This window comes from Schistocerca americana, chromosome 4, assembly GCF_021461395.2.
Source record: "Schistocerca americana isolate TAMUIC-IGC-003095 chromosome 4, iqSchAmer2.1, whole genome shotgun sequence".
Classification (NCBI taxonomy): domain Eukaryota; kingdom Metazoa; phylum Arthropoda; class Insecta; order Orthoptera; family Acrididae; genus Schistocerca; species Schistocerca americana.
The window spans coordinates 341,892,549-341,964,637 of record NC_060122.1 but is presented as its reverse complement, the minus strand read 5'-3'; the positions used below and the strand labels follow the sequence as shown (position 1 = coordinate 341,964,637).

The 72,089-nt window shown below is 41.9% G+C and overlaps 1 protein-coding gene across 1 annotated transcript; it reads right to left on the bottom strand.

The window, feature by feature from the left end:
- Window positions 1-30,875: 30,875 nt before the first annotated feature.
- LOC124613462 (trypsin beta-like) lies at window positions 30,876-65,653 on the bottom strand. The gene is made up of 7 exons (XM_047142167.1): window positions 65,641-65,653; window positions 57,494-57,567; window positions 54,345-54,433; window positions 48,085-48,223; window positions 36,100-36,216; window positions 35,790-35,933; window positions 30,876-31,055 (listed from the first exon to the last, which is right to left on the bottom strand). Exons 1-7 carry the CDS (start codon window positions 65,651-65,653, stop codon window positions 30,909-30,911), a joined length of 723 nt encoding a protein of 240 aa, XP_046998123.1. The 3' UTR covers window positions 30,876-30,908.
- Window positions 65,654-72,089: the final 6,436 nt, after the last annotated feature.

Here is a 72,089-nt window from a genome sequence, read left to right as displayed (position 1 = left end):
ATGCGACAGGCGCGAAATTTACATACACATCGTCCGCCCCCGGTAGCTGAGTGGTCAGCGCGACAGAATGTCAGTCCTAAGGGCCCGGGTTCGATTCCTGGCTGGGTCGGAGATTTTCTCCGCTCAGGGACTGGGTGTTGTGTTGTCCTAATCGTCATCATTTCATCCTCATCGACGCGCAAGTCGCCGAAGTGGCGTCAAATCGAAAGACTTGCACCAGGCGATCGGTCTACCCGACGAGAGGCCCTAGCCACACGACATTATTATTATTATTATTACATATACATCATGTTTCAGATGTAGAAACACGCCTGCCAACTCTGGTTTATGTTGCACAACTCCTTCTTGGTGCTGCATTTTTGTCCGTCTATGTAATTTGCTGTACAGTGTTGTTTCTTGCTACATATAAGTGCAACATAATATTTTTGTGTTTTTTGTTACATCACTTTGCAGTGTGACGGTGCTACTTCAAGAAATATGTCCTCTCCTTCCTTCACCTGGTGAAATTCCAGAGTCTCACAATCAGTCTCTCTATATTGTCATCGACGAAGATGGTCATTCAAATCTACGCTCAGTTACAATGTAACCGTCACGCGGCAGATTTTGCGTGGCTCGTTTGTCGCCCTCATGTGCACGGCTGCCTCACGAGAGGCGTCCACACTCTGATGAAGTGGAGCCACACTGCGTGGAATCACACTAGAACACTGTAACACTTGGAGCGTGTTGGGAGCGCCCACACTGACGCAGCTGTCGGCCGCACGTTGCTACGGCGGTGTAACTTTTCCTGCCGTGCTGCCGTCCGAGGGCTGTAAGGCCGGTTCCTTCTACAGGATGCCGTGCGGAAAAGTTAACGGCAGTGGCAATGTTGTCATGGAGACACCCTCCGTGGTAGTGCTCACCAAACCAATGTCCAACTGCTGCCACTGCCTCATGCCATGCTGGAGGTACGCACCGCCAGTCATTACGGGGCCACCGACATGCACGAGCCCTGCTGCGATCTTGTTAAGTCACACAAGTCGGCTTCTCCATACTTTGCCAACGCTCGGCTCCGTGCAGGGCCGGCGGGAAATCAGTATTTAATTGGAAAGGTACCCTCTAAAGGTTTTAGTTTTGACGTCTGGTATCGAGAACTTACATGCTCCGAAAGACGCAGTCAAGAATTATGAAACTCCTCTGAATTAGTTACTCGCTATTCGCCAGAGACGGCTCCTGACACTCGTAAAACATGTAACACCACGTGCTGAAAAAGTTTATTTCTTTCGTATTGTATATCCTCATATCTTCTCTCGATAATAGACTGTATTTCATTTCTTTAATTTTCATACCTCTTGCGCCACATAAACACTAAGTAACCAGTTGCGTCAAAGAAATATTTCCTGTTTTCAATAGTGAAAACTCTTTGCGTGGACTTTGTATTTGGTTCACACATTGCTGTGTAATAAACGTAAATACAGAAATTGTATTTCAGTTTCAGAGCAAAGAGATATGACTCCATGCTTTAGACATTTGTTTATACAATACTGGTCATTAAAATTGCTACACCATAAAGATGACGTGCTACAGGCGCGAAATTTAACCGACAGCAAGAAGATTCTGTGATACGCAGATGATTAGCTTTTCAGAGCATTCACACAAGGTTGGCGCCTGTGGCGACACCTACAACGTGCTGACATGAGGAAAGTTTCCAACCGATTTCTCATACACAAACAGCAGTTGACCGGCGTTGCCTGGTGAAACGTTGTTGTGATGCATCGAGTAAGGAGGAAAAATGCGTACCGTCACGTTTCCGACTTTGATAAAGGTCGGATTGCAGCCTATCGCGGTGCGGTTTATCGTATCACGACATTGCTGCTCGGGTTGGTCGAATTCCAATGACTGTTAGCAGAATATGGAATCGGTGGGTTCAGGAGGGAAATACGGAACACCGTGCTGGATACCAGCGGCCTCTTATTACTAGCAGTCGAGATGACAGGCATCTAATCGGCATGGCTGTAACGGATCGTGCAGCCACGTCTCGATCCCTGAGTCAACATATGCGGACGTTTGCAAGACAACAACCATCTGCACGAACAGTTCGACGACGTTTGCAGCAGCATGGACTATCAGCTCAGAGACCGCAGCTGCGGTTACCCTTGACGCTGCATCACAGACAGGAGCGCCTACGATGGTGTTCTCAGCGACGAACCTGGGTGCACGAATGGCAAAACGACATTTTTTCGATTGAATCCAGGTTCTGTTTACAGCATCATGATGGTCGCATCCGTGTTTGGCGACATCGCGGTGAACGCACATTGGAAGCGCGTATTCGTCATCGCCATACTGGCGTGTCACCCGGCGTGATGGTATGGGGTGCCTTTGGTTACACGTCTCGGTCACCTCTTGTTCGTATTGACGGCACTTTGAACCATGGGTGTTACATTTCAGATGTATTACGACCCGTGGTTCTACCCTTCATTCGATCCCTGTGAAACCCTACATTTCAGCAGGATAATGAATGACCGCATGTTGCAGGTCCTGTACGGGCCTTGATGGATGCAGAAAATGTTCGACTGCTGCCCTGTCCAGGACATTCTCCAGATCTCTCACCAATTAAAAACGTTGGGCCAATGGTGACCGAGCAACTGGCTCGTCACAATACGCCAGTCACTACTCTTGATGAACTGTAGTATCGTGTTGAAGCTGCATGGGCAGCTGTACCTGTACACGCCATCCAAGCTCTGTTTGACTCAATGCCCAGGCGTATGAAGATCGTTACTACGGCCAGAGGTGGTTGTTGAGGGTACAGATTTCTCAGGATTTATACACCCAAATTGCGTGAAAATGTAATCACATGTCAGTTCTAGTATAATATTTGTCCAATTAATACCCGTTTATCATCTGCATTTATTCTTCGTGTAGCAATGTTAATGGCCAGTAGTATATATATATATATATATATATATATATATATATATATATATATATATATATATATATATATAGTGTGAGAGAGAGAGAGGAATTAATTCCGAGGCATGGATACCTCACTTCAGTTTGTCATTACTATCACCAAGCCTGTTGCAACAAAAGCTAGACTTTTTGTGTGCACACATAGAAGGAGATCCGGATGAGTGTGATAGCACAAACCTGTACTCCCTTTGAGGAGTCTGAAGATGCCTTCTTGCGCCATACTGGACGACAGGAATTCAAGAGTGCATCAACCAAGAAATTGCTACGCACGGAGACAGAATAATCAGAACATTGGATAAATAGTCACAGATAAATAGTCAGAAGGTTTTATTTGTTTTGTGGATAGAGTACTGGATGATACGAAAGCAATGTATCATCAGCTGCCCGTATGATCTATTGATAGCTGGAAGCTCATGGGTAGAGCACGATGAGGTACTGAGGGCGCACCTTACCATCCTGGAAAGCCATGGCGTCGCTCTCAATTTAGAGACATCACATTTTTGTTAATTAAAATTATTGGGACACATCATCTCAGAACGAGGAATAGAACCTGAACAGGAGAAGATTGACACAATTGCTAAACTTGCTTTCCCAAACACCAAGAAAAAACTAAAACACTTTTGGTATCATCAAGTTTACTAATACACTTGTGAATATTGGAACATTAGCGACCCTACGTGTATGTGGGTTCACAGGGAAAAACACGCCTCGAATATGAGACGAGAAGGCAGAGGAAGAGCTCGAAGCTTTAAGGTCAGCAGTGATTAATGCAGCGGTTCTGGCCCATCCGGATTTGGCACAAAGTTTCTGCCGAAGAGGATGGCAAAATGGTTAGGAAGACAACAGCAATCAACACATTAATCAACACATCGAAGTGTAAGCGGAGCTATTCCGTGACAGAACCGGAGGCATTGGACGTAGTAGGGACCTTCCAGAAATTTCGTTATTTTGTGATCGGGATAAAAATAGTCTACGACGACCATAAAGCATTACAGTTTTTGCTTACGACAAAATTAACACATGATGGTCTTACCAGATAGATCTTATATTTTCATGAGTTTGAATTTTCAATAACATACATGTCGAGTTCGACGAATGTTGTGGCAGACACGTTATCGTGATCTCCAATGGGGTTGACGGAAAATATGAACGAGGAAGCTGAAGAAAATCACTTCAGTTCATTTTGTTTTAAAAAGGTAGCCAGCGAATATCTCATGGTTACTTCACTAAACGGCACTGCAAAATGAGAAGATAAAGACGCAGTACGACTAGGTATCGAGAATAAACGATAGGATAAGTGTCAAGCTACTATCGGGGATATTAGTCCGTAGGGGGAACACAGACGAATCGCTGTGGCTGCTGTCTTCCAGAAGATCTTGTCGACCCCAATACGATACACTAATTTGAGATACGTTCACCTTGGGTCAACATAGTGCTTTTTGAAATTAAAGACGTCACGTCATTTTAATAATATGGAATAGAGAATTAGAAAGGTTCTGAATAATTGTAAGACTAACGAAGGAGGAACCTTCAACACAAGCTGAGCTTGCACCTATGTTTCCGATTATTCTGAGGAAACAAAAAAGCTGCTCGGATGAAAACAAGATTTTTTTTTGGTATACAACTAACTTCAAAATATATGACATTCACGCCATTGTACAAAGCAACAGCAGTGGCGATTACAAAAGCATTCGAGAGCAATTTCATGGCACTGATGGGTCATGTGGAAAGGGTCATTTCGGGATAAGGGACCACGGATTGCAATGATGGATGCCAACATTAAAAGGTCATAGGGATAGATCTATTTTCGTTTCATCATACAGACCTACATGAAACTCAGTAGAAAAGTATTATGTGAAATTTAGGAGGGCTGTGTAGAATTTATTTCCCGAAACAGCAAACGAGCTGGGACATTTTCTTGCCACACTTCCAGGATGTCATGAATGAGTTGCCACACACCTCCACCGAATTTCCACCCATCCCTTTGGGAACGACATGAAAAAGACTGTCAAACAAGCACTCAACCATCTCCGGGTGGTGGCCAGGAAACGGAAGGAAAGAGCAGAGGAGAAAGCGGGGTTTAGACAGTGTCAGGTGGAGCAGAAGGTATTGGTTCGGTCAAGTCGTCTCTCGAACAAACACAACGAAATGTGTCACAAATTAGTTTTAGCATATGAAAGACCCATATGAATCTGCATAACAGCACATACGAACGTGCTGGAACTGGAACCGATGGAAACAGGAAAATCAGTCGGTATCCAACATAAGAGGAATATCAAGCCTTTCACTGAATAAGAAGCCGGCTATGTGTGGAATAAATAAATGTCGAATTTAAATGCAAACAGGATGTAATCCGCCATGCATAATGGAGTACAAATCGATGGTAAATTTTCTTTTCTGAGAATAATTTAGCCCGTGTGGAAAATGTTCGGTTGAATAAATAATTTCTGAGTCAAAACGCAGATTACTGATGCAGAAAAAGAGTGATTGTTAATTTAGACTTTTGTGTTGTTTTCTTCTGTCAGAGTTGGTATTTATGGAACAGCTAAAATAATCATTGCCTGCAAATACGGTAGAGTAGTAAGAGGTGCCGAAGCGTTGTAAAAGTGGCGAATCATTAAAAAGTAGTAACAAAGTCACGGCTTTGGCGGATCAGTCCTATGGTGAAATGGGAACGGCTATGAAGTGGCGTCTGACTGAGGTATGGTTAAGTGAGGGTGCCTCACGGATCAGTACTGAGACTACTACTGTTTCTTATACGTAAAAATTATAAGTCTTCTACACCGAAGAGGCAATGAAACTGGTATTGGCATGTGTATGCAAATACAGAGATATGTAAACAGGCAGAATACAGAGCTGCGGTCGGCAACGCCTACATAAGACAACAACAGCCTGGTGCAGTTGTTAGATCTGTTACTGCTGCTACAATGGTAGGTTATCGAGATATAAGCGAGTTTGAATATGATGCTAATGTCGGCGCACGAGCGATGGGACACAGCATCTTCGAGACAGCGACGAAGTGGGGATTTTCCCATACGACCATTTCACGAGTTTATCGTGAATATAAAAAATCCCGTAAAACATCAAATCTCCGACATCTTTGCGGCCGGAAAAAGATCCTGCAAGAACGGGACCAACGACTGCTGAAGAGAATGGTTCAACCTGACAGAAGTGCAACCCTCCCACAAATTGCAACAGATTTCAAAGCTCGGCCATCAACAAGTGTCAGCGTACGAATCATTCAACGAAACATCATCGATACGGGCTTTCGGAGCCGAAAGCCCTCTCGTGTACCCTTGATGACTGCACGACACAAAGCCCTATGCCTCGCCTGGACCCATCAACAACGACATTGGACTGTTGCCTGGTCGGACGAATCTCGTTTCAAAATGTATCGAGCGGATGGACGTGTACGCGTATGGAGACAACCTCGTCAATCCCTGAATCCTGCATGTCAGTAGGGGACTGCTCGCGCTGGTGGAGGCTCTGTAATGGAGTGGAGCATGTGCAGTTGGTGTGATATGCAACTCATGGCACGTCTAGATACGACTCTGACAGCTGACACGTACGTAACCGTCCTGTCTCATGACCTGCATTCATTCATGTCCACTGTGCATTCCGACGGACTTGGGCAACTGCAGCAGGACAATGCGACACCCCACATGTCCAGAACTGCTATGTAGTGTCTGCAGGAACACTCTTCTGAGTTTAAACACTTCCGCTGGTCACCAAACTCCACAGACATGAACATTATTGAGGATAACTGGGATGCCTTGTAACGTGCTGTAGATCTCCAGCCCCTCTTACTCGTACTGATCTATGGACAGCCCTGCAAGATTCATGGTGTCAGTATCATCCAGCACTACTTCAGACATTACTCGAGTCCATACCACGTCGTATTGCGACAGCTCTGTTCTCGGGGGGCCGTACACGATATTAGGCTCTCCAGTGTAATATGATAGTCGAGTCTAAAATATTTCTGTTCTGGTGACACTAGCTCCGTAGAGAAGCATGCTGAGTGCAGTTTAGTTAGAGAATCAAAGGTGCAGTTCAAGGCGTAAGTTCCTGGTTTGTAGAAAATAAATTGATGCGAAATCGCAATAAGATTGTTTTTACAGTATTTAACACACTTTTAAAGTAAAGTTAACACTTTGGTTGCACAGAATGTGCATATGGTTAGTGTGTCGGAACAATTGCAATTTCTAAATATTCAGGTAGGTAGTGAATTGTCACGGAAAATCTGAATGCTGTTATATTTACATTTATGATTAGATGATCTGCAGTTAGTTAGAGGCTAATTTCATTATATTCTGAGGTAACTCTTCCCATTCACAATGGATATTTTTCGTTCAGAAACGGTCATTTCGAGCAATACGAGATGTGAGTTCATGAATCCCTTGTCTACCTCTGTTCATGAGTCTGGCATTTCTGGCAGTGGCATCTCAATATTTATTTCTTTGATGTAGTTTGTTACGAACAATATCAGTATAGTCCGAGGGCTCAGCAGCTTTCACTCAGTTAATACTAGGCAGAAATTCAATCTGCATTTGGATAACACCTCCCTGAATCTTATGCACAAAGACACGCAGTATTACGCAATCTGAACTGAAGTATTTTCTCATGGATAACTCTTTCTATTCTCTCTGGGACTTCCTGGAAAACATTAAGCTATTTCCTGCTTCATATTGTTGATTATGGTAATATATACTTGCAGTTTGTCATCTGCATAGGATTCGTATACATTTTGTTTTCTCTGCATTACTTTCATGTGCAGCACCTTTCCATGATCTTGGTGATATGCTCCCCAGTTTGGTCCTACATAACTAAAGGTGTAAAACAGAAATAAAATGAATAAAGCTGATAGCATAAGTTACACCATTTCCTACACGTGAACGACACAATGACTGCAATAGTAACAGAGGCAAAAATGAGCTGATAAAAGTGGATAAAATTTCTGTGATTATGCCATATTAGCTGGAAGTGGGTGACCTGAAATAGGGGTTCTGATGGACCAAACACCTGGAATATTTTAGCATACCGATGAGAGAAGTGGATAAAAAGCCTGCGATTATGCTATATTAGTTATAAGTGGGTGACCTGAAATAGGGGTTCTGATGGACCAAGTACCTAGAATATTGTAGCATATCCATGCACATGACTACAGTATTACTATATTGGTCTAGGCAAAAAATGAAATTTTGTTGCTATATTTTTAACTAAGTGCGGGTGGTAAAAGAATGCGTGGTATTTTCGAAAGAACAGACACTGCGCGCAATCTACAGCTGTGATGCATATCACATAAATTGAAGATAGAGAGGAGAGAAAGGAAAGGAAAGAAGAGGAAAGGAAAGGAATGGAAAGGTAAGGAAAAAGGAAAGGAAACGGAAGGAATTGTTGATGTCGGCTTCATCAGAACGTTATATGGAATCAGTGGTGACGAGTGAAAATGTTTGCTAGATCGGTACTCGAACCCGGGTTCGCCTACTTACTGTGCAGCTGCGTGAAGCTCTGCGACATCCGGACACGGTGATAAATTGTGTTGTCTATCTCGGAACGCCACCCGCCCGACCCACACTCACACTGAACGCCACCTATACGCGGTCGTCATCGGCCGGGAGGTGAGCCGAAATAATCGACACAGTTGTGATCGGCTCTATGTCCGGATGGCGTAGTGCTTAACACAACTTCCTAGTAAGCAGGCGATTCCGTGTTCGAGTCCCGGTCCGAGACATAATTTCACACGTCGCCGCTGTTTCCGCATAATGTCCCGCTGGAGATGACATCAATAACTGATTCCTTCCCTTTTCTTTGATTTCTCTCTCCCTCGTTACCACCTTCAGTGTACATAATACGTATCACAGTTGTGGATTCCCTATGGGGTCTGCCCCTTCGGACAGAAATAACAGGCCCCACGCCTTTATATAATTATTTCCCCTCCGTGAACACTGTGTCCAGATGGCGCACTGCTTAAAGCAACTGCCTAGTAACCAGGCGATCCTATGTTAGAGTCCTTGTCCGAAACAGATATTCATTCGTCGCGAATGAGTCCACATAATGTTCCGATGCAGCTGACATCAGTGTTACATAAAGTGTGGATGTGTTACCACCTAACATCAAACAACAACCACTGTTTGCGACGATCCTATCAAGGAAATATGAATGTAAATATGCACTCCAGTTAGTTGGACTCTGTGGAAGACTGTCTTAGAAGGCTATAAACATCAACAATTTCGACGTAAAATTCACTGATTTCGACAGAAAATTCACCGATTTAGGTCTCACATTAGCCGACTCCTACACAAGAGTGACCGATTCCGACGTAAAATCGACCAATATCTTCACAAATTTGCTAGTTTTGGCACGTAAATCACTGATTTCGAAACACAGTTTGTATAGTTTAAAATATACGTAGTAACTGCAATAAAACGATTGTTCGTTTGCTGAAGTGATAAATTTACTTGTAGATTACATTGAAACCATTAACGTAGTGTATGACATATTATACAGGAGTGTTACCGTGTGCTTCAGCCAGTTTTTGTTCCGCAGAAAAACAGGCTCAACAGTAACTGAAGTAGAACTGCATCGCTCTTATCCGATTTCAACCCGAGCTCTTCTGTCTTTCTTACCCAAACAGAGTTCCTGCAAAGTGTTTTTACGGTTCCTTGTAAGATGCTGTACAAGAATATTTGTGTTCGTATTCGTTAATCTGGCAGGTGGGGGTCTATTTCGTTGGCGCCCAACAGTAATTCAGATTCACAACCCCAAACCGAGTTCCTGCAAAGTGTTTTTAGGATGATGTTGTCTGTCCAGAACAATTTCCACTAACACAATTAAATTATCACAGCTGGCCCCAATGCGACACTCACATGCTTTGATTGTGTTAGAGGTGATGTGCAGTTCAATGTTCATTAGTACACCATAGACGAGTGGGGTAAGCTGTCTTAAATAAAGCCTTATGCTGACCAATTTTTACAAAATCAGCCAGAGCCAAACGTTATCTACATTCAAATGCATGGATTGAGTAGGGGGTGGAGTGTGTTACAGTATTAGTTAACGTACCGTATGCGAGTGTGTTGACTTTACCTATTTTAAATACAGCTTGATGCTTACTGATTCTGCCTCTCAACACTGTTCTGACAGGATCTCCGCCTAACAATGGGAAACCCATATTACTTTCTTGTACCTGTATACACATAAACTCATAATTATGTGTCATAGGTTCCACTTGAGCTATATAGATATAGAGTATTTTGTGATACGTTCTTCGATTTGTTTACGAGAAATGTATTTTTAGTGTTAATCAAGGTCCAGTATTTAGGTGTCCATTTCAGCCGTAGACCTACCTTTAAAATGTTAGACATGTTTCTGTTTCCGATAAATTTTTCCTTTATTACTGTATAACGGAGCTTAGTACTTGCTGTGAACTTATTATCCGGATGTTTTCCTCCACTGTATACAGAGGAAGTCTCAGAATTTAAAATTACCCCCTAGTGCTTCCACCACTGACCAGTGGTTCAAATGGTTCAAATGGCTCTGAACACTATGGGACTTAACATCTATGGTCATCAGTCCCCTAGAACTTAGAACTACTTAAACCTAACTAACCTAAGGACATCACCCAACACCCAGTCATCACGAGGCAGAGAAAATCCCTGACCCCGCCGGGAATCGAACCCGGGAACCCGGGCGTGGGAAGCAAGAACGCTACCGCACGACCACGAGCTGCGGACAAAAACGTTACATTCAGCGAGACTGGAACCGCGAACCATAACAGACGCTGTTTCAGAGGTCAGCACGTCACCACAGAGCTAGCGACGAGGTATGTCACTGACCAGTGTCCCATTGGTTTCACAGAAGCTCGCCCATACTAGTTCTGCGTGTGTTGCATAACGGACTCGAACATTCAGTTTTGTATCTCTTAGCGACGCTGAGCAATATCAAACAAGGAAATGTTTAATATCGCTTCAAAACAGAACGTCAGTACGACGAGGCAAAAAAGCTTGTTTTAAAATTTGTATATCACATTTCCCATAGCCATTTCAATCCCAGTGATACGCCGTTTGGCCAAGATAGAATCGTATGTATCTTCAACTCAGTGAATCAGACTTCCAATCCTCGAAAGGAATATCAGACCAATGAGACCCAACATCGCTCCATGCATAACAATGATGAACCATTTTGTCAACTGGATAGACACGGCTGAAATTTAAAATCCGCACTAGATTCCACAGATACAACATATTTCTGTGCGTTACATTTCTCCTCCTCACCTTACAGTTTGTACTAGGGATCGCATATAGTATAGGTAAAAAAAAAAAAGATTGGATTAGAAAGACTGTCGGTAAAAATACGCTGACGTTTTTAGTGTTGCAACTTTCCTGCATAGAGCAGATGCACCTAGGGAATTATTCACTGGGCTTCAGATGCCGTCCACCAGAACATTTGCATACAATTGATCTTTTCGCCTGTTTAAGGATGATATGGTCGCCGCCGTCGACGAGCGGTTCTAGGCGCTTCAGTCTTGAACCGCGCGACCTCTACGGTCGCAGGTTCCAATCCAGCCTCGGGCGTGGATACGTGTGATGTACTTAGGTTAGTTAGGTTTAAGTAGTTCTAAGTTCTAGGGGACTGCTGACCTCAGAAGTTAAGTCCCATAGTGCTCAGAGCCATTTGAACCATTTTTATAACAGGAAATTTCCGCACAAGCGCAGCCTCTCTGTTTGGTTTCCGGCGGCCTTATTATCAAACGATACAGATACTCCATGAATAGATTGAAATAACCCGGCTATTTTTTCACTAAAATTATGTTGTAAAGGTCAGGAGTGGATGGTGGAACTGGGCTCTCAGTGACCAGAAAGACAGTGGGGTTTCGGTGGACCAGTGAGTGTGTGTCTGGTTGTTGTCCGACGTATCGTCATGAGAAAGCCATTTATAAACATTTATTTTCCTACTCAGCAGAATAACAGTTATGACGGTGCTCAAAGGTACCAACACAGGCATGGCGTAAGCTGCACACAGCCGTTGAGCTTTGCTAGCTCTGCTTTGCCAGTGTCCCTGACAGCTAGCGGCCTCGCTCGACCGATGAAACAACGATGCCAGCGACTAAGCAACGCCGCTAATGAAAGGCGACCATCACCATATTAAGCCCGCCCCGTTATCCGTGCGGTCTAACGCACTGCTTTTGCGGGCAGGAAAGCGTGTCGGTCCCCGGCGCGAATCCGCGAAGTGGATTAGTGTCGAGGTCCGGTGCGCCGGCCAGTCTGTGGATGGTTCGCAAGACGGTTTTCCATCTTCCTCGCCGAATGCGAGCTGGTTCCCCTTATTCCATCTCAGTTACACTACGTCGGCGATTGCTGCGCAAACACTGTCTCAACTTACGCGTACACCATAATCACTCTACCACCCAAACATTTGAGGTTACACTCGTCTGGTATGAGACGTTCCCGTGGGGGTCTCCACTGGGTTCGGTGTGGGGCGGCGTTGGTGTGAGAGGACTGCTGTAGCCTGTTGTAGGGTTGTGGACCAGTTGAGGCTACAGTGGGGACGAAGACTTTCTGTTGTTTCCATGTCCTCAGTTCAATAAAATGGTTCAAATGGCTCTGAGCACTATGCGACTTAACTTCTGAGGTCATCAGTCGCCTCGAACTTAGAACTAATTAAACCTAACTAACCTAAGGACATCACACACATCCATGCCCGAGGCAGGATTCGAACCTGCGACCGTAGCGGTCACGCGGTTCCAGACTGAAGCGCCTTTAACCGCACGGCCACACCGGCCGGCCTCTGTTCAATACAATAAAATGCAATACAATTACTACATTAACGGGTAGCCTATTGCCGTCCCTTTATCATCAAAATTAGCGCCCAAATAAACTTTGGGAAAACATAATTTTCTCCGGAGTTTTGATTTTAAAATGACAAAAGATAAATTATATTTAGATTTTGTAGATATTTTATTAAACCACCGAAACACATGAAACATTTTAATTTCCCATCACAAGTAAACGTTACAGTATGATGAGGTATCCAATCTTCTTTCGATATCAGTTAGAGTTACATTTAGATTTTCTAGATATTTTATTAAACCACGGAAACATATGGAAAATTTCAAATTTCCCGTTATTGTAGAAAGTCAGGATATGACGAGGTAAGCAATCTTGTTTTAAAATTAGTACAACAGGTTGCCCAAAACCAACTGAATCCGAGTGCTACGTCATTCGGCCTAGATATAGGTCAATGACACAATTTGTTCTGCTAATTTCTAACCACCTGCTCTTACAGAATGGCTAGCGAACCCAGCAATGCATCACAATTTCTATGTATGTACGGAAATGGGATATGTCTCGAATCTCCGAAATGTGAAATAATTTGGGTGAAGGTCACGGTTAAAGCAGGCTCAGACATGGTAGTGGATGTCTCTATAGGTCCCCTGGCTCAGGAGCTGTTGTGGCTGAGCACCTGAAGGATAATTTGGAAAATATTTCGAGTAGATTTCCCCATCATGTTATAGTTCTGGGTCGAGATTTTAATTGGCCGGATGTAGACTGGGAGAATCAAACGTTCATAACGGGTGGCAGGGACAAAGAATCCAGTGAAATTTTTTAAAGTGCTTTATCTTAAAACTACCTTTAACAGTTAAACAGAGAACCGACTCGTGGCGATAACATATTAGACCTTCTGGTGACAAACGGACCCGAACTGTTTGGAACAGTTAACGCAGAACAGGGAATCAGCGATCATAAAGCGGTTACTGCATCGATGATTTCAGCCGTAAACAGAAATATTAAAAAAAAGAGGAAGATTTTTCTGCTTAGCAAAAGTGACAAAAAGCAGATTACAGAGTACCTGACGGCTCACCACAAAAGTTTCGTCTCAAGTACAGATAGTGTTGAGGATCAGTGGACAAAGTTCATCGTACAATATGCGTTAGACGAGTATGTGCCAAGCAAGATCGTAAGAGATGGAAAAGAGCCACCGTGGTACAACAACCGAGTTAGAAAACTGCTGCGGAAGCAAAGGGAACTTCACAGCAAACATAAACATAGCCATAGCCTTGCAGACAAACAAAAATTACGCGAAGCGAAATGTGGTGTGAGGAGGGCTATGCGAGAGGCGTTCAATGAATTCGAAAGTAAAGTTCTATGTACTGACTTGGCAGAAAATCCTAAGAAATTTTGGTCTTATGTCAAAGCGGTAGGAGGATCAAAACAAAATGTCCAGACACTCTGTGACCAAAATGGTTCTGAAACAGAGGATGACAGACTAAAGGCCGAAATACTAAATGTCTTTTTCCAAAGCTGTTTCACAGAGGAAGACTGCACTGTAGTTCCTTCTCTAGATTGTCGCACAGATGAAAAAATGGTGGATATCGAAACAGACGACAGAGGGATAGAGAAACCATTAAAATCACTCAAAAGAGGAAAGGCCGCTGGCCTGATGGGATACCAGTTTGATTTTACACAGAGTACGCGAAAGAACTTGCCCCCCTTCTTGCAGCGGTGTACCGTAGGTCTCTAGAAGAGTGTAGCGTTCCAAAGGATTGGAAAAGGGCACAGGTCATCCCCGTTTTCAAGAAGGGACGTCGATCAGATGTGCAGAACTATAGACCTATATCTCTAACGTCGATCAGTTGTAGAATTTTGGAACACTTATTATGTTCGAGTATAATGACTTTTCTGGTGACTAGAAATCAACTCTGTAGGAATCAGCATGGGTTTCGAAAAAGACGGTCGTGTGAAACCCAGCTCGCGCTATTCGTCCACGAGACTGAGAGGGCCATAAACACGGGTTCACAGGTGGATGCCGTGTTTCTTGACTTCCGCAAGGTGTTCGATACAGTTCCTCACAGTCGTTTAATGAACAAAGTATGAGCATATGGACTATCAGACCAATTGTGTGATTGGATTGAAGAGTTCCTAGATAACAGAATGCAGCATGTCATTCTCAATGGAGAGAAGTCTTCCGACGTAAGAGTGATTTCAGGTGTGCCGCAGGGGAGTGTCATAGGACCGTTGCTATTCACAATATACATAAATGACCTTGTGGATGACATCGGAAGTTCACTGAGGCTTTTTGCATATGATGCTGTGGTGTATCGAGAGGTTGTAACAACGGAAAATTGTACTGAAATGCAGGAGGATCTGCAGCGAATTGACGCATGGTGCAGGGAATGGCAATTGAATCTCAATGTAGACAAGTGTAATGTGCTGCGAATACATAGAAAGATCCCTTATCATTTAGCTACAAAATAGCAGGTCAGCAGCTGGAACAGTTAATTCCATAAATTATCTGGGAGTACGGATTAGGAGTGATTTAAAATGGAATGATCATATAAAGTTGATCGTCGGTAAAGCAGATGCCAGACTGAGATTCATTGGAAGAATCCTAAGGAAATGCAATCCGAAAACAAAGGAAGTAGGTTACAGTACGCTTGTTTACCCACTGCTTGAATACTGCTCATCAGTGTGGGATCCGTACCAGATAGGGTTGATAGAAGAGAGAGAGAAGATCCAACGGAGAGCAGCGCGCTTCGTTACAGGATCATTTAGTAATCGCGAAAGCGTTACGGAGATGATAGATAAACTCCAGTGGAAGACTCTGCAGGAGAGACACTCAGTAGCTCGGTACGGGCTTTTGTTAAAGTTTCGAGAACATACCTTCACCGAAGTGTCAAGCAGTATATTGCTCCCTCCTACGTATATCTCGCGAAGAGACCATGAGGATAAAATCAGAGAGATTAGAGCCCACACAGAAGCATACCGACAATCCTTCCTTCCACGAACAATACGAGACTGGAACAGAAGGGAGAACCGATAGAGGTACTCAGGGTACCCTCCGCCACACACCGTCAGGTGGCTTGCGGAGTATGGATGTAGACGTGGATGTAGATGTAGATCTCCCTCTGCTCCCTCTTTCCGTCCATATATATGTATATAATTAATTTGTGTGTGTGTGTCTATGTATGCGTTAAGAATATGTAGGCTATTGAGCTGTGTTACTGCTGAAATTACATGCTAGAGAAACCAAAATTGCAGTTTCAGCTCAGCTACTCAAAGGAGATAGGAAGCTAGGGATCTTTTCTGATGGACAAAGTCGTGGTTGGTGCATAATTTTAATGTCAACTGAAGAACAAATTTCACTATTACAGAAGCAAAATAACAATATAAAAATTTAATTCGGACCTTCGTCCTCTTAAAAAAAAGAAAGAAAATGGAATTACCAATGAACAAATCTTTTAATTTCGGACGGTTGCCCTTCACCAGACACAGAAAACCCATGTGATTGGATCATGAATTAATACAACAAACAGCATTTTAAAAATAATAATTATAACTGTTTTTTGCAGAAGGATCGCAGACAGTCACCACCATAAACACACTATTAAGTTCATTGCTTACGTAACCAAAATCTACACAACACTAATTATTCACGTTGAGTTACTTATGAAAAGATCTCGTCCGATCCGGTGGACAGGCCGGATATTTAACTAAAAAACGGAAGTGCGGCGTATACACGGTGGTACTCGGAACAAACGAGTCGAAAGCAACCACCAAGCAATTATGAAGATGATCAGGCTGCAAGCCAGGGCAGAAAACTCGCCGAACGCACACACGATCCCAGCCTGCCCGCCAAGGCGACAAACCCCATCTGCACCACATACCAGACCATTTATACAACAGCAAATAATTCACGCGGCAGACTAATTCAACTCGTGATTCGCCTTTTCCAAGACCATGCCAGACTTTCTAACTGAGAACCAAACTGAGACATTTACCGAATAAAAGAACAATTAAAATTACACTGACTTAACAATAGCCCTGCCCTTCATATTAAAAGAAAGTCCAAAACGAAAGCTGGGCGAAGAGCACACTAACTAACATACTACATCAAATTAACACTGCAAGAAACTTTTAAAACAAGCAGAAAAACTATTCCCTTTTGGGTGCATTTGTCGAAATAATTAGACTCTACTTGTAACAACAATGACTTTGTGCTATTGTACATATAAATAATTCCTTTCATCTGGTTTGTGTAATTCCTTTCATCTGATTTGTGTAACTGATGTTCTGATTTCATTTCTTTTTGTTTCATGCCATTATGTTAAGAAAACTGTAAATAAGTTTCAATGTGAATATTAATGTTTATATCAAATTTCAAGTAATATCGTAATAGAATTGAAATGTAACAAATGTTGTAACTGTTGTAAGTTGTTTAAAATTGTAACTGTGCGTCTGGTCCATACGTAGGCACTGTGTTAGGATATGTAGAATGCAAAACCTCGGGTGAATATCCGGTCTGTCGGGCAGCGGTAAAAGGTGGATGGCAGGCGAGCTAGGGAAAATGCGCACGGGCACTGCACGGCACAACGGGCACAGTAGTAGTTGGAGTTTGGCACTGGTTTGAGCAACACCTTCTGGAGCAGGAAGACTCTCCTGAAGACATAGCTTCACTGAGCCTCGGGTATGCCGTCCCAACGCCCACACAGCATGGCAAAATTCCATAGGCACTAAATGGAAAAGTATTGCGACACTAAGAAGAATTAAAGTGCCGATACGTCAAGAGCCATAGCTGTCGTTGTATGTGAGCTCTGTGCCTCGCCATCTTGCCGCCCGCCAACCGCCGCATCGATACTAGCAGGTTGAAACTTTTAGTACTGTATTCGAATGGATCAGAGAGTGAACTGTGTTTGTTTGGTGCAATAATAACCTAAATTTTACCAGAACTTTTGCATAATTTAATCATCCTCACAACTAACCTAGACAGGGTCCTTTCCACACGTTGTGCAATCCGAGTGTCCCGAAATAAAAATTAAAAATTGTGTTAATAATAATTATTTGCAGAACAAGCTATATTAGAATGGTGTTTAAAGAAATAATTTGTTAATTAACCAGTAAATGAATAGCGAAGGTCTAACGAAGTCGAAAGATAACATTAGTATTGATATAGTAATGAAGTTTATTATTTCGAGACAGATTTAAAGGCATTTAAATCAGCAGTAAATAATATGAAAAGAGTAGTAACTTAGATATTGGAAATATTGAATCAATAATAAATTCAGTAATCAATTTTTATAAATACAGCGATCATACCAGTTTCAGGGTCCCTCCCTCATTCATTTGAATTCTGAAGTGTTCTAAATTGGTTTGACCAGCAAAAGTTAAAGTCAAAATTTATCAGTGTTTTATCTTTATTAAAATTGACATTTGGTGTGTGGTACGAAGGTAAAATTTCTAGGGCAACCTATGCCCGATTTTAATCAGATTAATAGACAGTATAAAGTTTTGTAGAAAACATTATTGTGTAGTGTTATGTATTCATGATTTTCCACATCAGTACTGAACGTGAAACTTTCAGTTCAATAGATTTTCTGGTTCTAAAATTCTACTATATTATGCAGTGTTACAACTTGTTTTGCATGAATATATACGAACTTGTACAGGGAAGAAACTCAGTTACTGCCTAATTAGGCTTGCGACCGTATCATTGTCACGTTGGTAGCATATTCTGCTTTCTTTTTGATCCATCCTGACGTGTGATTGCATTTCGAACTTACTTGACGGATCATTGTTATTACAGAGTGGACGCAAGTCTGATTTGCCACCATTCAGGTACACACAGTCGATATCTATGCGAAAATCCTTTCTCATAAGGCGAATCCCTCTCACTTACAGTAGCACAAGCTTTAACGAGTACTGTGTCAGGGATTACACACTCCGCGGAAACAACACTTCAAAACCTTGGCTTTCCTAACTTCAGTATAGCACTCTCTTATTCAGAACCATCCTTAACTGATCTCCGGCAGATACAACAGGACACCATAAGTGTTACAAATCTTCACAGGTTAACAGCAGAATATAAATCATCCGTAACTTAATGCTTCCAGTTACGCGATGAGATGTCCAGCAAGAGATTCCGGACCCGCCACCGATTCGCACGCAAAAGCGTCGACTAATCAGCACCGTCCAGCCGGCGCGCGGCAAAACGGCGAGGACGGCGACGCCCCAGGCACAGCGGATGGAGACGAGGGACCTGCCTTCAAAACATGTTGCCTCATTAAATGCCGACCGGAGAGAGCGCTCGGCCTCACCCCAAGCCGGAAAACCCAAGGCCGAACAGTCAGATATACAAGACCAGTCGAGTGTCGATATCAGCGGCGCAAGTGGAGCATAACCGGCGCCAGGCGCCACGGCTCACCCATGTTTGTCCAAATGTTTATTAGAGAAATGAGTAAAAATTTCGATTAAATTGGTGAAGAACTTTTCAGCATTCTTACCAACAACGTCAAACAACAAACTGTACATAGTTGTATAGTTACAGCAGTTGTCGGTGCGTCAGGAGTGCTACGTGCAACTCCTCCTCAGAAAAGAAAGCTAACTATCCACATTGGTACGTTTGTACGAAATATGATTCCTCTGCACCACTCCTCTCCCTAGCCACACTTGCTTCATCCACTCTTTGCATCGCCTTTTAAAACGCAAATGCTAAAAAGTTAAAATTCATGCGCAGTATTTACTGTTTGTGGATATTTGATAGCTGCACTCTTTACCTATGAGCTGGAAGAAATTGGAAGATTTCAGGCTGCCAGTCCCTTGTGTCTGACCACTGCCACAAATAATAATAATAATAATAATACAGATTGTGCCATAAGGCGATTTAGTAACCATTACATAGTTACTGTTGAGTTGTGCTGTCTATTAGTTCGTCTACTGTAGCCAAGTAAATAATGAAAAATTATCTAGTCTACCTCGAGAAATACCTACAGGTAAAAGAAGGGATTTGCAGAAGTGATCTGTATGTAACAATTTCGAAATGTGGAGCTACAGAAAAATGCTGAAGATTAGATGGGTAGATCACATAACTAATGAGGAGGTATTGAATAGAATTGGGGAAAAGAGGAGTTTGTGGCACAACTTGACTAGAAGAAGGGATCGGTTGGTAGGACATGTCCTAAGGCATCAAGGGATCACCAATTTAGTATTGGAGGGCAGTGTGGAGGGTAAAAATCGTAGAGGGAGACCAAGAGATGAATACACTAAGCAGATTCAGAAGGACGTAGGTTGCAGTAGGTACTGGAAGATGAAGAAGCTTGCACAGAATAGAGTAGCATGGAGAGCTGCATCAAACCAGACTGAAGACCACAACAACAACAACATGTAACAATTTTATGATCAAAGATGTTCAAAATGGTTCAAATAACTCTGTGCACTATGGGACTTAACTGCTGAGGTCGTCAGTCCCCTAGAACTTAGAACTACTTAAACCTATCTAAACTAAGGACGTCACATACAGCCATGCCCGAGGGAGGATTCGAACCTGCGACCGTAGCGGTCGCGCGGTTCCAGACTGTAGCGCCTAGAACCGCTCGGCCACCCCGGCCGGCGATCAAAGATGCATGCTACGAAGTAGAAAGTCTGTGTTTAGAGGGTACACTAAAAATTTTGTTCACGGTGATTGGGAAGCCAGGAAATGCCCAATAAGTCTGTATTATTAAGACACCCTGCTCATTTTGCCAGCCAAATCACCTCCTTCGCTACACATTGCAGGGCAAGGCAAATAAAAATTCGATTCGGTCGCAGGGAAAGTCTTTCAGCAAGAGTAAAAGAGCAGACGTCAAGTTCCCACCACGGTGACATTTAAGTCTTTCATAAATGCGTCTGACGAAGCGTCTTCTACAAGCATACCAAAGAGAACTGCTCTCAGAGCTCCTGCTCCTCCCGCCATGTTCTCCGATTCTATGGGACTTTAGACAACAGCGCAGACGGAAAAGTATGTAAAATATAAACTATTCGACACCATAGTCAAGCGATTCTTGAAACAATGCATAAGTTTCGCACCTGTGTAGCTACACTCCTCATTTTTGTTTCAGTGAAGTCAATGGGCGGTTGATATATCAGGTAAAATAGCAGTGGGGAACGAAGACCCTGTAGCGCGCATTGGTAGAATGTATGTTTGTGATTGGTTGTTCCATAAGGCATTTATTGTGCATTTATTCGGGAAGAACAGGGATCAAAACCATTTTCGGTCATTCGAATTAAGAATAATTGTGGGTTTCTTCAACCTATTATGGCTAATGTTGTGTTTTTTTTCTCGTAAGGGGAAAGACCTATTTCTGTTTCAGCCTTTCCCCCCTCTGAACTCCGTCTTCGTATGGAATTACTTCACACTGGACTTGAACTTGAGTGAGAGACAAAGGCATAAGAATAGTCTCATGAGGATGAAACTCGTGTGCCTGCCACCAACTGTATTTCTAGTCTCAAACACAGTGAAACGCTGTTTAGCTCGCTGTAGAGCACTGTCGAAAGAAAGACCCTGACCAGTGAAAGTGCTGTTTTTAAGACTATTTCACGTCGTGTGACTTTAATCTTATCGGAGAAGTTATTTATTGTATCTAATTGAGAAATCAGTGCTTTTCGAGAAGATTATTATCCACAGTTCAACTGCATCCTGAGTGAGATTTGAAAAATTCACTGTCACATGTCGATAAATCGTTCGTGTTCATTATCAGTACCCAGTAGAATTATCTAGACTGAGGGCCATGGAGATAAGATATAAAACCTGTCCCCATTATACGATTGTCAGGCGTCATTCTCTAAACGGTAAACACTTCATGTTAATGGTTCAAATGGTTCAAATGGCTCTGAGCACTATGGGACTTAACATCTATGGTCATCAGTCCCCTAGAACTTAGAACTACTTAAACCTAACTAACCTAAGGACATCACACAACACCCAGCCATCACGAGGCAGAGAAAATCCCTGACCCCGCCGGGAATCGAACCCGGGAACCCGGGCGTGGGAAGCGAGAACGCTACCGCACGACCACGAGATGCGGGCTTCATGTTAATAAACGGTATCTTACAGAGTTATCTTAATTATCAGAAAGTGAGAGAGTAAAGTGTAAGATTTTTTACGTGATGAATGGTTTTGTTGACAGTGGGTACGACGAATTTGGACTGGAGGTTATCAGTGAGGTAGTCAATTTCAAATTGTTTTCTGATAAAGGCCGAGGACACGGAGAATTTATCAGTTCTGAAACAACGTACAGAAATGGCCATACGAAAGTTGCTGTACGTCAGTTAGTTCTTATGATGCTGCTGTTACTTTCCTCAAATTCACATGTCTACAAGTAGTAGCGAATTGTTGGTATCTCATTGCTCCTGGTATAACACTACCGTCTGCTACTGCTATACCATAACCTTAAAGTTGAAGGCAGGTAGTGAATTAAAACTATCTTGTTAAAGTAATTATGGTATAAAGCAAAAGAGCAGTGTTACCCTCTGAGAGGAACTTTGTTATGTTGACCGTGTTGTACCTAACGGAGGTGGCTTATCGAAAATGAAATTCAGAATTACGCAAATATTTGAGCAGTAACAAACAATATTTTTGCCTAGCTATACTGTTTAAAGAATAAGGAAAACGATCGCCAGCCTAATTAGGAAAGAGAAAGATTAACGTTCTCGTTTAAGAAAGTAGGTATGAGTAACTTTAACGGACAAACACGACCTAGACTTGGCCACACGCGATTGCAAAGAACTCTGACACATACATACGTTTACGGTAAGATTGAAGCTAACAGCTAGAGCAGCACAAACTATTTGCATAAAAATAACAAATAACGAAACACACTACTACTTTCAGTGCTTATTCAAACTGAATGGTCTTTATAACGTTATTATTACTATTCACCGCAGAATCATTAATTGGACATAGGTTCAGTATTATTGTTCAAATATTTTCCTAGCTGGCATGAAATTATAAATGTAGTTCACTGCAAAATTATGAACTGGTCACAGGTTAAGTATCTCTCAACTAAATACTATTCTGTTTAGAATGAAAGTTAAATGGAATTCACTAACAGATTACTTCTCACTGTCTTTTGAATAAAGAAATTATTGTTTTCATAAATAGTGGTAAAGGATAACCTGTGGATTTTATTACATTATTAACATGCACTTTCAATACCCAAAAGAAACAAGTGCTTAGCAAGCATGAGTATATAACTTTCCATAAATGCAGTTCACAACTTTTACTACAGCAAGACACAATGTTGACAAATTTGCAAGACACTGACTCACCTTTTAAAATTTACTACAGGCAGCAGTATGATCATTTACTAAGCAAAACTTTATAAGCCTCAGTTTTAAGAGCTTTTAATCTTTAAAAGAAACTGCAAATTGTCTTTATTACAACAGTCTTCTACTTGCAAGTAAGTGATTAAATAGGAGACTTTGAAACTTTACAAAACTACATTTACTGCTTCCCACAATTTCACTAAATCCACGGTAAATCTGAATACTCCCTTCTTACCAAAGATCAAACAACATTATTTAATGTTCTGAGGCTTTCATTTTTTCCACAAACTAGGACACTCGGTAATCATAGTTTAAATGGAGAGGAACCTGAAAGGCGTTGTGATAGGGAAAAAATCAAGTTAGGTACGTAAATTCAGTTACAAGTTACCTTATATTTGTGCACACTAACACATCCAATAATCTGATCGTTCACTGTACATCATTATAGTATCCCGTTACAGTGATTGCGCAATGTGGTGGCAACTGCATATTGGTAGGTGGATTTGCAGGGAGAATTGCTGGACTCTGTCCCTCTTGGTGGCGACGATGGATACCAATTCCAGAATCGTTCCAGCTATTTATCCATCCATCCGAGGCATTGGAAACTGCAGGAAAAGTCTCTCTCGAAACCAGCACAATATGCAACTTTTAAACGGCAGTTCACAGTTTGGTAGCTCGTCCCTGACTGACTCTCAATTCCAACTTTTCTACCTAGCCAACCACAATTTGCGCGCGCTACACAGTTCCGTTCCCGAGGGGAACCACTACACCTTTTATATACTAAAGAAGTAAGAACCCTATATGAGGATCAGCAGTTTACATAACAGCAACCAAACACATTAAATAAAACAGAACATTTGCACATATTAACATTTCGACAAAAAATTATTCACACAGAAATTACAATTATATATAGTAAGTTTTGTTCCTTCCAAATGGGACAAAGAATTTAAATGACATCGCATAGAATCAAACCACGACATCACAGTTTTAACAAAGAAAGGAGTATACAATTTTATGTTATCGATTCAAACACATTTACAGATACTCAATGTTATAAAATTAAAACAAAGCAAAAAAAGCAAAATAAATCTGTACAGCATTAGAGCTATGGTGTTACACTGACTGTTTCTGAATGTAGCCTACCCGGCGTTTCCGAGCAAGATTTTCGTCATTACCATCGCTCCTGTCTTAGTGTAGGCCAGGATCGTACATATGCACTGTCCAAGCGAAAACACAATCTCTAGAACAAATCTCTCCCTAACTTCACACGACTGTTCACAAAATATACTGGCGGAGAAAAAAAAAGTACGCCCTCTTAGAGGTTTCCAATTCACTGAAGATTTATTGTTGCAACCTCTCTTATGGACTACCTGAAGTGATAACATTTACAGGTCAATACCACAAGCGGTTCTCAAGTACCAGGTCCGAATCATGTTGAAACACCCATATCAGTAGTTGGTTTTCTCTCGCCGGCGACAACGTAGTCGCAGACTCTGGCATCCGATCGATTGTACAGATAGCGAACACTTTACTATTATACTTTGTGCCACACCTGCTCGACCTATCCACGTAGTTCTGTAACTGTTGTTGTTTGACGAGCACTGCAAGTCACTTCTCATCCCATCATATCTAACAAGGGACATGTGCTCGATTGGAGATGAGTCTGGAGATCGTGCTGACTAGAGAAGTCGCTGCCCGTCCTGCGAAAGAACGGCGAAAGAACAGGTCGAACAAAATTCTGTACTTATCGAGTGCTTTTTAGCATCTCCTCCAGATGCACCAAAGATGAACGAAAGTTGTAGCCAGAGTGTCTTGGTCGAAGGCTCTCTACGAGACTGCACTCGCAAGGTCTATGTCGTAAGCGCTAACGAATCATCACTTGCGTGCAAGCAGAATCTGCTTTGTGACTCCTCGAGCTTTCCCGGCGGATATGTTGTAAATAGAATCTGCTTTAATCGCTTAAGACCATGGCGCTCCATTCCATTTACCAAGTGATCGTCTTACGGCACCAGTCGAGCCGTGCACGTCGATGCTGTGGCGTGGGTGGAGGATGGGCTAGAGGCGAGAATGCCTGTAGTACCACTGATAATAACCGGTACGCTACAGTACTTGTTGACACGTCTGGGCTCACAAGCCCTTTTATCTGTGTTGTGCTAGCTGTACGATCTGCCACTGGTGCCCTTACAATACGACAATTCTGAAGGGAGTCTCTGCTGCGTGAACGTCTACTGGTGTGTGAGTGTTGACGTCACCACCGACACCGTGTCGTTGCACAATTGAAGCATCGTGTCCAGCTTGTGCGGCAGTTCTCTGAAAGGACCATCCCGCCATTTGGAATTTCAGAATTTACCCCTTTCAGACTCGCTCAGGTGGCTGTAGGAAACACATGTGCGTTTCAGTGGCATGGTTGTTTGCTTGCTTCACAATTTTGCAACACACTGAGCCTTCTGGTCGTGAGCATTCCCTATTAAAGGTAGCTGTGCCACTCTGGTATATGTTCGTGGACGACGTTGAAACTACTATCAGTACTTCTCCCATCCCCTAGGTGGCACTGTTGCCATCGGATCAAAATACACATCGCCTGTTCATGTGTATGAATCTCTTTTCTGGCAGTGTTTAATGGTTTTGCAAGGAAATTCCGATTTTCAAAACTCAGTTTCATAGTCGAATACTTCCACCTGTTTTTTTGTTTTTTTCGGTCATTAGTCTTCTGACTGGTTTGATGCGGCCTGCCATAAATTCCTCCCCTGTGCCAAACTCTTCATCTCAGAGTAACACTTGCAACCTACGTCCTCAATTATTTACCGGTTTTATTCCATTCTCTGTCTTCCTGTACAGTTTTTGCCCTCTACGGGTCCCTCCAGTACGATGAAAGTAATTCCCTCATGTCCCTTCTCCTTATCAGTGTTTTCCAAGTACTCTTTTCCTCTCCGATTCTGCGGAGAACCCCCTCAGTTTAAGGCCTATGATTGATACTAGTAGACTTCTCTTCGGGAGGAATTCCCATTTTGCCAATGCTAGCCTGCTTTTGACGTCCTCCTTACTCTCTCCGTCATTATTATTTTACTGCCTATGTAGTAGAATTCCTTAACTTCAACTACTTCGTGACCATCAATCCCGATGTTAAGTTTCTCGTTGTTCTCATTTCTGCTACTTCTCATTACTTTCGTCTTTCCTCGGTTTACCCTCAAACCACATTCTGTACTCATTAGATTGTTCATTCCATTTAACAGATCATGTAATACTTCTTCACTTTCACTCAGTAATGTCATCAGAGAATCGTATCATTGATATCCTTTCACCTTAAATTTTAATTCCAGTCCTAAACCTTGCTTTTATTTCCATCATTTCTTTTCCGATGTACAGACTGAACAGTAAGGGGCGAAACGTTCAAATGGCTCTGAGCACTATGGGACTTAACATCTGAGGTCATCAGTCCTCTAGAACTTAGAACTACTTAAACAGGATTCGAGCCTGCGACCGTAGCGATCTCGCGGTTCCAGACTGAAGCGCCTAGAACCGCTCGGCCACACCGGCAGGCAAGGGACGAAAGACTACATCCCTGTCTTACATATTTTTTAATCCGAGAGTTTCGTTCTTGGTCGTCCACTCTTATTGTTCCTTCTTGGTTCAAAAATGGTTCAAATGGCTCTGAGCAATACGGGACTCAACTTCTGACTTCAGTAGTCCCCTAGAACTTAGATCTAGTTAAACCTAACTAACCTGACATCACACACATCCATGCCCGAGGCAGGATTCGAACCTGCGACCGTAGCGGTCCCGCGGTTCCAGACTGCAGAGCCTAGAACCGCACGGCCACTTCGGCCGGCATTCCCTCTTGGTTCTTGTACATATTGTATATTACCCGCCTCTCCCTATAGCTTACCTCTATTTTTCTCGGAACTTCGAAAATCTGGCACCATTTTTACATTGTCGAACGCTTTTTCCAGGTCGACAAATCCTATGAGCGTGTCTTGATTTTTCTTTAGTCTTGCTTCCATTATCAGCAGCAATTATCCTGCTTCATCCTTCAAAGGTTCTATGAAATTTCGACAGGTTGCAGCGCTATTGGTAGCCTTTAAATGACATCTGTAACGGCGTTACATTCCAAGCAGAGCGGTCGTTGAGTATCATTCGGAGGAAAACCAGAGCATTACATTCATAGGCGCTTCCAGTATGTCTGCCGGCCGTGGTGGCCGAGCGGTTCTAGGGGCTTCAGTCTGGAACGGCGCGACCGCTACGGTCGCAGGTTGGAATCCTACCCCGGGCATGGATGTGTGTGATGCCCTCAGGTTAATTAGATTTAAGTAGTTCTAAGTTATAGGGACTGATGACCTCAGATGTTAAGTCCCATAGTGCTCAGAGCCATTTGAACCATTTGAACCAGTATGTCTACAGAGACGTGGTTGTGAATAAAAGCAAGGTGAGTCGTTGGGTGAGGTGTCAGCCATCATCACAACAAGGTCGTGGGAACGTGTCCTATCTCCCGAGTGCCAGCACTCTGCACACTTCTGTGACTCTCGAAATGTTCGAACGTGCGGACACTCTCCTTTTCAGTCAAACACCTCACTGCACAACTCTGAATATCTGTTGGTGGTGCTGATACACTCGTCCACCAGTTGGGGTATTCAAAGCTGTATGCTCTCTGGCCTCCTCATTGCCTAACACAAGACCATAAAGAGCAACAAAGTATCATCTGTGCGGAATTGCTGGGACATTACGGGTCTGTTCATGGTAAGTTTTTGTCGGACTTCGTTACAGGCGATGAAACATGGGTTCACTGCAAACACCTGTCTACTAAATGATAAGGGATATGTACTCTATGGTATTCTATGTAGTTTTCCGATACTTTAAGATGAGCTACTACAAAATGTCGCTCGGCAGGCCTGTATCGAATGGAAACTAGCAGATTGTGTGGTAGATCCGCTGTTGTTTCCTATCACATAAATGATCTTTTGGGTAGGGTGGATAGCAATGCGCGGCTGTTTGCTGATGATGCTGTGGTGTACGGGAAGGTGCCGTCGTTGAGTGACTGTAGGAGGATACAAGATGACTTGGACAGGATTTGTGATTGGTGTAAAGAATGGCAGCTAACTCTAAATAAAGATAAATGTAAATTAATGCAGATGAATAAGAAAAAGCATCCTATAATGTTTGAATACTCCATTAGTAGTGTAGCACTTCACACAGTCACGTCGATTAAATATTTGGGCGTAACATTGCAGAGCGATATGAAGTGGGACAAGCATGTAATGGCAGTTGTGGGGAAGGCGGATAGTCGTCTTCGGTTCATTGGTAGAATTTTGGGAAGATGTGGTTCATCTGTAAAGGAGACCGCTTATAAAACACTAATACGACCTATTCTTGAGTACTGCTCGAGCGTTTGGGGTCCCTATCAGGTCGGATTGAGGGAGGACATAGAAGCAATTCAGAGGCGGGCTGCTAGATTTGTTACTGGTAGGTTTGATCATCACGCGAGTGTTACGGAAAGGCTTCAGGAACTCGGTTGGGAGTCTATTGAGGAAAGGGAGCTTTCTTTTCGTGAATCGCTACTGATGAAATTTAGAGAACCAGCATTTGAGGCTGACTGCAGTACAATTTTACTGCCGCCAACTTACATTTCGCGGAAAGACCACAAAGATAAGATAAGAGATATTAGATCTCTTACAGATGGATATAGGCAGTCATTTTTCCCTCGTTCTGTTTGGGAGTGGAACAGGGAGAGAAGATGCTAGTTGTGATCCGAGGTACCCTCCACCACGCACCGTATGGTGGATTGCGGAGTATGTATGTAGATGTAGATGTAGATGTAGATTACACTGACTCAATAATTTCTTTCTCTCCAAGACTTGTAATAGGCTAATGGCAGGAATCGTTTTTTTTCATCGAATGAAAACTGTTGTCAAAATTTATACCAAAAGTATATCAATGGTTCTTACTTGTTCAACAGCTCTTTTTGTATTAATTTTGTAAATAGTGTTGTTAAATAGAGTAGCCTTCCCTATGCTTGTTTTACGTATGTGGATGAATACTTTGATCTGTATCTGAGATATTAGGTCCCTCTACAATATTTGCATTTTGAGATACTGTTTAATTTTGACGTAATAGCCACTCCATCTTTTTGTCTACTTTTAATCTATATTCTCAGTATTATTCGTTGATTACGTTTTTATTTCTTATATATGTCCGTCACTTTTCTCTTTTCTACGCATACATTTCACAAATTCCATGACATCAACTCTATGTATTACCATCTTTGGACATCGTAGATCATACTCTCTATATGTGTACACCATTGCCGCATTTGTGATCCAGTTACCAAGCCGACAACACAATATTTAAATTTCAGCGTTTACATAATTCTTTCACGAGCTCTATATGGTATACGGAACAACTGTTATATTTAGAACACGTCATCCAAAGCTCTTACAAAGCATTGCACTATTTTGTATTATTGAGTGGGTTACAACATCCCACGTAAGTAACTTTAAAATTTTCACTTTCAGAGTTTTTCAAATTCATAATTACGTTTATTTTATTTGACTTCTGCCTGTTTTCAGAATGCTTGGAAATGACAACATGTCGAAATTGCTGTCTAATGAATAATGTTGTAACAGCCAAAAGCGGAAATGATGTCATGAAAAAAAAGTAACCTTGCTTTTATCGAATAGGGAGGAACCATAAGAAAAAATCACGGAAACAGTTATGAAACAGTTGTTCTAAATTATTATTTGCAGTTGCTTCCAGTGACTCCTAGTCTTCTACTCTACCAGTCAGTGCAGAAGCCTCTGATTTTTATATGCATACAGGATAAGAAACAAATACTCCTTCGGTTTCTGGGCCTTTCGCCTACAAATCTGTATTCAGTTTGATTATTGTTACGACATTCTACTAACAGTTTCCTCTAGTGGGCATCTGCTTATATGTAACACAAATGCTCTGTAACAGGGCAAGCGATCTTCACGATGTCTGAACGAACAGAATGGTGATGCAGAGACTTGCATAACTAAAACATCTGAATTTTCGCTAGACCGCCAACGAGAGAGCGGAAAGCTTAGTCAGAAGTACACACACTAGTTGAAAATCCTAATAGCATGTCAAGAAATTTATGTTCAGAAATAAAGGACTATATCCATTATAACTTCTATAAATACAGAATACTATGTCGTTGTAAATGTTACGAAGATAGTTTTATGGATATTCCATATCTCCTTGTATCCCACGTTCTCGCTTCTGTGCTAGAGGAATGGAAAACTTCTATCCACCAACACCTTTAAGAAAAAGCGTATCTCAAGCTGTTCCACCTAATTGTTATTTATAAAAACTGACATCTCATGCCACCATGTTAATAGTAATATTTAGTGACCGCAGTTCAGGGCCGGCCGGAGTGGACGAGCACTTCTAGGCGCTACAGTCTGGAACCGCGCGACCGCTACTGTCACAGGTTCGAATCCTGCCTCGGACATGGATGTGTGTGATGTCCTTAGGTTAGTTAGGTTGAAGTAGTTCTGAGTTCTAGGGGACTGATGACCTCAGAAATTAAGTACCATAGTGCCCGGAGCCATTTTTTTTTTTTCAGTTCTGGAAAACGAAGAATACCGAATTTTCCGTTCTTTTAGAGTATATGAAAAGTGTGTTTCTTAACGTTCGTTTGTAATTAAGTTCCGAAGATTCTCTTTTCTCATAAGCAAATGCAGTCATTCGTTTGGAGGTTATGTCACCGTCCAATCGGTTAGTGATTAAGAAGAAATTGAACCTAAATTCTTAAGGTTTTTTTCAGACATTTATTAAAGTAAACACTGAGAGAAAGTAGTATTTATTTTTTGTACATTTAGTATTTTATGGTAATATTTCACAGAATGCTAAAATTCACATCTGCCGCCATCATCGTGTATTCTGATTGATCCAGTCGACGTAGTAGGAAACTTCAACAAAGACTCCTGGATACTGCGAAGTGGCACAATCGAACCCATTCCACGAGGAGATTCCCACCTGTTGGCCGTTCACCAGTAGGGGGCCACCGTCGTCACCCTGAAAAAGATGGAAGAAATTGTTAAGGTTCAGATATCATGTAACTCGCGAATGCTCTTAGAACGCTATCAACGAATCTAACGCTGTCCTTTGAAGTCTCCGAGCCAAAAGTTGATCCAAGGAAACCATTTAATCAGGCGTGGTCAGATAAGCATCGAAAACCACTAGCTGCATCTGGTTTACCAAATGGTTCTGAGCACTAAGGGACTTAACTTCTGAGGTCATCAGTCCCCTAGAACTTAGAACTACTTAAACCTAACTAACCTAAGGACATCACACACATCCATGCCCGAGCAGGATTCGAAACTGCGACCGTAGTGGTTGCGCGGTTCCAGACTGAAGCGCCTAGAACCGCTCGGACACTCCGACCGGCCTGGTTTACCAGCTTATCAACTTACACGTACCTTGTTGTTTCGTTTCATACCCCAGATTATTATTATTTCGTACCAGCCTAACACAACCACAATATTCCTCTACCCCTGCGAAAAATAAAAAGACTCTAATGTCTTCAGCGTCGTTAATATATGTAAGTATTGGGAATGGAGAGGTCCACGTGGTAGACTGAATTTCCGGCTGCACTTTAGAAAAATCTGAAGCGTGTTTGCCTCAATAATTCTAAATAGGCCAGTTCTTCTCAAAAAAACTTTCCTCGAGCGAGGTTGCGCGGTGGCTGACATCCTGATTCCTCCCAAAAGGACTATGCTGTTGATCAGAATGAAGTGTACAAATGTTTTTCGTTGTTTTGTAAGGGATCATGTAAAATCAATACTTGTTCACGGTGTGTTCACTGTGTGTGGACGTGGTGGTGGGATTTGATTATAATAAATGCACATTTTTATCAGCATGAACTTCAGTCAGTCTAATTCCCTCTCATATTCCGCTTTCCTTTGCATTTGATTTGTGATCAGTGGTTCTTGGAGCATTCTGCCGAGAAACCTTTCCATTATGAGAATGTCTAAGGAATGTTGTGTTAATTTAGGAAGTACAAGTGCATAAAGAAATGATCGCAGTCGTACATAGACAAGTGCATTTATCCGCAAAAATATAAATATTATTTCACCAGGGTTTAGTCCGTAATTTTATCAAGGTTTGGTTCGACAAAGAACAGACAGTGAGCAACAATTTAGTTGAGAGGTCTGAATGATTAGGCAAAGAAAACATCGATTTCATATAACGAAAGAAGTGTTGCATACGTTACGCAATTGTAGAAGCACCGCGTCAGTCGGACCCTTTTTATATGTACTCTTGTGGAAGAATTTCGAATTGCCTTTAGTTGATGTGTCGAGCTTCATAGAACGACATATCTCTTTAAAGTATAATCTACACGCGCTAGTTTTTCGTATCCGAGCACGTACGTGTGGTGAAACAGGCACAACAGAATATGTCGTACGGGATTGTCCCTATATATATATATATATATATAGGGCTCGCTGCACCTCTCTCTCTCACACACACTCCACAGCGCTCTCTCTCGCACACTCAAGGTCACGCGCCACTGTGGTCAGAGCCATCTATTGAGCACCCAGAGAAACACCCAGGGAGCATCCCAGAGTGCCCCAGAGAGCTACAACACTACAACACCAAGAAGAATCGCTTCTCGGCTTTTGGCAAGATCAATGTGTAGTATGTGGCCCTTAAAAGGGCCTTTTTTGAGGACTGCTTTCAATGGTTATACAGAGTACAGTCACCCACAATGCGACAATCTTCCACTGCGACACTGTTACATGCAACGAAAGCAACTGTTATCCATCCATTACCCAAACCTGAGGAAGTAGAACTTTTCATCAAAGAAAAATTAAACCTCGCGCCACAAAACAAAGTAGGTCCATTTATAAGAACAAATTGAGCAGTTTTACCTACTCCCCTTACTTCGTTCTTTTTGCCCTTCGTGGAAGATGTCGAAGCACCAAGGGTGCCATCCACATTTACAAGTGTTTTGTAAACAAGCAATCGTCGGCTAAAATCAAGTTGCCGATTGCGCAACTGCGGGTGATAAGGCGCGCTTATGAATGGGCGCCCGGAAGTCCACATCCGCTGCGTGCGCCAGGACTGATGCTATATAAGGAGCACACTGTCCTGCCAGCGCATTCACTCTTGTGTGAGTGAATAGCCACTGAGGCACTGCTTCTTACAATGGTTCGTAAACGTTGTTATCGTCGTCGCCGACGATTGCTTGTTTACAAAACACTTGTAAATGTGGACGGCACCCTTGGTGCTTCGACATCTTCCACGAAGGGCAAAAAGAACGAAGTAAGGGGAGTAGGTAAAACTGCTCAATTTGTTCTTATAAATGGACCTACTTTGTTTTGTGGCGCGAGGTTTAATTTTTCTTTGATGAAAAGTTCTACTTCCTCAGGTTTGGGTAATGGATGGACAACAGTTGCTTTCGTTGCATGTAACAGTGCAGGGAGAGCAGGTTTGGAATCCTTTGAAACTCGTGAAATTTTGGCTTACCGTACTATACCTGTATCTGAGATTATTATCTCTGGTGAGGGTTCCTACCTTATGCCACATGGGAGCCTCGTATATATATATATATATATATATATATATATATATATATATATATATATATATATATATATACGAGGGCCGTTCAGAAAGTAACCTCCGGTTGATTTAAAAAAATACACCAAGTTAAATAAAAATATTTTAATATATACAACTACATCTCTGCACTATTTTTCTACATAGTCTCCATAGCGATTGAGGCACTTATCGTATCTCTTCACAAGCTTTGAAATTCCTTCTGCATAAAAATCACCCGCTTGTGCCTGGAGCCAGCCTGTGACCGCACCTTTGAGCTCTTCGTCGTCATCAAACCGCTGTGACCCGAGCCATTTCTTCAAATGCATGAAGAGGTGATAATCACTTGGCGCCAGGTCTGGGCTGTAAGGTGGATGGTTGATAACGTCCCACTTGAAGGACTCAAGAAGGACCGTTGTTCTGCGAGCAGAGTGAGGACGGGCGTTATCGTGCAAAAAAACGATACCGGAAGTCAGCATACCACGGTGTTTGTTCTGTATAGCCCGTCGTAACTTTTTTATTGTTTCACAGTACACGTCTTGATTAATGGTCGTACCACGTTCCATGAATTCAACCAACAACACCCCTTTGGCATCCCAAAACATCGTTGCCATCAGTTTTCTGGCAGAAAAATCTTGCGAGGCATTTCTTGGTTTGGTAGGCGAATTTGAATGTGCCCACATCCTTGATTGTTCTTTTGTCTCAGAGTTCACGTACTTAGTCCAGGTTTCGTCACCGGTCACGATTCTGTTTAACAATGGTTCTCCTTCGTCCTCATAACGTGACAGAAAGTCTAATGCAGAGGCCATTCTTTGAGTTTTGTGGTGGTCGGTAAGAATTTTGGGCACCCATCGTGCACAGAACTTACGGTAACCCAATCTTGCTGTCACTATCTCGTACAAGAGAGTCTTAGAAATCTGTGGAAAACCAGTAGACAACTCCGACATTGAGAAACGTCGATTTTCACGAACTTTTGCATCAACTGTCTGAACGAGTTCGTCAGTCACCAATGATGGTCTACCACTCCTCTCTTCATCATGAACGTTTTCTCGTCCACTTCTAAATAAACGTACCCATTCACGGACAACTCCTTCACACGGCACAAAGCTCACGATGAATAGCTGCTGCAGAATATCCTTTGGCTGTAAAAAACCTTATGACAGCACGCACTTCACATTTGTCGGGGTTTTCTATTGCAGCACACATTTCAAACCGCCACAAAAACTAAACTAGCGCAGGTACGACGTTCACTCGACCACGGCTTGATGCCGACTGACCTGTTGAGTGCGTGAACGCACAGATGGCGTCGCTACTCCCCCCACAACCCGCACTGTGACCAATCGGAGGTTACTTTCTGAACCGCCCTCGTATATATATATATATATATATATATATATATATATATATATATATATATATATATGTGTGTGTGTGTGTGTGTGTGTGTGTGTGTAGAAATGTTTGGGCTTATTTATTGACCGTCTCTCACAGTTCCCAAATGCTGGTGTCTCATTTCAGTGTTTTGACGTTGTACTGCTATTCATATATCCACTTACAAAATGCATAAGTTATCTCCATAGTCGTGTCATCAACGTTGGTTATTACTATTACTGCGTCACCTAGGCAGGAGCTTAGGGGTGGTATGTGGCACTGTGGACCAGCATCACTTTTCTCCGAATCTGGCAACACATCCACGGGAGTGACACCACAAATATCCCAAAAGACTGTCATCATGACCTGGTCAGCAGTGGCAGCGGTCGTCCTGGACTGGCACGCTCTTATTTATAAAATTCTAATCACTCTCCGGTGCATGGTGTGTGCGTAACCTCGTAGAGCGCTATTGAGAAGTTGTTTACTGACAGAAGAAATGGAATTGTGTGTGTCTAAAACTAGTATAAAAATACGAGTCAAGTTTATCACAATGATTCTGTTGATAATTAATTGACTAGTTCTCGTAATTTAAGTGACAGATGTTAGAAATCACCTTGGTGGTGCACCCTCTGATCGTTGGTCTACGTATGGGACGTTACACATATTTCTAGGGAAATATGTTCTGTAAGTTACTACTTAGAGAACGACTATAGCTGAGTGGTAAAATGGGAACAGTAATATTGTCGTGAACGGGTAAGGAGTTTCGTACAGCCAGGCAGCTGGAAGGCACGAGCCGAGGGAGTGCAATATTGTAGGTAAGAAAAGATCGCAACTCACATCGCATGACCCTTTGCCTGAGTCTCCTGCGCAGATGTTCATGGCCGGCATAAAGAGGTAGATGTAGTCCGAGTACGTCGACTGGCAGTCCGAGTCCGACCACACGGCGACGTTGACCTTGCGCAGGCTGCTGACAGCGGATGACTGAAACAGTGAGTATGTACCACCATTGTATGTCAGTACCAGATTTCATTCTCTCGCTTCACTCATCGTCATCATCATCAACATCAACATCATCATCACCCAGTCGACACGGCTGGGTGTTCTGACCCTCATTCCTACTTTAAACTGGTGACATCAGTGGTCTCACCTTGGAGGTGGATCCCCAGCCAACCACAGTGCCAGTGGCGCCGGCGGATGTCTGCTGACCGGATGACGGCAGGGAGACGGCCGCTATAGTCGACGAGAACGACAGCGACTGCGACAGCTGCAAGAAATGAGACAACACTGTAAGCTGACAGCCGACGGAGGACTCTACCATACATTAGTAACTGCCACTAGTCTTGTAGGTCTACTCCAACTAATTTGTGTGACGCAGCAATCGCTTTACATCATGCAGTAGTTATCCAGTATCGAAGACTTGTGTTTTACTGTGCTGCCACTATGTTTATCCTGATATTCTGGCTGCCTCCTAATGTCCTTGGGCTAGCCAAAAACTAAGCAACCAATACCAAACTAATGTGATGCAAAAAGCAGTATAAAAAATAATTAATGTAGAGTTATGAAATTTCGGGAATACATTTATCAAGGCAATGTATTTAAGTGATTAACATTGCAAGACCACAGATTAATGTAAGCGTGAGATATGCCACTGCAAATGTACGGTTCTGGTACGTTAATAAACGCTGTAATCGCCAGAACGTTTAATGCAGGCATGTAAACATGCATGCACTGTGCTGTACACTTGGCGGAAGTCAATTTATAGAATAGAGTTCCACGTCTGTTACACTTCATCGGTCAATATAGTGATGGGTAATCGTGATTGTGGACGATGCTGGCCAAGTTGTGGAAGGCCGGAGTGGCCGAGCGGTTGTAGGCGCTACAGTCTGGAACCGCGCGACCGCTACGGTCGCAGGTTCGAATCCTGCCTTGGGCATGGATGTGTGTGATGTCCTTAGGTTAGTTAGGTTTAAGTAGTTCTAAGTTCTAGGGGACTTATGACCACAGCAGTTGAGTCCCATAATGCTCAGAACCATGTCGTCCTGTGATGTCCCATATGTGTTCGTTTTGAGACAGAGTTGATGAGAGACCGGGCCAAGGCAACATCTCGACACTCTGTAGAGCATGTTGAACTACAACAACGGTATGTGTGCGAACGTTACCTTTTGGAAACCACTCTCTGCAGCATTGTTCACAAATGACAGCTCAAAAGACCTAATCACAGCGATTGACATACAAATTTGAAGTCATATTCCATGGGATAACAACTACTAGCAGTCTCACATCAGTATACAACTCCAGGTGTTGGCCCAGTGTGTGTAGCACGCAGACAGGTTGGTTGCAGGCCCACAACTGGCCTCCGTCTAACCAAAAGATGGCCAGCACTAGTAACAAGGCTGAACTAGCTTTCATAAGAAAACACAACAGACCTTCACTCTGAGCTCCAGTGAGCTCTCGCTTGAAACCACTGAAGCCGCAAGTAGCGGTGGTTTGGAGTCGTTGCAATGCACGCTACAGGGCGTGTGGCTGAGAATCACACTTGAAGTAACAGATTTGCAACAGTTCGTTGTGTCACTGTGGTGCCAACTGCTGCTCAGATTTCTGCTGCAGGTGCATTTAGACACACCAGAGCCACACGCCGAACACATTTGCATCCGTCTCAGTAGTGCCACTTGGTCGTCCGGAGCCCGGTCTCCTTACAGCCGCACATTCTCATGACTGCTGCTCCCAGCAACCATAGGCAGTAGCTCATTCCTGCCAAGCCTTTGTGCAGTATGGCAGAAGGAACATTCAACTTCTCGTAGCCCTATTACAAGATTCCATTCAAACCGAGTGAAGTGTTGTTTATTCCGTCTTTGTCGCCTTAAGAGCGCTCTTGACTGGCATCAACTCACCACGTCCAATCTCAAAGGTAATTAACGCTCACAACGCATTTAAAGCAAATCTGATTTGCATCTTCTCACATGAACAGCGCGAAGTTTGAATAGACGTCATCCTTCAGATGCAGAAACTCGCCTACGAAATTTCGTTTCTGTCGCAAAACTTCTTATTGGTGTCGCGAGTTTTTCGTCATGTACGGTTAATATATTCTTTTCTCGTATTACTTATATACCATTAAACCATATTGCACTTGATGAAGCGTGCACGTGCTCGTACCAGTAGCTGTGAAGCGGAACCTATTCGGATTTCCTTGCTTAGCTGCTGTTTCTCTGGCATCCCATGAGGTGGGCCTTTTCAGTGCTTTTCGACGTAAGCCCATGCGCAGGTCACACTGGGGCGGTTTGTTTGGAGTTCTGTAAATGGCAGGAACCTTCCTGGATCGTGGCCTGGGCTTTCTTGCTCTGGCCGTCCGCTCGGGGGGTTTCAATGGCGGATGTATAGCGTGGACAGCGTGCAAATGCGTACTTGAGAGCCGAGCCATACTATTGAGTGTGACCGGCGCTGCCTCTGAACTGCATTGCTTGGTGGACGTGCAGACGTACACCATCCCAAAATTCTCCTTGGACTGACACAGGAATTCGGCAAGTCTCATGCTGTTAACTTCCTGCTGGTATTCGTGAAAAACCATGTGTTTAGCTACTGAGTTTTGTTTGGTGTTACTGACGTGAGGAGGCGTGATATATTCCGCTGGCCTTGTTTGGACAATGCCTTTCGCGTGGATCAGCGGCTCCACTATGTGCAGCTGCCGAGGTTAAACATTGACTCTATTACAAGATGTGTTGGTGAAGCACCGTATTATTATCATTATTGGTGCTTGTATTTTTGTACGTTTCACATATTCTTAAAAGTGTTTTTATTGTCAGTTGACTTAAATCTATAAAAATGTACCTGCATTCTTTATTAAGTTTCAGATATCTATAACTATTATTTTCCGTTAAGGTTGAAAGGCTCGTGTGTGTTGTAGTCTACTCTTATTTAGTTACATAAATTTCTATTTCCCTTAAGTACTTGTAGATCGAATAGTCTCAGTTGTGTGCTATTAATTCCCGTGTCGTTTTTGGTTTTGGGCCCATGTGCTGTGTACCACTCATGTAAATATTACATATTTTGTCTATGTATTCCTTAGAACAAGCCTAGCCATATGTGGAAGCGAAACATGGACGATAAATAGTTTAGACAAGAAGAGAATAGAAGCTTTCGAAATGCTGAAGATTACATGGGTAGATCACGTAACTAATGAGGAGGTACTGAAAAGAATTGGGAAGAAGAGGAATTTGTGGTACAACCTGACTAAAAGAAAGGGTCGGTTGGTAGGAAACGTTCTGAGGCATCAAGGGATCACCAAGTTAGTATTGGAGGGAAGCGTGGAGGGTAAAAATCGTAGAGGAAGACCGAGAGATGAATACACTAAGGAGATTCAAAAGGATGTACGTTGCAGTAGTTACTCGGTGTTGAAGAAGCTTGAACAGGATAGAGTAGCATGGAGAGCTGCATCAAACCAGTCTCTGGATTGAAGACGACAACAAAAACAACGTGTCTTAAAACCTGTACTGAAGTGAGCAACCGTCTGGGATGTCGGCCCTACTCAAGCTGCATTGGTTAGTACATGCGTTTCAGCCTCGTTATTTTGGATTTGTCCATGCTTCGATTTGCCTGCAGATTTACTAATGATCACAGTTATTTTAAATCCAACGCAGGAGCAACTGTTGTCTTCTATATTATATTATTTTCGAAGTTTCTTTAACGATAGGTGCGTATGGGTATTGGAACATTTGTTACACAGATTTATAAATAGAAGTAAAACCTCAACAGGTTTCAGTAGTGCCTGCGAGACGATTTTATAATGATACGGGATTCAAGTTATTGTTTGTTCACAAAATTTGATTTGGCCTCCTTAATAAGTAAAAAGGTTATTAAGTCTTGAAGCTACATTCAGGTTGTATTCTCTGTCTCTCTCTGTCTCTCCTGAATAACTCAAAATGATCAAAGGATGAAAGTATCATTTTAGCCGAAAAATAAAGTGTACAATGAAGTTTTGTAGGAGTATCCTCAATACGGAATTACCGTCATTAACTTAATTCTTTTAAAATCTATAATGTACAACTTTTAGTTTTGAGGTACGCCATGACGACGTTGGTATATTTGGCACACATTGCGTACAGGACAATAATCTTTGAGAATTTCTTTACATGAGTCAGAGTTGACATGGGTCAGTGGGCAGCATCATATCTCAGACTGGGGAATGTGATTGACAGTTAAGATACACTTTCTGAATGTCATTAGTTTTAAGTGAAATTCAGACCTTCAGCTTCGAAAGTGTAGCATTCGATGTTCCATCCACTGTGTAATGATGAGTTCATTGATTTTAGGCCGTAACTCCTGCAAATGAAACTTCATGGCTCCCAGAAACGACGGACTTATCTTCGGAACGGATGGCATTGGACGACCGTAAAGCAATGAATGACAATTTGATGAATACGACTATCATTTTGAGTAAGCAGTAGATCCCAGCTGAAAATCAAGTTGCGAAGAAAATCTGTACACCACACGTATAGCACAAAGGAAAACAAATACGTCTGTTGGTGGGTGTGAAGTTTATAACAGCTTAGCTAGTGTGCCTATGTTTTCGTTATTATTTTACTGTATGTGATTGTTTTCTCTCAAGCGTAACTTTCTCTGTTGAGAAATCCGTTTGGGTGGTGAAATGTGGTGCTCTAGAGTCAAACGCCCGACGAAGAAATATTAGAAAAGGCCATTGGGAGAAACGGCGAACCTTGTCGTGAAATCTCCGTAGCATTTAATGGGCGTAACTTGCCGATGTCTCCGGGCTCTACAACGCGCTGCTGGGTTATGAATGCAGACTCCTGTTTATGTCAGTCTGTGTTTGCAGTGCGCAAGCCTGAAGGCGCCAGATTCGTTGATCAGTATCCAGCAATTCTTGACCGGTAGTGGAATTTACCGCTATGCCACCTGTCGAAAAATGGATCGAGGAACTCTGGTCATGCGCGGGGAACCTTGAAATTTCTCATGGATGCAGCCGGGGACATCTGGCTGTAGAGTTGTTGCCCTCTAACGCGGGCAGTAACGCTAGGGAACACTATTTCTGCTGCAGAGAGATTAGCGCTTCGACTTTACGAGAATACTCTGAAGTTATGATGGTACCGGCGAGTGTAGGCGACGCAAACGTCACCTTTTCAGAAGAATGTTATTAAGCAAGAGGTATCAATTGTTGAACGATTCTACATATCGCGTACTAGGGTCTGAAAAGCCAAAATACACCGAAAGTATATAGAGCTCTATCTCTGACATTATGGCCACGAAACTACGTGCGCAGGCCACTGTACCTCCCAGTCATAAGGACTGATTAAAATTCATAAGGTAGCGTGCAAGTACGCGCAACTGTGAGCAATATTGTGGTGCCAACATACAACTTGACAAGCAAGATATCTGCCGTCATAGCCGAGGCCGGTTATAGAAAAATGTGTTGTTGTTGTTGTGGTCTTCAGTCCTGAGACTGGTTTGATGCAGCTCTCCATGCTACTCTATCCTGTGCAAGCTTTTTCATCTCCCAGTACCTACTGCAACCTACATCCTTCTGAATCTGCTTAGTGTATTCATCTCGTGGTCTCCCTCTACGATTTTTACCCTCCACGCTGCCCTCCAATACTAAATTGGTGATCCCTTGATGCCTCAGAACATGCCCTACCAACCGATCCCTTCTTCTGGTCAAGCTGTGCCACAAACTTCTCTTCTCCCCAATCCTATTCAATACTTCCTCATTAGTTACATGATCTACCCATCTAATCTTCAGCATTCTTCTGTAGCACCACATTTCGAAAGCTTCTATTCTCTTCTTGTCTAAACTATTTATCGTCCATGTTTCACTTCCATACATGGCTACACTCCATACGAATACTTTCAGAAATGACTTCCTGACACTTAAATCAATACTGGATGTTAACAAATTTCTTTTCTTCAGAAACGCTTTCCTTGCCATTGCCAGTCTACATTTTATATCCTCTCTACTTCTACCATCATCAGTTATTTTGCTCCCCAAATAGCAAAACTCCTTTACTACTTTAAGTGCCTCATTTCCTAATCTAATTCTCTCAGCATCACCCGACTTAATTAGACTACATTCCATTATCCTTGTTTTGCTTTTGTTGATGTTCATCTTATATCCTCCTTTCAAGACACTGTCCATTCCATTCAACTGCTCTTCCAAGTCCTTTGCTGTCTCTGACAGAATTACAATGTCATCGGCGAACCTCAAAGTTTTTATTTCTTCTCCATGAATTTTAATACCTACTCCGAATTTTTCTTTTGTTTCCTTTACTGCTTGCTCAATATACAGATTGAACAACATCGGGGAGAGGCTACAACCCTGTCTTACTCCCTTCCCAACCACTGCTTCCCTTTCATGTCCCTCGACTCTTATAACTGCCATCTGGTTTCTGTACAAATTGTAAATAGCCTTTCGCTCCCTGTATTTTACCCCTGCCACCTTTAGAATTTGAAAGAGAGTATTCCAGTCAACATTGTCAAAAGCTTTCTCTAAGTCTACAAATGCTAGAAACGTAGGTTTGCCTTTCCTTAATCTTTCTTCTAAGATAAGTCGTAAGGTCAGTATTGCCTCACGTGTTCCAGTGTTTCTACGGAATCCAAACTGATCTTCCCCGAGGTTGGCTTCTACTAGTTCTTCCATTCCTCTGTAAAGAATTCGTGTTAGTATTTTGCAGCTGTGACTTATTAAGCTGATAGTTCGGTAATTTTCACATCTGTCAACACCTGCTTTCTTTGGGATTGGAATTATTACATTCTTCTTGAAGTCTGAGGGTATTTCGCCTGTTTCATACATCTTGCTCACCAGATGGTAGAGTTTTGTCAGGACTGGCTCTCCCACGGCCGTCAGTAGTTCCAATGGAATATTGTCTACTCCGGGGGCCTTGTTTCGACTCAGGTCTTTCAGTGCTCTGTCAAACTCTTCACGCAGTATCGTATCTCCCATTTCATCTTCATCTACATCCTCTTCCATTTCCATAATATTGTCCTCAAGTACATCGCCCTTGTATAGACCCTCTATATACTCCTTCCACCTTTCTGCTTTCCCTTCTTTGCTTAGCACTGGGTTTCCATCTGAGCTCTTGATATTCATACAAGTCGTTCTCTTATCTCCAAAGGTCTCTTTAATTTTCCTGTAGGCGGTATCTATCGTACCCCTAGTGAGATAGGCCTCTACATCCTTACATTTGTCCTCTAGCCATCCCTGCTTAGCCATTTTGCACTTCCTGTCGATCTCATTTTTGAGACGTTTGTATTCCTTTTTGCCTGTTTCACTTACTGCATTTTTATATTTTCTCCTTTCATCAATTAAATTCAATATTTCTTCTGTTACCCAAGGATTTCTACTAGCCCTCGTCTTTTTACCTACTTGATCCTCTGCTGCCTTCACTACTTCATCCCTCAAAGCTACCCATTCTTCTTCTACTGTATTTATTTCCCCCATTCCTGTCAATTGCTCCCTTATGCTCTCCCTGAATCTCTGTACAAACTCTGGTTCTTTTAGTTTATCCAGGTCCCATCTCCTTAAATTCCCACCTTTTTGCAGTTTCTTCAGTTTTAATCTACAGGTCATAACCAATAGATTGTGGTCAGAGTCCACATCTGCCCCTGGAAATGTCTTACAATTTAAAACCTGGTTCCTAAATCTCTGTCTTACCATTATATAATCTATCTGATACCTTTTAGTATCTCCAGGGTTCTTCCATGTATACAACCTTCTTTCATGATTCTTAAACCAAGTGTTAGTTATGATTATGTTGTGCTCTGTGCAAAATTCTACCAGGCGGCTTCCTCTTTCATTTCTGTCCCCCAATCCATATTCACCTACTATGTTTCCTTCTCTCCCTTTTCCTACACTCGAATTCCAGTCACCCATGACTATTAAATTTTCGTCTCCCTTCACAATCTGAATAATTTCTTTTATTTCATCATACATTTCTTCAATTTCTTCGTCATCTGCAGAGCTAGTTGGCATATAAACTTGTACTACTGTAGTAGGTGTGGGCTTCGTATCTATCTTGGCCACAATAATGCGTTCACTATGCTGTTTGTAGTAGCTTACCCGCATTCCTATTTTCCTATTCATTATTAAACCTACTCCTGCATTACCCCTATTTGATTTTGTGTTTATAACCCTGTAGTCACCTGACCAGAAGTCTTGTTCCTCCTGCCACCGAACTTCACTAATTCCCACTATATCTAACTTTAACCTATCCATTTCCCTTTTTAAATTTTCTAACCTACCTGCCCGATTAAGGGATCTGACATTCCACGCTCCGATCCGTAGAACACCAGTTTTCTTTCTCCTGATAACGACATCCTCTTGAGTAGTCCCCGCCCGGAGATCCGAATGGGGGACTATTTTACCTCCGGAATATTTTACCCAAGAGGACGCCATCATCATGTAATCATACAGTAAAGCTGCATGCCCTCGGGAAAAATTACGGCTGTAGTTTCCCCTTGCTTTCAGCCGTTCGCAGTACCAGCACAGCAAGGCCGTTTTGGTTATTGTTACAAGGCCAGATCAGTCAATCATCCAGACTGTTGCCCTTGCAACTACTGAAAAGGCTGCTGCCCCTCTTCAGGAAAAATGTGAGCAGTACATAAATAACTCAGAAGTCTTCTTTGATAGTTTCAAGAACTTACGACACACCATCAGAGATATTCACGAGTTTCTATGTGGTCTTACTTTTAATCGAGTTCAATTACAGGAATCGTCCTTACTCATTGCCTAAAAACTGGAAATATTTGTTTAAGCATGTGCTCAAATCGACCTACTTTTTATTCAATGACCAATATCCGCTGAAGATGTCGTACACCGTGTGTATGTGAGATAATGTGAGGAGCTAGAAGAAAGTGAAGAACAGAGAGGACTGATTGTCTTGCCGTATGTCAGCATTTCGTCTTCGAAAAATGGAGGATTACTGCCGAAACATAAAGTTAAATGCGCCTTCCATCCACTTTCAAAAGTGAGTGCTAATTATAGGCTCAGTTAAGGACCATTTTTGCTTGAAAAGGCCTTGTAGCTGGGAGACGACACACATCAGACAGAGGAAGGCAGATAAGTGAATGTTAACAGCGCACACGTCTTGACCTAACTAGAGAAATCTGTGGTGGCCGATTACTGTTTGAGTATAGTCATGAAACGAATCATCAAAGCACTAAAATTCTCTTAGCGACGTATTTGTAGTAAGACTGTGTAAAGAACTGGTCGAGATACGTGTGAAATATTGTAAACAGAGATACGGGTTTCTGAGTTAGTGCTGCGTGGTATCCAGCGCTAGCAGTACTAAAGTCACAGCGTCTACATGGGGGAAACTGTTGATCAACCAAGGGATGACGATTCGCTGGCAAGTAAACTATTCAGATAACAGCGTCGACGATGGTCACACGCCAGCGTGAAGGCGTAATTCTACATACATCTTCCGATAGAGGTCACTTTTGCAATTCACAGAATGAACAAGAGCTTTTTTGGATACATCGCGGTTCTTGGTTCATTGTCTGACGTGTATTATAGTGATCCTTCCTGCTAAAAATTAGAATACTTCACTATTGGCCAAAGAATTTGGCGCCTTAATGCATGTGCATTTCCTACATTGATTGGCAAAATCAGAAGGCTCCAGTCAAAAGTCAGCGTGGTGTTCGTCACAGAACACGTTTGATCAGCTGCACTAATGAAATATCGTGGGACTTAATAATGACGTCCAAAGATTCTCCCGAGAACCATATCTACAAACCTAAGACGATATACAAATATTTCATTTACATGTACTTCTTTTTCTTTTGCGCAGATGAAGTATTTTAAATCCTCCTCTAGTGCTGCTGAGAATACTATCATGTTATGGAACATTTTTCATTTACTGTGTTAATCGTTATTCTGATGGTGTCGAATGCATCGAAAAACACAGATTGATAACAAGCTTTGTTTGTCAACTGCTGTCAGTATAAAAGTATTATATCAAGATATTATACAGGAAACTTTGACCTTCAAACGCCTTCTGAAATTGATTAGGGTGATCACGTGCACATCATATCCCCCCCTCGTAAACCTCAACTCAAGAAGTCGAAAGCCCTGCCCTTATCAGTAACATCATCACCCTTATTGCTAATGGCTTCAGATTTATAAATGATGTGATCGTCATGCCGTCACAACCATCCCTACTTTTCCCCTACCCTGTCTCTCCCTTCCCCTGTCCGCCTCCACACACCCATTCGTTCTCCTAATCTCCCCACTGCTCCAGTCATATCCCATAGCGTTAGACTCAATTAAAATGTAACAGCCAATCACAACACACCCACGGTGCACAAATCCTGCCTGTGCTGAAAAGTATTCAGACTCTGAATTTTTGCACCGTGTTCAAAAGTATCCGAATGATCTGAATTATTTATGAGAAATTTAAGTAAACGCTTTATTTCCGTATCTAAAATATTAAGCTGTTTTCATTCACCACTCCAAGATACCTAGAATATGATTTTTACTTCAATTACTGTTCCACTAAACTTAAAAATATGAAATAAAATCAATTACTGCTTTATGCTCCTGTTGCTTTTCAACGTCAACAGATGGCCGCATTCACATTTTAATCTGTGCATCACGCTTGGTGCACGCTACAATGGAGCATGAACTTAATTATTATTTTACAAGCCCAAATTTTACCACGATGCTTCTCAAGTTTATCAAGGTTCATTCCGTGTCAAAATTGTTGCAAAAATGCGTCAGCAACGCAGAAAATTCAAAATTTCTATGGATGAATATTTTTATGGAGGAACAAGACTGGTAACTCTTGTTGAGAAGTGTACTTTAAGCCGTAAGTTTGATCAGCGGTAGTGTTAATATATGTTTTGTATTGTCACAGAACAAACTTTCATGTATATTAATGAATTCAATCAGATCGAATCAAACTCATATATAAACATACAAATTATTTGAGTAGTGTCAATAAGCTGTCTGCGTGATTTTTTTAACAAATTATATCGACAATAATATCATTTTACTTTGATGTAGGGTTTGAATTTTCTTTTGTCAACATAGACTTGAAATTTTCCTTGCATACAACCTGCACATATTTTGGTAAACAATTATGTTTCGATTTCAAAGATTTTATTTGGGAGATATTGACTTTGTTCTTTTGCCTCTTTGTTATTGCAGAAGTTTTATCTCTGTCTTCTTCAATGAACGTCTTTGGTCGTCATGTGTAGTAACATAGCGGAAGTTCTCGTTGTGTAACATAAGTTTATGTTGTACATCGCTATAAATTTTTCAGTAATTCTTCTTCCTTCCTTCCTAAACTAACGCTTTGCCAGTTCTCTGTTTGTATCAGTGTGGTGTTATGACATAACTTTGATTAGATGTTGGTGTTATTTAGTAGTTGGTTGTGAGAAATACAACTTTGGAAGGCCTTGGTACCATAGTGTCACTAGCTAAATATGGCAGGCTTCGTTGATAGTTTGTTTTGAGTTAAATCTGCACTTCACCTAGTTCAGATGCAAGTAAAATACAATATTAGGCTTTCAGTAAGATTGACTATTTTTCTAGTGCGCTCCACATGATGGATTTCGTCACGCTCACCCATTCCTCAGATGAGAAATTATCGAAAAATAAATTGTAAAAACGAGAGGCATTGATAATACATAAAAGTTGCTCACCCTCATACAATACCCGTTGCATATTTACTTGCAACACTTGAGAAGCATCACTTTGATGTGATATTTAATTTGAGAGTGCTTGAGACTTACACGAAGATTGGGTTTATAAAATAGAACTCCTTATACTGGACGACTTGGCCTTCCAATTATGGCGAAATTTATTCGTTGGTCAGAAACGGACATAAAACCTTTCGATTAACAGTCAAACTCTTTGATGCATACGCCACGGTGGCTGGACAATGAATATTCTATTTAAACTAGTCTACATTACAATAAAATTAATGTTGAATGGGAAGCAGCAGTTCTGTGTGCAGTGGATGCACCCTACGAAGTGGAGGTCTGAACATCCACAACAGAATAATAATATTAATAACAATAAAAATCCTATTACCAATACTAATAATAATAAGTCTCCGAGGAAAAGAACGTCGGAGAGGATCACGTACCACAAGAAAAGGAGAGGGGCAATGCAAGGGAGAGAACTTACCCCGAGCAGGGCAATGTCGTCCGTGTATTCCAGATTGTCAAAGCTGTCGTTGATGATGGTGGTGCTCACTCCCACCGTAGTACCAGAGCTGGTGCTTGACGTGGAGCCCGCATGGACGGTGATGGAGCCCGCACCGTATCTGTAACGAAAAGAAACCGTCTGGGTTTCTACGCTGCTGAAGAAAAGCGTAAAATGTGTACTATATTGCAGCAAATCGGTCGCTGATTGTCGTTAAGTGTTGACAGACACTAACTCCAAGTACGTAGCAGCGTAGCTTGTTGACACTTTTCAACATTTATCACGGAAATTTAAATCGCTCTTGAAATCAGTTCGACGGTTATATTTTCTTTGTTTGGCCACATCTGAAAAGCCTATTAAACGAAACGGTGCTGATGGACTCACTCATGTAATTGTTTCCGCATTCACATGCGATGCTGTAAATTCCTGAAATCCGGGGGCCGAGACCGTCCTTAACGGGACGTAGCATTTGCATAATCTTCTTAGGAGGTCGGAAGAGAGATCTGATACCTCATCTTCCCAGCATTTTCCTCCTGAAACGATAAAGTTCTTCCTACATGTTATGAACACCAGCTACTTCTTGTACAGCGGTAAATTTTATGAAATGACGGACGGAATGGCTATGGGTTTTCGTTGTCTCCAGAAATGGCTAACTATTTTTTGGAACATTCTGATAAACATGCATTAAGTTCGGCTCCCTTCATCCATCTTTATTTTATAGTTATTCTGACAACACGTTTGTAGTCTCTTGAGCATAGCCTCGTAAACAGACATGAAATACTGCTTCACCAAAGGAAATTTTTGTCCCATGCATTCATATACTGGGACTCTGTAACGAAAGAGGCTGTAAAAGTAAGAACGTGTGAGAAACTTTCAACCGTGATGGCGCACATAATCCACATAACGGTGTATGGAAGCGAGCTCTCGACGCAGGGAAGAGCCAGAGATATTCGTCACAATGTTTACGCTACAGTGGAAGCGGTGACGCCACGTGCGCAGACGTTGACACCATCTGCGACAGCATGACGAACTACCGACCGATCAGAAGCCATCTTTGGGCTACATAAGGTCACCACAGTAGCGATTTTGACAGTCAGTTGCTCCTGACGATGAGGATGGTGGAAGTGTTCGAATGTTCGAGGTTTTGCCCTGAATTGACGTGGCAAGAAGTCCTAGCGTGTTTTATACTATATGCTTTTTGTTTTATTATAGTATAATTACAATGTTTTAAGGACCCGACGGCTACTTTTAAATAGTTACACAACTATTAACCCAGAATTTTCAGGAATAGTACGACTGAAGTGGATTGTTAAATCAGAAACACACGTATTATAAACCTGTGTTCTGCTTTTTATTACTATACAATTCTAAGTAAACGATAGTTATTCAATAAGCTAAGTAATTAAATCATGTAGTGTTTATTTCATCATGTTACTATAAGATTATGAATCCACACAGTCACACTCCGTTGAAACAAAAACAAACTAGTACTAGAGATCTTGTACGACATCGGCCCATGATGTTTCTTGCGGCAGGTTTATCTTCCACATCAATCATAATAGACATGAAAGACCATCTCTTGTCTCTCGCAAAGGTAAATACGTACATAAACAATTCAGAAAAGGATACAACGAAACTTAATAATTTAAAAAATCCATGGATTACACATTATCAAGAGTTACAGTGCAAATAGGAAGATGCTGCGAATGGTGTGCGTATTCATGAAGGAAAAAAAATTGTAGCTATTGATATAATAACTATGTATGAATTTCAAAACACGCTCAAAGAAATTACAATAGGGAAGCTGCAGGAACAGATGCACAAATGCAGAGTTAATCAGATACGCAGAAAATTACTTTTTACATTCGATTCTTATAGCCTATGGAGTAGTGCTGGCAAAAATGAGACAGGGCAGAAATTTGCGCGGTTTACAAAACGGATAATACTAGCGAATGTGGAAACTACAGAGGCATTAGTAGGCTGAACATAGCATACAAACACTACTGAAAAAACCTTCACCTACAGAATAACCGCTCTCGCTGAGACATATCTCGCACACGATGAAGATGGATTCAGAAAAAAAATGTCTGGTATTTATAATGTTTTTGCATAAAACGACTCACAGAAGAACGAAGGTAGTTATGCTTTCGACCAAGTTGATCGAAATAGATTACTGGCAATAATGAATGACACTGGCTACCCACCGCAACTGAAAGGACAATCAAAAGCGTGTATACTGAAACAAGAATATACACACATCAAAAATGTTATGCATCACTTTGGTTCCGAGAGTTCCGGAACTTGAACAGAAAATTGGAACAGAGATCAACATAAATATCATTTCTGCCCTTTTATTGCTCATGAAAACCTCATATTTCATGTTGTGCCACCATACAGCGAGACCTTCAGAGGAGATGGTCCAGATTTCTGTACACACCGGTACCTCTAATGCCCTGTAGCACGTCCTCTTGCATTGATGCATGCCTCTGTTCGTCTTGGCATACTATACACAAGTTCACCAACGCACTGCTGGTTCAAATTGTCCCACATTTCAACGGCGATTCGGCGTAGATCCCTCAGAGTGGTTGCTGGATCACTTCGTCCATAAACAGTCCTTTTCAATCTATCCCAAGCGTGTTCGATAGGGTTCATGTCTGAGGAACATGCTGGCCACTCTAGTCGAGCGATGTCGGTATCCTGAAGGAAGTCATTCGTAAGATGTGCACGATGGGAGAGCGAACTGTCGTCTATAAAGACAAACACTTCGCCAATATGCTGCCGATATTGTTGCACTATCGGTCGAAGGATGGGATTCACGTATTGTAAAGCCGTTATCGTGCCTTCCATGACCACCGGCGGCGTACGTCGGCCCCCCATAATGCCATCCCAAAACAGCAGAGAACCTCCATCTTGCTCCACTCGCTGGACAGTGTGTCTAAGGCGTTCAACCTGACCGCATTGCCTCCAAACACGTCTCCGACGATTGTCTGGTTGAAGGCATAAGCGACTCTCATCAGTGAAGAGAACGTGATGCCAATTCTGAGCGGTCCATTCGTCATGTTGTTGCGCCCATCTGTACCGCGTTGCATGGTGGTGTGGTTGCGAAGATGGACCTCGCCATGGACGTCCGCAGTGAATATGCGGATCATACAGCCTTTTGCGCACAGTTTGAGTCGTAACACGACGTCCTGTGGCTGCACGAAAAGCGTTGTTCAACATGCCGGTGTTGCTGTCAGGGTTCCTCCGAGCCATAATCCGTAAGTAGCGGTCACCCCTTGGGCTGCCTGAGCGAGGCATGTCATTGACATTTCCTGTCTCTCTGTATCTCTTCGATGTCTGAACAACATCGCTTTGGTTCACTGTGAGACGCTTGGACACTTCCCTTGTTGAGAGCCCGTCCTGGCAGAAAGTAACAATGTGGGCGCCATCGAACCGTGGTATTGACCGTCTAGGCATGGTTGAACTACAGACGACACGAGCCGTGTACCTCCTTCCTGGTGGAATGACTGGAACTGATCGGCTGTCGGAGCCCCTCCGTCTAATAGGCGCTGCACATGCATCTTTGGGCGAGTTTAGTGGCATCTCCGAACAGTGAAAGAGACTGTGTGTGTGATACAATATCCACAGTGAACGTCTATCTTCAGGAGCTGTGAGAACCGGGATGACCCAAAACTTTTTTTGATGTGTGTAATAATGGAGAAGGTGAAGTACAAATGAGTTAAAAATCAATCAGGGAATGATACAGGGAGGTTCCTTTTGACCAATTACTTTTAAACATTTGTGCTGCAAATATCCTTAAATCTGGCAATTAATAAATCATCCAGGAATTAAGTTCGATAAATTACATTAAGTGATTTACTCTTTGGAGGCGAGAAAGTAATAATACCAGAAAGTGAAGATAAACACCAGTTATCAGTACACTAGCTGAACCAAAAATGTGCAGAAAACAATCTAAAAATTTCATTCTATAAGTTGAAAGTTATGACCTTTCAAAGTAAATTCCCACTACGATCTGAAGTGGAATGATCACATAAAACAAATAGTGGGAAAAGCAGGCGCCAGGTTGAGATTCATAGGAAGAATTCTAAGAAAATGTGACTCATCGACGAAAGAAGTAGCTTACAAAACGCTTGTTCGTCCGATTCTTGAGTATTGCTCATCAGTATGCGACCCTTACCAGGTTGGATTAATAGAAGAGATAGACATGATCCAGCGAAAAGCAGCGCGATTCGTCATAGGGACATTTAGTCAGGGCGAGAGCGTTACGGAGATGCTGAACAAGCTCCAGTGGCGGACACTTCAAGAAAGGCGTTACGCAATACGGAGAGGTTTATTATCGAAATTACGAGAGAGCACATTCCGGGAAGAGATGGGCAACATATTACTACCGCCCACATATATCTCGCGTAATGATCACAACGAAAAGATCCGAGAAATTAGAGCAAATACGGAGACTTACAAGCAGTCGTTCTTCCCACGCACAATTCGTGAATGGAACAGGGAAGGGGGGATCAGATAGTGGTACAATAAGTACCCTCCGCCACACACCGTAAGGTGGCTCGCGGAGTATAGATGTAGATGTAGTAGATGTAGAAATAATTATTAACAACGAAGTAACTGAACAATGTCACAGTTTAAATGGTGGGACTTCGACACAAGCTACCATTGTAGCAATTTTTTAGATGAAAAGCTATGTCAATTTTGCATCAATGTATCGAACATGAAGAGAACACTTATTAACATAACGCGGTAGGATAGAAAAATTGAATTTTGTAAAACTATGTTGATAGCATTACAGTACCAACCACTACTGTATGGAAGCGAAATTTGGGTAAATAAAAAGACAGATGACAGAAAAGTCATGCAACACGGATGAGATTCTTTGTGAGAGCAACGAGGTGAACAAGAAGGGATATAATAAGGAATGGAGAATTTCGAATGGAGTTCAATGTACATGCTATTAGTGAAGAAACAATTGAATATAGTGAGAGGTGGAAGCAAGACATGAAAAACTGAAGACCGTCCAAGAAAACGCTGACTTACAACCCGAAAAGAAGGGAAAACATAGGTGGACCAGGAAAACGACGGACATAAACCTGATGAAGATGGAAGAGGCAGATGCCTAATTTCCTACATATGGAAGATGACTACGGTAACGACGACGAAGACTGTGTTCAACGACCCCACCTTCCGTTTAGCCACGTACATTAGTCGAGTACATAAAAGTTCGCATTTTTAAATTCTGTTATTGCGTTACTTGTAATTTCTATGAAATAGTTCATGAGATATTCCTGTATATGAGCCAGCCGGAGTGGCCGTGCGGTTCTAGGCGCTACAGTCTGGAACCGCGAGACCGCTACGGTAGCAGGTTAGAATCCTGCCTCGGGCATAGATGTGTGTGATGTCCTTAGGTTAGTTAGGTTTAAGTAGTTCTAAGTTCTAGTGGACTGATGACCTCAGAAGTTGAGTCCCATAGTGCTCAAAGCCATTTGAACCATTTTTGAACCTGTATATGAAATTCAGTCACTATCGTGTGTTCAAGAAATTATTTGTCTTTTACTATCACGGTCTGTAACTGACGACTCCACCAATACCTCCGCAATAACACATGAAGTATTACTGCTTCACAAAAACATTTCGTCTGTCTCTTCCGCAAATCTGAACTATTCTCCTCACACAGGGTCGCATCCTCCGCATAAAATGGCCGCAGTCCAACGTTCACGTTCACACTATCGTCATCGATCTGTCTCTCTTTCTCTTTCTAGCATTTCAGTCATCCAGATTTTCCGGGATTTTCCCTTTAACGCTCCATTCAAATGTCGGCGTGGTTCCTCTGCGAAGGGCACGGCCGATTTGCATCCCTATGCTTTCGTAATCCGGACTTGTGACCCTTTTCTAACGACCTCGCTTTTGACGGGAATTGAATTCTAATCTTTCATTCTTACTCCTTTCCTCTCTCTCTCTCTCCTTGTTCACTTCTTAAAACAGTGCATAATCAGTCTGGGTATTGACGTCGACGTCCAACACTCGTAGCTGTTGGCACGAAGTGTAAACACTCTGAACGTTCACCAGGACCAGTGATGTCAAATCCGCCTGAAGTGACGTGCTGCTTCGATCGTTGGTGAGAGCATCGATAATGACATCCGTCCAACTGTACGTTATGTCCAGCACTGTGAAATACTGCTACAGTATAAATCTGTGATTGAAGTAGGGAAATTTTTTCTGATATGTTGAGAACTTACCCGTCTATGCAGTGAGCAGCTGTCAACACCCAGTTTTGGTTGATGATGGTCCCACCGCACTTAAAATTGCCATTAACTAAAATGCTTACCTGAAAAAAAAGAAAGAAAACAAATGCATGTTTCCGTACAGAGGTGATGCATTCCATATTACACAGTTTAGACATAGTAATTAATTCTGTTATTTTCCATTTGATCAGCTTTAGCTGTTCAGAGGTGTATGAGCGACAATCGTTTCCTTACATCTAAGTAGTGGAGCTACTAAGGATTTAACCTTCAAAACAAAATATTTCAGTTCTTGTATGTGAAACTTAACAGGGACTGGAACAATTCGTTTGGATCTACATCTGTTGAAACACTGTAAACGTACTTTAGAAGAAGAATTCGAACCTGAGTTACTTTCTTACAATAACTAAACTATCAAATGTCCTTCGTGTGAGAATACAGCCTAAACTTTAATGTTGCTAAATTCATCCAAGTTCTCATGTACACACATCAAAACCACATATTGCATGTTGTACCACCATACACACCACGTAAATCATCAGCAGGTACATTAATCAAACAGCACACTAGACTACCTTTCTATAACGGCAGCAGGCGCACATGATTCGGCTGAGGCCAAGTCGCCCACTATGAAACGCTACTAAGGTTTGTCTGGGGAAAGAAGACGTAAGATTATAGGCAAACCTGTGTAGAGAATAGATGGAGCTGCTAATTTAAACGTGTTTCAATTATGTTGAGATTTCTAGGTAACTAGGAGAAATGAGCCACTGTGACGCAATGTATACTGATACAAGGCTTTAATGACAGAGAGTTGATATGGTTTCACGTGTGGCGTTACGTTGTAATGTTCGCTGTATCAACTGAAGACATTTCGTTTTCACAACATTCATTAATTTCATGGCATTATAATTTCTGTATACGTGATTCTTCAAGTCCAAGTTCTTGTGAAGTCAACTGTAGCAATATGACTTCAGAGCATTGCTTTCAATTATCTTTGATCACATTTTATACAGACTGGTTAGCTCCGCTTGTTAGAGAAATGATAAAGTGCATTCATTTTCTTTTCTGTTTCTGTTTTTCCTCCTCTCCGAATTGTTTATGTTATCTTTGTACTTGCCTGGAGTTAGAATATTGGTTTGACGCTTTCTCTACGCTTGTCCAGCCTGTGCATCTCTGCGTGCTTATTCAAACCTACAACCACTTCAACCTGCTTTCTGCAGTCACGACTAGCTTCCACTTCACACACATCCAAATACCACAACACTAAGTATTCTTTGATGCCTCAGGATGTGTACAACCTCACTGTCACTTGTTTTAGCTATAAAGCTATCTTTCCCAGTTTCGATTATGTATGTTACACTTAGTTACTTTTCCAACATTCCTCATCAGCTTTCCTTTGTAATACCACAATTCGAAAGCTTGTAATTTCTGTTTTCATGCCCTGATTATTCCAATTCAATACAAGGCCTTAGAATACATTCAGGAGTCTTTCTAATGGTAAGTTGGTATTCTATATTAAATCTCTCTTCTCCAGAAACGCTTTTCTTACTATTGGTGATCTGCATTTCGTGTCGCCTTTTCTTTTGCTACTACCGTCTATTATGTTGCTGCTCAAATAACGAAATTCATCTAGTACTTACATCGTTTAATGTCACAATCAAAGTCCCTCTGCATCACCTGATGTCATTTCCTGTTGATTATGTTAATCTATTTCCACAACTCTATTATTTCCATACGCGTGAGCCGGCCGAAGTGGCCGTGCGGTTCTAGGCGCTGCAGTCTAGAACCGCGAGACCGCTACGGTCGCAGGTTCGAATCCTGCCTCGGGCATGGATGAGTGTGATGTCCTTAGGTTAGTTAGGTTTAACTATTTCTAAATTCTAGGGGACTAGTGACCTCAGAAGTTGAGTCCCATAGTGCTCAGAGCCATTTGAACCATACGCGTGACATGCGAAGTCGTTTCCTATTTTTGTATAGAATTACATTCTCATCGACAGACCTAGATATTTCATTTCCTCTTTTGAATTTCAACTGCTTCTCCAAATTCATTTTCCACTTTATTTACGTTCTTGAACTATGTATGGTTTGAAAAACTATCTTCAATCGGGTCTCACGCCCTTCTCAACTCCTGCATCTCCTACATGACCATAAACTATTAGAACTATTTTCTGGTTTTTATAAAAATTGTAGATAAGATCATAATCTCAGAAAGTGTTTTCCAGTTATCATCGTCAAACACTCTTTCCAAATCTACAAATCCTACAGATGTCTTTTTGCCTTTCATCAGTCTGTCTTCTAAGATTAGTGGTGGGATCAGTTTTGTCTCGTGTATTCCTACATTTTTGTGGTACTTAACATTAATCATACCTGAGGTCTGCGTGTACCGGTCGCCATATTCTTAGGTTAATTATACATGTTAGTGTTTTCCAACCATGATTTATTTAATCCTTATCCTTAAACTTTGGGAACGAGTAAATATCAGCCAGGATAACGCGCGTCTCCGTTGGCCCATTCGTTAGTCACCTTATCGACAGCCAAAAGTGTGTCACACCTCACCGCCTGTTAAATTACACTGGTATCGTTCCACTATATGTAAACTGAAAACGCTCTACAGAGGCAGACACAGAAACATATATGACAGGTCACATGCACCAAAATGCTTCATGAATGAAAACAATGAGATAAGTTTTTGAGCAAAGACAACAAATCTACGGTGGAGTCAAGCACGTAGAGACTGCGAAATGGAATACTGTGAGTAGTGCTATTCCATTCGACCAAAATAATAGTCTATAGGGCACTGGAGACCAAGAATGTGGTTTCAGGAAGGAGGTGACTCATCGCTGTACTTCCCAGCGTATATAGAAGGGGATAAAACTGGCAACATCTAATGTTTTACTAATCAACAAGCCACACTAAATGAACAAGTAATTGCTCTTGGTTGTCGTATGAAAAGGATTCTGAAAGAAGGCAAGATTTTTCAACAAGATCTGTGCAATCCTAGAATAATTTCTTAATCGGTAGTTTTCACATTTTTCGATACCAGGAAAATAGTTTTTAAGCTACAAGTGCAGAAATATTGCTCAGAAACGAAGCTAAAATAGATAAAACTAAAATTACGTTTTACAGAATTTTCGGTAATACTTTACCACAAAAGGGAACTCGCCATCTGATGCTGACGAACCTCCCACTATTCTTGAGCCGTGGTTCCTGCCTGGTGCTCCTGAAACAATAAATACTGCGTGACTTTCTTGATATCCAGGTTCCCATCCGCTCCGAATTTTCTGGGGTTCTACTCGTGTAAATATTTTCCCGATCTGTCCCTGTCTTCTCAAACACTCGCTTGGGAGAGGGGAACGCCCCGGCTTTTATTATATACTTTTCATGTGCTATGCATGTTGAAGTGTCAGGATGGCTCTAATATTGCCAGGTGAAACATATATATAAATAAAAACAAATATACGCAAATATCTAACTGTGACCTTCGTACCACACACTGTGCCTTTTGTCATCAGTCTTTCACTAACTACCTTAATTTATTATGTTCTCTAACTGTGTCAGTTCTAGAGAGCAATAAATAATTTCGATTTTTTTTTCGTGGACAATTGGACGTAGTATCAGCAATGGACTTTGATGTTTAGTCACCACATTTCGTTTGTTGTGTGCGCCATGTAGTATGTTACAGTCTAATACACAATAGGTTCTAGTACATGTAGCTATATAGGATACATTGATTAAGAAAAAAAGTGAAGCATATGTCAGTTTAACTCTGTTCAATTGCACACCATCGGTGGTTTGTTAGTGGATAAAGTTGAAATTCTGTATGACATGGTATGGCCACCAGAATGCATTGGTGTTGCTCGTGTTTACTATTGTTACCAGATCTACTAAAATAAATAGGCGGCGTTTAATGCCGTCAGATATTGAAGGATCACTGAGTCCAAACCAGAGATGTTGCGTACTCAATTGAGACTGGATTATCAGCAGCAGACAGAGTTTGAAAGCGTTGTTGGTCTTCCTTTGGCCAGCTGGTCGAACCGGGAAATACTTAGATCTGTGTGCCATTTAGATGTGACAGTGATGCGGTGTTGGACTGCATGATTACGTGAGGAGAGGCGAACTAGACGTTGAGGTTCCAGTGGACCGCATCTGACCGCCACAAGGAAGAAACTCCATATCGTGCACCAAGCAGAACGTGAGCCCTTCTTATCCGCACCTGTCGTCCGAGAGAAAATAATAGGCTCCCAGCAATGCGCTGTGTCATCCGGCACCATTGGCAGAGATTAGCATCAGCCGGATTAACTAACTACCATCCCATGCTAAGCCTGCGTTTGCAGTGGTGACGAGAATGGGAAGGATACGCTGCTGATGAATAGGGCCACACTGTGTTCAGCGATGAACCGCGATTCTGCGCCACTCTCCATGACCATCGTCAGCGATGTCTTGAAAGGTTCAATTGTTTCACTGTTCTGGAGAGGCGCAGCTGTGGGGCACAGACGGGTCTGACTTCACGCCACGGGAAGTATGACTGAGAGGACCTGATGGCACTACCGTACCTCAGAGGCATACGGCATCTTCATGTGTTTCCACTCATGCGACAGTATGGTAGAGCCATTTGTAAGCAAGACGATGCTCGTCCCTATATGGAGCGTGTATCTATGAACTGTATGCGTAGTGTTGAGGGATTTCTATGGCGATAAAGTTCCTCAACATAGTCCCCGATAGAACATTTGTGAGACCCACTTGGATATCAGTTCCGTTCCAGGGCCTGGATCCGGGATGTCGAGGAGCAGTTAGATAACTGCAGACCCCTTACTTCAGAAAGTGACGTACTCATAAGAGAGCCTACATAGCCAAGTTCTTTTGTAATGTGACTCAGTTTTGTTATCAGTGAAATAATAACCACATACTCTCTCTTGCTCTTAAATTATCATTTCGTTTCATCCTCCCCTTGAAAGAGCATCTGATTTTTCTTCAGAGTATTTGCTGCATTTATCACGTTCAGTCGCAAATAAAAATTAAATTATTTCGAGTTTCCCATTCATAAAGTATGAACACTTAGTGAACAGTGCGTGGTACGAAGGTCACAATTAGACATTTACATATATTTGTTTTTATTTGTATATATGTTTCACCTGGCAATATTAAAGCCATCCTGAAACTTGAACATACATAGCACATGAAAAGTATATAATAATAATAATAATAATAATAGCATAACAGATACAATAATGATAATAGAATTTTCTTAAGATGGTGTTGAACAGTTTACTCATTTTTTCTGTCGATGCGATAATTGACATCTAACAGTAATACTCGTACATGGCGGCAGTACAGATGCAATCAAGAGTGGAGAAGAAATTTAGTGGTCAGAGAGAGAAAGAGAAGTTAGAGGTTAAATTAAAATAGATGTTGAAGATGAACTGGGGGGGGGGGGGGGGCAGCTCTTGTCCAAAAATCATCACAGAACAGTACTGCGTTCGTTTGTGCATTATTTATACGAGCTTGAAACGGAAATGTCTTAATCCTTTTTACCTTTGTGCTAAGAAGTTTAATTCGCAAATTTATTGCGTGTTTGTGCGCCTAGTTTACAGTTCCGTCACCTTTAGTATGTGTAGGGATTTTGATTTCTATGTTGGTGACCCTACATTCATAGTTTAGAGCCATGCTGGCTTTGGTCACGCAGCTTGGGTCTGCTGCCAGTGGGCCTCATTGTGGGGTGCCAAGCTTGAGTATCAAACGAAAGTCAGGCACTCCCACGTGTCCCATAATCTGTCTACTACCGTGGCCGCACCTGTTGTTGCCCGCGCTGAGGTGGGCCCCTGACCACAGGTGCAAGATTACAACAGAGCTGTTGCATCGTCGTCAGGACAGATTGCGGACCTTTGGTGCTGAGCCGAGTGCAGAGTCTAATTCAGAGGCTCAGACGGCTATGTGACCACTTAGGCGGCAGATTATTTGATTTGCGCCCGGTGAAGTATCGGGTTCCGCTTAATAGGTCCTTGGTCCCCCTACATAAACGAGGCCGCTACATGGTTGGTGGGGGCTGTGAGCTCTGGTTAGTTTTTTGGTTTAGAGGGCCGTAGAGAAGAATAAAAAGGGCTAGAGTCTCAAAGGCAGCGGGTCAAACATTGCACGAAGTTAGTTCTAGAAGCACTAAGCATTACAGCACTAAACTGCTATAGCTGTTTGGGAAAGAATCAGGGCTTCAAGTGCTAACAGGAAGCAGTGAAGCTAAAATCTTTGTAAGTACAGAAAACTGGCTAAACGTGAAGATGAGTTCAGCTGAAATTTTTGCAAAGTATCTAACGGTGTACAGAAAGGGTTGATTAAATACAGCGTGTTTGTAGCTGTTAAAAAAGGTTATGTTGGAGTGACACTGCAATAGATAGTTCCTGTGAGTTAGCGTGGGTGAATGTCATACGTGACGAACGAAATAAATGAATATTTGGTTCCTTTCATAGCACCTTGACTCAGTTGATACAAGTGCTGAAAGGTTCAAAGAAAAATTTAGTACCTCCCCAAATACGTACCCCACTCATTCGGTTATAGTTGGTTATGACTTCAATGTATTCTGGAAATGGTGGAAATACATGTTCAAAGCCGGGGATAGTTATAAAACATCGCCTACCATTTTCGTAAATGCTTTGTCAGAAAATTATCTTGAACCCTTCGTTGAGGAGCACACCGGCAGTGTTAATGCTTAGAAAACATACTTGATCTCTTAGCAACAAAAAATGCCTAGCACATAATGAACATCATGGCAGATACAGGACGTAGTGACCAATAGGTCGTTCTTTATAGAGTGAATAACGTATCATCCAAATCCACAGAAAATAAGCTACAATATATCTATTTGTAAGAATATATGAAAACTCGCTTCATGCTTTCTAAAATTACTATCCAAGCGTAGGCCCGATGTGGCTTAAATTCGGAGAAACAGCATCATCAGGAATTGGAAGATTTATTACAAATAAATCAATGAAAGACAGAACGGATCCCTATTGGTACACATGGCAGGTCAGAACACTGTTGCAGAAGAAAGGGAAGAACCATGCCAGATTTCAAAGAACGCAACATCCCGAATGAATAAATTTTACAGGAACTTGAAAATTAGCGGCGATTTCAATGCGACTTCGTTTTAATAGTTCCCAGAACAAAACTCTGTCTCGAAATCTGACAGAATATCCAAAGGGATTGTGGTCATATATAAAGTTCACCAGTGGCAAGACGCCATCAATACTTTCACAGTTGTGTACTTATGATAATGTTACTGATGAAAATGACACTAAAACTGTGTTACCAAATACTGTTTACTGAAATCCCTTCATCATAAATATGAAGTAAATTTTTTCCAGAATTCCAATTAAGAAGTGCTGCCAACGACATTAACTTAGACGTAGATATCCTCTTTGCAGCGAAGCAACTTATATCGAGTAATCCTGTACAGATTATACGACAGTTAATTTCATTTCAGAGTAATATGATCTAATAGCACCACCCACTGAAGTCATATACAACTGCCTACTCAACGCGAGGTCCGTACATAAAGAATAGAAGGTTGCACGAGTCATACTCAAGAAAGGAATCAGGAATACTGCACTGGATTTCCGACTGCTATTACTAACTTTGATTTTGGATCGTATACGGTTTTCGAATTACCTCGAAAAATTACACGTATTGATTCGTAGTCAGGAGAGATTCGGAAAATATAGTTCTTATTCGACACTGCTCCTTAGTCTCTTGTAGTAATGAGTGCAATCAATAGGGAATCTCCAATTGATCCCATATTTCTTGATTTCGTGAAGGCTTCTCATTGCGTTCCTCAAAAGAGGTATCTTATAAAACTATGTGTCTATGCAGTATTATTGTCTCAGTTGTACAACTGAATTCTTGATTTCTTCTCACAGAAATTCACATTTCGTAGTAACTGACGGAAAGACATAAATGTTTTAGGTGACAATCGGAGCATCAATCCCAGATTGTTCGAGATGATGTTGTCTTTCACCGTCTAATAAAGTAATCACAAAATCGCAACCAACTGTTGCCAACTAATGACAAGATTTCTGTATGGTGTGAAAAATGGCACTAGAATCTAAGTAATGAAAATGGCGAGGTCATTCACATGACTGCGAAAAGGAATTTTTTAAATTTCCAGTATGCGATAAATCACACAAATCTACAGGCTACAAGTTTAACCAAATATATAGGCTCAACAATTGCAAAAAACTTCAGTTATGAAGATCAAGTAGACTATGTTGTGGGGAAGGTGGACCATAGACTGAGTTTTATTTAGAGAACACTTAGAAGATACAACGTGTCATCTAAAGAGACTGCCTACAGTACTCTAGTCTGTCCTCTGTTAGAATATTATTGTTCGGTACCCATTCTTACCAGACGTGACTGACGGAGGCCATTGGAAGAAAAAGGCAGCTCGTTTTGTACTGTCGCAAAATAGATGAGACAGTGTTATGGAAGAGATACCCGAGTTGGGGTGGAAGTCATTATACCAAAGGTTTTTTTTTTTTTTTGTTTCTTGAGACAGCGAGATCATCTTTTCATGAAACACCCAACTCCTAGTTTCTCGTGTGAATGAGAGAATGTTTTGATCACAACCACCTACATAGGGAGAAACGATCATCGATATAAAATAAAAGAGATCAGAGCTCTCATGGAAGTACTTAAATGTTCCGTTTTTCCCGTCCACTGTTCGGGAGTGGGAGGGAAGGGCAAAAGTGTGAAACTGGTTCCATGAACTACCCTCTTCCAGAGACTTAGCTGGAACTTGCAGAGTTGTCATATAGATATGGATCTAGATATAGATGTGGATATCATATCTTTTGTGAAGTTGCTGTCCAGTACATATTGCCGAGATTAAAACTGATAACATCTTATCGACACTAGCAGAACTCGCCAGCCAAATAGTTAAATGCATCTACGACAACGATTCAAAACCAATGTGGTTTGTTGATGGACTGCACCACTGACACAAGTAAAACGCCTTTCTAATAGCAGCTGTTATGTTCTCAGCATATAATGAAATCAATTATCACGACTCTAATTGTGCCATATGAGGGGAACGAGTAACTAATACCTGGTAATCTGTGTTGTATCAGCATTAAACCACTGTTTGAGACATGTTTATATGCCTCACTTGTAGTAGCCTAGTGCTGAGCACATCATGATTCACTATGGGGGCTCAGAAAGAAATTTAAAACTCAGAGTAAGGAGACGAAACGGTTTCTACGAAAACAAGCGTCACACAACAGTCTAATACCCAAACAGCAAAAATCACCTCAGATGTAAAATCCTGCCATGCAAATCACCGTTTCATGGTCAGCTAATAAATAACGTTCAAGACCAAAATTTATTCATGTAATCGTTGATTCTTCCATTTTGTGGATTTCAAGCTGTTTCCTTTATCCTTTATTAAGTTAAAAAAAGTATTATTGTTTTTCTCACCAGTCTACTCCATCAACTTCAGCTCCAAAATTTTATCGTTCGTACTGGTAATTAATCTGTATATTCAGTAGTGCTTTCAAACTATTAACTTTTCCACATCCGTTAGCAGGAACTCTCTCTTCCTGATAATTCAATCGTGTTGATACTTACACATTTTTCCCGTTCTTTTATGTAGTATTTTTAGAAGTCCTGATCTTGCTTCAAAATAATGTGGTATCCTTAAGTATTTAGTACATCGTGTTAAACATTACTATGTCTACATGGCTACTCTGCACCTTTAAGTGTCTGTCAGAGGGTACGTCGAACCACCTTCACACTATTCTCTATTATTCCACTCTCGAACAGCGGGCGGAAAAAAGCAACAGCTGTGTGCCCTGTGTGAACTCTGATATCCCATATTTTGTTATACTGATGGTTTCTCCCCATGTATGTGGCGTCAACAAAATATTTTCGCATCCGGAGGAGAAGGTAGGTGATTGAAATATCGTGAGAAGATCCCGCTGCAAAGAGAAACGCCTTTATTTTACTTATTTCTACGCTAAATCCTGTATCATATCCGTGACACACTCATGACTTGTGGAAAAATTAAATTTGATGATTATTCACCTTGGTATAAAACGAATCAAGAGGCTCCGTCAACAGATGACAGGCGAATTTATCAACATAGTAACAGGAAATTGAACTGAAAACCGTTGTAGAGAAATTTGTTGATATGTTATGTAGTTCATTCAGTATTCACTTTTCCTACTACGGAACTATTTATTTTTCGCCTTAGTCGTCCGGATATTCTGTACAGTCGTTCAAATTATTGTTACCTTAATGCCTGTACATATGAAGTTGTAAAAATTTTTCCCCGCGGAACAAATTGAGATCTCACAGATTAAGTTCGATTGTCGTGAAAACGAAGCCGGCGTTCTAAGCAAAGTGGGAATGGTGCGAGCTGTACTTTCAAACATATGTATTTGATATTATTACGCTAGATACCCATTGGAAACGGGTGGTTATGTATTACTGTAATACACGGTCTGATAGTGGACTACGGATAGTTTATTACCACATACGACAACATCATGGATGTACGTTTATGACTAACAATCATAAAAAGTATGCTATTAATTAATGTGAGGTAATTACAAAGCTGACATGTTGGCGATTTACACGTATCGTGTGCGTCGGTATTAGCCGTAACGCAAATACTATATGGTAATAATAATAATAATAATTGTAGCTACCGGGAAAGAATAAGCTTTGGAGGACTGCAGTTAATTCATTTCTGCAAAAACCAGATGATATGCATTCTAATATCAGCAGTTTCTCAAATGGAACAGTTTCTACAAGATAGCTGTATTCAATAAATTGTAGTAGTTTCTAGTTAGATGTTGGCGGCGTACTATCCTGTTGCCAGGGCTAACAACTAGCAGCTAATGCAAAAAAAAAATTAATATATGACACTGCTAAGACTGAAAATACAGTAGCCTTTGATTACGGACTTAATAAGCCGCAACCAAAGTCAGCCACATCATACACATAAAAGTAGTAACAGTGTCGAGACATGTAATGGAACGGTCATATAGAATAAGTTGGAGAAACCGTGAATGACGGGTTCAGATAAAATTCGACTTACCGCACGTCGAGAGAACTAAGACAAATCATTCTTCCCATTTTTCAGAGAAAAAAAGACGACAACTTTACATATGGCACAAGAAAATGTACCTTTTGCCACCTGAACACAAAAGTTTTTATTCATCATAAACTGCTAAGTGAATAGTTGTACGAACCATACTGGGTACGTTGTATATACAGAACGGTGGGGGAATGGTTACAGCTGACGTACTTGCGTCAAACATTCTTAGGCTGACATGAGATTCTAATATAAGTAACTAAATCTCTTTTTCGGAGAAGGTGGCTCTATGTCTCATTTGTAGCAAACTGCAAGAAAGGCCTCCAGTGCGAAGTTACGAGTAATCTTGAACCTCCCACAGACACTCTGAAAATAGATTTTATACTAACAGCCCACTAAGAGTAATCATTTTCCTCATCTGTCAGAGAAAACGCAAGTGAACTTAACATATGGCACAGTAGATTGTACATTTGCACGTAGAATACAGGTATAAACAGATACAGATTTATGGTATATAACTTGCTACAAAATGTCACAATTGTTTAATTGTTACATACCTGCATTTATAAGTTAAAGAGATGAAAATCTGCTAGCTACGAAACCGTATTTAACAAAATTATTGTAATCGAAGGGCGACAGATCTTCTGCAGTAATCACATCCATAACAAATTGTCGGATTATGTAATCGAGTAAGATATGTTACACTGCATTAGCGGAAGAATTTCAGAGTGCACTAAGACAAGACCGAAAAAGAGGAAATTAAGCACTGTAAAAGACTCACACTGCTTTGCGTACTGTTTGGATCGACACATATAGGGCAAATGCAAGAAATGGTTCAAATGGCTCTGAGCACTATGCGACTCAACTTCTGAGGTCATCAGTCGCCTAGAACTTAGAACTAATTAAACCGAACTAACCTAAGGACATCACACACATCCATGCCCGAGGCAGGATTCGAACCTGCGACCGTAGCGGTCACGCGGTTCCAGACTGAAGCGCCTTTAACCGCACGGCCACACCGGCCGGCCAAATGCAAGAACATTTTATCAATATGGTACTACTAAATGGAGTTCAAAGTTAGCGTGGCTCTTAACTGTAAACCAAGCAAAACATTATGAAGCAGATGCCAAAGCTAAGAGGATCGACAAGTATTGTAAAGTAGTGGCGAATTGCTTTACTGTTAGCAACTTGATTCTTGTTATGTTTATTTCGCTTACAAAAAAAAAATTACAACAGATGAAAGAGGCAGATGTGAAGACAAGCACCATCCACAGATGAAACATATTGTTTAAAAATGTGCCGGTGGCCTTGATACAAATTGAGTTGGGGGAATGTCATGAATTGAAGAACGTTGATTGCTGGATAAACTGCATTTTCTTCCAAAGATAAAAAAAATGCTTTGATAGAAGATCATCACATAAAAATATCACCAACTTCTGTGGTTCATATGAGATAATAAGTGTTGTTCTGACATGAGCTGGATTATAAGAAAGTTGTCAATTCGATGTGTTTGTTGACTCCAGAACATAAGAAAGAACTTGTGTTAAGATATTCAAATTTCGAATATGAAGAAATATAATTATCTTGGTCCCCTGACGTGATCTGATCTTAACTATAACATGAGCTGAACACTATATCTAGTAAACAGAACTGCAGCCAAACAGTAACAAGTTTTTGTACAGATTCCTTTCATAATTAGACTGAAAGTGATATCGAACTCATCACTCTCCATGATCTCCGTGGTTCTAAAAGCAATATACCGTATAATAGGAGAAAATCTCATATTACAAAGTGACTTATACAAGAACATGAAATCAAACAAGTTATTGCTCAAAAATGTTATTGTCTTGGATATTTTAAATTTTACTGTATGAACAAAGGGTTCAGATACAACGATCTTGTGACATTCACGATTTGCGACATCTTCATATACAAAATTGAATGTTACGTAGACTCTTACCATAGCACTGGCTAGCTGAAAGCAAGAACAAGCAAACAATGAAAGAAATCATCGTGAACAGACGAAGTTCGACTTCAGGCTGGTATCTTTTATACAAAGTTGGTCAATGACGTAGCGGTGCGTGCCATTTCGTCCGCAGTGACACCTTTATCTTATCTGTTGTGTTCTTAGTTGTTATTCGGTGTTTCAAGTGCTGGAAAGTACTTGCTGTTTTTGTTAACCGTGAAATCAAGAGAAAGGTAATGGTGCAAGTACTTGATAATATTTGAACTTATTTCTTCTCAAGTCAGTTGCCCTCTTATGACAGTGTCTAAAATCATGATTTTATTATGGTACATTCCTTGCCTTCCACTTTTGTAACCTGCTTCAGCTGATGTTCTTTTTCTTCTTCTTTTTCTTTTTCTTCCCGGCATTTACCTTTTCCCATTTCTTCCTAGTCGTAAGGGTTGATGTAATGTTAGTGGCAATTGGTGACTGGAACTCGAGGTTCGTTTGCCAGTCTGACGAAAAACGCTGACTTCGGCACTTCTAGGGGTAGGAGAAGAATATAATAATTCCAATCCCAAAGAAAGCAAGTGTTGACAGATGTGAAAATTACCGAACTATCAGCTTAATAACTCACAGCTGCAAAATACTAACGCGAATTCTTTACAGACGAATGGAAAAACTGGTAGAAGCCGACCTCGGGGAAAATGAGTTTGGATTCCGTAGAAATATTGGAACACGTGAGGCAATACCGACCCTATGACTTATCTTAGTAAATAGATGAAAGAAAGGCAAACCTACGTTTCTAGCATTTGTAGACTCAGAGAAAGCTTTTGACATTGTTGACTGGAAAACTCTGTTTCAAATCCTAAAGGTGGCAGGGGCAAAATACAGGGAGCGAAAGACTATTTACAATTTGTACAGAAACCAGATGGCAGTTATAAGAGTCGATGGGCACGAAAGGGAAGCAGCGGCTGGGACGGGAGTGAGACAGGGCTGTGGCCTCTCCCCGATATTATTCAATCTGTATATTGAGCAAGCAGTAAAGGAAAGAAAAGAAAAATTGGGAGTAGTTATTAAGATCCATGGAAAAGAAATAAAAACTTTGAGGTTCGCCGATGACATTGTAATTCTGTCGGAGACAGCAAAGGACTTGGAAGAGCAGTTGAACGGAATGGACAGTCTCTTGAAATCAGGATACAACATCAACATCTACAAAAGCAAAACGAGAATAATGGAATGTAATCGAATTAATTCGGGTGATGCTGAGGGAATTAGATTAGGAAATGAGACACTTAAATTAGTAAATGAGTTTTGCTATTGGGGGAGCAAAATAACTGATGATGGTCGAAGTAGAGATGATATAAAACGTATACTGGTAATGTCAAGGAAAGCGTTTCTGAAGAAGAGAAATTTGTTAACATCGAGTATAGATTTAAGTGTCAGGAAGTCGTTTCTTAAAGTATTAGTATGGAGTGTAGCCATGTATGGAAGTGAAACATGGACGATAAATAGTTTGGACAAGAAGAGAATAGAAGCTTTCGAAATGTAGTGCTACAGAAGAATGCTGAAGATTAATTGGGTAGATCACATAACTAATGAGGAGGTACTGAATAGAATTGGGGAGGAGTTTGTGGCACAACTTGACAAGAAGAAGGGGCCGGTTGGTAGGACTTGTTCTGAGGCATCAAGGGATCACAAATTTAGCATTTTAGGGCAGCGTGGAAGCAGATTCAGAAGGATGTAGGTTGCAGTAAGTACTGGGAGATGAAGATGCTTGCACAGGACAGGGTAGCATGGAGAGCTACATCAAACCAATCTCAGGACTGAAGACCACAACAACAACAACAACAACAGGTGTAGGATTCCTGGAATTCTGACATAATCACATCGAACCATGTGAATCAGGGTGATGAAATCGTCATTCCAAAAATTATGACATTATCACATACAGTCATGTATACCAAGGTCCTGATATTCGGGCTCCTGGAGTTTTGACATCATCACTTCACTGTCCTGTGAAGGCAATCAACTCCCCTCACCCCTACCACTCCTACACCGTCCGCACCTTCACTCACGGGTGTCGTCATAGTGAGAGCCAATTGTGTGCAATTTCAGCACCCAACCTCTCAACAATTTTTATAATTCAATTGCTTCTGCACTATCAGTTGCTGTTCAGTACGAAGTGTCTTACAGCAGCAACAGCGATCATCTCGGAAGAAGATCATCGGTAGGTATTTTACTTTTCTTATAACAGTATGGTTATTATCAGCAAAAAGCTGTGTATGTTTCACATATAAACTAATGTCATGACATTCTCTGTTTATACTTAGATTTAGCTGACACTTTCTGGCAGATTGAAACTGTGTGCCGGACCGAGACTCGAACTCAGGACCTTTGCCGGCAAGTGCTTTACCATTTTTTTTCCAGAGACGTTACCCCCCCCTCTTTTTTTTAAAAAAAATGTGGTCAGTTCTGAGCAGGTGGAGACAAAGCGGGCGCAGGTCGAAACTGAGGCCTGACCACGATGCCTCCCCCTCCCATCCCTGAATCACTCCATCAAGTAGCTTTTTTTCTTTTCTTTTTTCTTTTTCTTACCGGGAACAGGGTAAATAAATAAAATATCTTTATTGGTACAAGCTTAAATACAACAGAAATGCATCCTTCCGGCGGAAATAACGCGAGACATTACACTCGAACAAGGCGAGCCAAGTTTTTATCAAGAAGGTGTCAGGACAAATAATAGTAACAATAGTACTGATGTAAGCTAAGAGGTGTAAAGCGATAGACAGTAGAGTTGAGGGAATAACCAGCGTGTTCTGGTGTAGTGCATAAAAGAAAGGACGCGCGTTCCATGCGCCTACTCCACTGTGGGTTACGATATAGAAAGTAGCGCGGAGAGTCTCTGATGTCAGCAGGGGGAGGGGGGAGGGGGGCCGGAAGCGGGAGTGTTGTCGACGTGAGGCATCATCCAGCTGAGCGCCGGTGACGTAAAGATCGCGTGCAAGTAACTGGCAAAGAAGGCGCAGTAGCGCGGTCGCTGCTTGACTTCACTGTGGGCGGTTTGTAAGTACTGCCAGAAGTCAAGGCGTGATTTGTCGCCATCATCATACACAGGTTATCGTCCACGTCTGGACCCATACAATCGCATGATTTTTGGTGTCGGGGAAATAAGTATTCTCAGGACGGATAAAAGTCCACGGGTCATTCGAGTCTGGCGGAACGCGGAGGTAACAGTCAACGAACTGTCGGCCAAGTTTCCAGACGTCACTGGTGGCAGCACAAGTCAATTGGTGGACATCGTCAACCGTGAGGTGGCAAATGGAACAAAGCGGAGCGTCCGTTAGTCCGATGGCGTGAAGACGTTGATTTGTGGTGAATTTTCCACTTGCGACGTGGTGCCATCTTTAGGTCGAGGAGAACGCGTGTTCGGTAAGTGTGTGTGAGCATAAGTGAAGTCGACTATGAAAGGTGCGTCAGATGGTGCTTGATGTGTCGGACTGGTACTGGTGGCATTGTGGTTGCGGGCATAAGAATTTCCAGCAATTCGCATGTAAGGGTGGTGCCCTAGTTTCACTGCTTCTGCATTGTGGACATGTATAAAGACGCCTCTCGGAGTCGCACATTGATAAGGCCGAGGTCTCCTGCTCGCGGGGAAAGGGTGAGCTTTTCGTAACGAAACTTCAAGATCGTAACGGCTGTAAGAAAGTATCCGAAAGCAGCCTGGAGGCTGCGTCAAATAGTAGATGGTAGTGGGAGTGCCTGCGCTATGTGGACCATTCTGGACGCCAAATGTTGATTGAGGTATTGGACACGTCGTAAAGAATCGAGTCGGCGGAGATTTTGTCGCACCACCGTGCGGTTAATTTGGAATAGACGCCAAAAATTGATGGCAGAGGAGCCGCGCAAGGTGGAGGTGAAAATGATACCAAGGTATCGTAGTGTCCGTACACACGGAATAAGCGCAAAGTCGTCGTGTGAGAGGCCGCGTCCAATTGACATCGCCGTGAATTTAGACACATTCATGTTACTGCCCAGTGCAGTTCCGTATGTTGATATCAAATCAAGCAGCGCTTGTTTCATTCCGTGAGCGGACCAAGAAGAGGAGGTCGTCCGCATATGCGCGACCCCGAAAAGTATGCTGTCTCAGAGTGAGACCAGAAAGGTGGCTCGTCCCACTCCCGATGAGTGGCTCCAGTCTTATGGTATAGAGTAGAGTCGAAAGTGGGCACCCTTGCCTTACGGAACGCCGGATCCTCACTGGTCCCACCACACAGCCATTTACCGGAATCAGCGATTCGGCGGTGCCGTACAGGCGCCAGATGACATTGATAAAGGCGAGCGGAAAACCCATGCGGCTCATCTCTGAGAACAGGGAGCGATGTCGTATCTTGTCGAATGCGCTGTCAAACTCAATGGCAACCACCGCGGCGTGGAGTCAGCACGCCACTGCCAGTGCAATTAAATCACGACATTCTCCTGTGGCCGTTTGTGGATTAACTGAGCCACCCGGAGTTGTCTGTTGCGGAGTAGAATGCCAGGCAGGATCTTGCGCCATCCTTTCGTCAGGAGTTGTGTAAAAATTTTAGTCTGCGTTAAGAACAGTCAGGAGACGGCAGTATGCTGTCGTCAGTCCCGGTGTCGGCTTGTGGATGGGTGTAATAATTCCCGCGACAAAGAACGGCGGTACGGCGTTCCCCACCTTCATCATTTCATG

Excerpts from the sequence above, each read along its gene's own strand:
- LOC124613462 (XM_047142167.1), bottom strand. Across the intron at positions 35,934-36,099 it reads GCTGGGGATCCACCTCCAAG|TCATCCGCTGTCAGCAGCCT; the intron begins GTGAGACCACTG and ends TCACTGTTTCAG. Across the intron at positions 31,056-35,789 it reads CAGGCAAAGGGTCATGCGAT|GGTGACGACGGTGGCCCCCT; the intron begins GTGAGTTGCGAT and ends CATCTTTTTCAG.